The sequence below is a fragment of the Elaeis guineensis genome, chromosome 1, assembly GCF_000442705.2.
Source record: "Elaeis guineensis isolate ETL-2024a chromosome 1, EG11, whole genome shotgun sequence".
NCBI lineage: Eukaryota > Viridiplantae > Streptophyta > Magnoliopsida > Arecales > Arecaceae > Elaeis > Elaeis guineensis.
In genome coordinates, this window is record NC_025993.2 from 120903275 (window position 1) to 120975363 (window position 72089).

Here is a 72089-nt window from a genome sequence, read left to right on the forward strand (position 1 = left end):
CCAGGCTCTCTTTCCCTTTTGTTTTGTGCTGCTTACCATCATATTGTTTGCCAAAACTTAGAGACAAACATCACTAGAAATAAGGCAATGATCTCTTAAATTATTTTCTAATCTTTCTCCTCATCCTTCTAAGCCCTTAGGAGCTTTGATTCCGACCGGTTATTATTGGATTTCTTCTTGAAAAGCTGGGTCTCCAATTCCCTTATTTTTTTTCATGATTTGTCCTTAATTTCTAGCATTGATTATCACCATTGATCGCCGGACCAGCGACCCTTGGCTGTGTCACCATGCTCTTCTCTTCTGATCGTAGCCAGTCCCACCAACTGAGGGACCTCCTTTGCTTGAGGAATAAGGGGATAAAGAGTCCTCTATTCCATTAAAGAAGAAGAAGATGAAGAAAAGGGGGACTGACCTCCCATTTCACCATGGAACAGAAATAAGAGAGAAAAGAAAAAGAAAAAAGAATGAATGAATGAATGAAAAATAAAAGAAGAGAGAGAGAGAGTTTCCTGCTCTTTCCTCTCTCCCCTCTTTAAACTTGCAGCCCACTTTCTTTCTTTAGAAAATTCTACATTCTCTCTCTACTTTCTCTCTATAGATTTTCTCTCTTTAGATTGTTTCTCTCTTCATGGATTTCTCTCTGTATGATGATCCAGTAAAAAAATTTCTTTCAATGATTCTGATTTAATCTTAAAAAAGAGAGTTCTGATCCACAGTCATCAAACAACATGCTGGCATCCATCTTGGCCAAATCCAGATATTATTTGATTTGATCATCCATGATTTTTGTTTTAATCATCCATGATTTTTGTTGAACCATCTATATCTCAATTCAATCATAATTTGATCAAATCACCTTGATCGGATTATCGGGTAGTGTCGTCTGACCGGTCATTCCATCTTATTAGGGGATGTTTGGTTGGGGAGAGTGGGGGTCTAAAATTGGAATCGGAATCGGTGACTCTCATTCCAACCGTTTGGTTAGAAAGAGTCCCATTCCTATTCCGATTCCGAGATGGAATGGAAATTAATTAATCTATATATAACTCAAACCCTACTCTCCTCTATGGATTCAATTATTCATTTCAATTTCGATTTTGATTCCGATTTCAATCACGAACTAAACACTTCGGGGGATTTGGCCATTCTGATTTTGATTCCAAGCCATTCTGATTCCGATTTTTATTCTGATTCTGGTTACGAACCAAACATCCCCTTAATTTATCTTTCCTCTGATATTCTCTCTCACATGACTTATGAATCTAGTGAGCTCGACCTATTGTTTTGAATCTGAGTTGTTTTTTGTAGGGGATTATGAACCACTCTGTTGGCCAAACAATATACCTACACCATTCAAGCCTTTATTAAACATCGCAAGATCTGATCTTTGTTAATTTCTATTAAATCATTATATTTTTAATGATCCTAATTTGATAAAGCTATTTGACCAAATTGATCTCTAACAATCAATCAATGTACCGATCTTTACTTTGACTTTTATCAAGCACTAATAGATTTGATCATCATTGATCTCTATTGATCTATCTGTTTTCTATTCTAATCATGATCCGATAAAATTACCTTGATTGGACCAACTAGGATGTTGGATGATACAGCTTTTGTCAGTCTTATGAGAAGAATATATTTTAAAAAATATATTCTGAAGAATGCTTTCAAGATTGATTGAATCTGTCCGTTCAGCATTCTATAGAGATAAGTAATGAATAATTTTTTCAAAATATTTTATAATTTATTTTAAAAATAAATAATTAGTCTTTGATTTATGCATGATTTATGAAACTATATTTTAAACAAAAAATGATTTAAAAATTTAAAATTTTTGGAGTATTATAATTTATTGATTTGTTATAGAACATATATATTTTGATTTGAAGTACGATATATATGTTATTTTGCAAAAGTGCTTTGACACATATGGAATTTGAGCTCTCAGCCTAACTATATTTTGGATTCTATCAATAGGAGTTATACATTGGCACATTGGACTCTACCAATAGAGGCTCTGCATTGCTACTCTGGATCCTATCAATAGGGATTATGCATTGTATTTTGAATCCTACCAATGGAGATTATACATTAGATTCTGGATCCTACCAATGAGAATTGTGTATTAGATTTTAGATCCTGCCATGGAGGTTATATGTTAACACTCTGATTAAGCTCACTATTTATGTTCTGACCTCGTCACAAGATATAAGTATGGTTATGATTAAGACTGTTGAATTATATATGATTTGTTTCAAATTAGATTTATGATTATATATATTAAAATATTTAAAATAATTTAATTTTTATTAAATAAGTATAGAATATATTTTTATATTTATTTTTGATATTTATTTTTAATATTATATTTTATGAATATATCTGAAATATCTAGTTGAGATATTAATTACTTACTAGACTATCGAGCTCATTACCTCTTTTTTATTTTTAAATTTAGATTCTTAATTATGGATATGGGTACTGCTTTGGAAATCAATTTAAAAATGAGAAACGATAGTATCAATAAAGTTTAGACATATTTATTATGATGTTTTATAGAATTATTATTTGAAATTTAATTATTGTAAGATCTTTTGAATATTGTTAGAATTTTGTGAGAGATTAAAGTTAATTTTAGTTAGTTAAATTTTGGATATAATTTATTATAAATTTTATGGTGATGTATTAATATCATGTTTGAAATACCTTCATGCTTGTGGAAAGAGTTTTTCATGAGTATACAGTGGTTGCCATGATCTCTAGACTTACAATCACGAGTTGGAGACATGACATATATAATTATACATATAAATTATAATGCACAAGCATGTATGATATCTCCATTTCTAAATTTTGAGGCTGCTGCATCTGACGCTGAGAGACATGTGTCCAAATAACATCACCTAGTGCTCATGGAAAAGTTATACTAAATTCCTAAGATATTAAAACATTCATTGCTAAGCATTTCAAGGCTTCATAATGAGCATATCATACTTTATGTAATCACTTCCTTTGCCTAAAGGGCTGTGTGTGACATTTGGGCCCCTATCTGATTGGTCAATTATGAGTTCTTGGCACTAAAGAAATATGAAGCTTAAATAACCTATAAAATTGTAAAGGAAATATAAAGCTGAAATAACCTATAAAATGGCTGAGGCCGGTACAAGTATAATATGATGTTCAAATCTCAAATACAAACTCCAAAGCCAGATTTTATAGCATGGTTTAGCTTGGGAGGTTGGAACAGGCATACTTGTGTATGATATAATTGATCAAGTGATTGTGGTAAAAAAAATTATTCATCTTGTTAGATGTATGCCCTAGAAATCAATTAAGCCGACATATATGATCTTTCCAAGAACATAGTTTGTAATTTTGACTTATTAATAAAATAAAATTTAGATTATTTATCTATTTCTATTGTGTAATGTGCCTATGAATCATCCAATGAATTAATAAAATGATGACACATATTCTCAAGAGTTGAGAATTTGAAACATGTGTCATTGATAGGTAATTCATAAACTACTCCTGACCGTAAGATCATCACAGAGACGGTGATTGATCTAGTTAGGTTGGTGCACAGATCGCTTCCTTATGGATATAGAGATGAGTCTCGAATCTACAATATGGAGATACTGAGTAAGAGTACAGGTGCTTGTTAGAGAACAAAGGTATCAAGCGTGATCAATACAAATAGTCACTTAGATATCTATCTTCTCATCATGACGTACTCGATACTGCAGTAGTGTGAATAGTTCTCGAACCTGCAGTACCTTAGTTGTTCACCATACTCGATCTCTTAGCCATGCAAAATCTTAAAGTATATGTTGGCTGCAATAGGTTCATTGTGAAAATAGGATGTGCATTTATATGGGATCTATCAATCCTGATAGCAAGAGAAAAGTCCTATGAGGATCAAGAAACTGATTTTGGGAGTCTACAACCATAGCTAGTGTGAATGATGGAAAGGAGTATCCATGAGATTTTACTAGGAACTCAGATTGATTGAATCTTACATATGACAAAATCAGATTGATGAGTTATCCATAACCTTAGTCTTATCGGAACTCATGATAGAAAAATCGAATCGCACGATAATTATACCTAGAGGTTTATCTATTCAATTCTGCTGGATTATTAGTACATACTACTATGTGTCGCTGGTGGATTGTAGGACTAAATGAGAATTATTCAGATGATCAATAATTCTCAAATTGACTGGGTTGAAAAAAATTTCAATCCATTGAAAGAAGTTTCAATTATATTATTGATAGAGATCATAATATATCCTATTACTAGACAGAATTGAACCTATGAGGTCACACACAAAAGAAATTGGTCTAGGATTGAGCAATTAGACTCATATGGTTCAATTGGATTAAGGATTTTAAAAATCTTATTGGATTTAGGAATACTATGCTAGCACATGGTTAAATCCAAATCCTCTTTAGACTTGACTTCCTATGAGATGAAGATTGGATCAAGTCAATTGCATGCAATGTGGGCAGCCAAGAGTTGGTTTTCCATTATAATTAAAGTTAGAAGAAATTGGACTCACATCCAAATTGGATTGGATCCATAAGACACCAATTGTTAGCGCCCCCTTGACCTTATGCGATAGATTGGGAGACTAAGATGGGGCGCACACCCCATCAGGGTTTGACACCAATTAAGGCAGGTAGAAGGTACCCAAAAGTCCTAGTATGAGTTGGTTTTGGATTCCTTATGAGATAATAATCTGATTTGATCAAAGTCCTAAACCAAATAGGACTTCTTTTGACCTATAAAAGAGCCTTAAGATGTGATCTCTAAATCCTAAGCAATCCGAAGCTCTAAGCCTCCACGCATCCCCTCTCTCTTGGCCTTCATTCTCTCTCCCTCTCCTCTCTTCGTCATGCCTCCACGCCCAAGGGTTGGGTGGGTTTTGGCTTCCATGCCCTAGGAGTTGGGTGTCCCCCTTTCTACAGGCCAAGGGTTGGCGCCATTACAAAAAACATATTCATTTATGACTAAAATATAGTGAGGAAGCACTAACATACTCACAAAAAGCTTTATTTATAATGATAAAATTTAGCCGTCATTATTAGTTATCAAGATCTTAATATTTTGGTGACTATCTTGAAATACCGTCATAAATATTGAACTTTTTCATCACAAATATTATTTTTTTGAAGGGAAGTATTGGCGCCAATTTCATACCAATATAATAGTGATGAATGAATCTACACCCTCATAAAAAATATATTATTTATAATTACCAGATGTTAATAAAAATATAAAATCTATTCTAAAAGTATCCTATTTACAAGGGCCAAAATTAGTCATCATTGTTAATCGCTAAAATCTCAATATATTACCTACTACATTAAGATTTTCTCACAAATAATATATTCATTTATGACTAAAATATAGTGAGGAAGCACTAACATCTTCACAAAGAGCTTTATTTATGATGGCAAAACTCAGTCATCATTATTAATTATCAAGATTTTAATATATTGGTGATTACCTTGAAATGCCATCACAAATACTAGATTTTGCCATCATAAATATTAGTTTTTCAGAGAGAAGCATTGGTGCCAATTTTATACCAATATATAAGTGACAAATGGATCTATACCCTCATAAAAAATATTTTATTTATAATCAGACATCACTAGAAATATAAAATTTCTTCTGAAAGTATCCTATTTATAAGGGCCAAAGTTAATCATCATTGTTAATTGTTAATTTAAAATATAATTACTAAAAGCTTTCATAGAGATGATCAAATTAACTAAAGATTTAGACCACCAATCTAACTTAAATAAAATATATAGTATAAAATATTAAAAATATTATATATTAAATACTATTACTTATTAATTACAGCATAAATAAAAGAAGTCATAAATTATCTACTTTTAAAGGATATTAGAAAAGAAAGATGATTAAATTGTTATAAAAATAATAGTAAAAAATAAAATATGTCATAATATATTTGAAATGAAAATATTTATAATATGAAAAGTCTTAAATAAGTATAATAGATTATAACTTCATATATAATTTACTATTACTTATTAAATAAATATAATAAATATTGTACATTAAATACTATTACTTATTAATTACAGCATAAATAAAAGAAGTCATAAGTTATCTGCTTTTAAAAGACATTAGAGAAAGAAGATGATTAAATTGTTATAAAAAAATAATAGTAAGAAATGAAATATATCATAATATATTTGAAATAAAAATATTTTATAATATAAAAATTCTTAAATAAGTATAATAAATTATGACTTCATATTAGATGTTAATGTCGTCTTAGTGGTTAGATGGTAGGCAAATATTCATTAGGTCTTAGGTTTGATTCTTCATATAGGCTTATATATATATATATATATATATATATATATATATATATATATATATATATATATATATATATATATATATATATATATATATGTATCTTAGATTTATAAGATCTCTAATCAAACCAAGTTAGAATGAATATAGATAAAAATGGCACAACCCTAATTTATAATAAAATTATTTTATTTTGATGGTTATTTACAAAAAATTTTAAATCTTATTTGCGATGGATATCTTATTGTCATAAAGAAAATCTCATTAATAAGATATTGATACATTAATACATTAATGATGATAGTTAATCTCATTTTTAATGACCATAAATAGTCAAAAATATACCATCATCGACAGTCCGTCACTAATAAAACTTTTTGTGATAGAGGTATTTAAGATGACCTGTGACAGCAATATACCATCAGAAATATTTTTTTATGATGGGATTTGACTTTTAGTGAGGAAAAATGATTCTCGAAGAGAAGTTCTCACTTATTTTCCCATCTTCTATCAAGTTGCATGTTGTTTTCTTAAAGAAAAAACAAAAGAGGAGAGTCCTAGATTATTCTTGTGGATACCTATAGAGATCAGATACTTGTGTGTCTCTAAAAAAAATCAAAGAGATATCTACGATCATTAAATTACAGTGAATACCCACCCGTACAAAGATGAAGATGAGATCTTCATAATTTTATATTGCTAAAATTTTATTTGCTGCATATAGATTCTAAAAACATGATAGGGATGATCTCATGGGATAAGATCTATAAGATACATGTTAGATAAATTCGCTTCTGCTATATATATAAAATTTTTGTTGTTCTAGCATGCATGCCCTAGTTTTTCCTTCAACTAGTATCAGAGCAAAGATTACCTGAACATGTTCTTTAGATCTAAAATTCAGATTAGATCTGAATTATTTTGCTTACGATTCGATCTCTATTTCAGGTTGGATCTAAAAATTTATGTTTATCAATTGTATATGAAATTTAGATGAGATTTGAATTTTCTGTTTTCAATTAAATATGATTGTTAGATTAGATCTAATTTTTTGTTTTATTTGATTCTGATTTTTTATATTTTGATCTATAATTTAGATTAGATCTAGAGTTTTAGATCAAAAATTTTAATAAAAAATCAAAAATTATAATTGATAAATATTAGGATTAATCAAGGATCATCCTGACATAAAGTTATCTTGGCATAACGGATGTTATGTTGAAATATTATCCTAGGATGATAAGTGATGAAATCCTAAATCATATATCTAAAACTTAGATTGGATCCGATGGTGGGGGAAAGAGGGGGATCAGAGGCAGGGGGAGGGGGGCGGCGGCAGGATGAGTGAAAATGAAAAGTCCAAAATCGATGGAGGACTTTTAGGATTAGTATTAGCGATGGCTAAATTTTCATCCCTATAGCCATCGCTAATACCTATAGTGATAAAATTGCCGTCGCTACTACCATCGGTAATACTTTTAGTGATGGTGCACAAATCCATTGTCAAAGTCCATCGGTAAAAAGGCTTATTAGAGATGCCAAAATTGCCATTGATAATGCCATCACTAATACCTATTATCAGTGATGGTAAAAATGCCGTCACTAATATCCATCACTAATATCTTAATTTTTTGTAATGTCTAATTGATAAGCTTTGGGTTAGTCTAAGTTTATCTTGACATAAAGTTGTCCTAGCATAACTCAAGTTATACTGAAAGATTGTCCTAGGATAATAAGTGATAAAACCCTTTAATTATAAGTTATCTTTTGAGGAAAAAAAAACTTAATCTGATTATGAGATAATCACGTCGTGTTTCATTGATATATGTAGTGATTACATTAAACCACTACATCCTAGATGTAGGGTTGTATCATGAATACACCTTAGATGGTTGCAATAAGCCAATTTGTGATGAGGAACCAAAAGTCCTAGCCAATTTGGATGAGGTTGACCTATTGGTGTCTAAGATAAGTACCTTGAAAGGTGATTACTTAATTAGGACTGTTGCACCAGCAGCAAGGAGCCTCTCACCGATCTCCACTTACTTGATCAATTTGATTGACCAAATCTAATTTGGGGTGCTTAGTGTTGAGTTCACCACACTTGCATTGCACCATGAGTCTGATCTTGATGAGTCAAGACACGATCTCACTAGTAGATCCAATATAATTATGGATTAACATGTGATGTAAATAAATAATTAGAACCTAAAAAAGATCTAAATTAAATCTCCTCATAAATATTAAGTCGAGCGATCTTCCATCATTGTAGATATGCGGACCCTTCTGGATGTTGACTATTCTCAGCTGATACAGTGGTTCAGTTGCATTAAGAAAGATGCAACCACTGTATTGGCATGAGATGCTACAGGGTGGAGATGGGATTGGATCTAATAACTGTTACGTGAGGGTTCCAATGATGGCTTCACTTTCGCAAGAATAGTGGATCCGACTTAACTAAAGAATGAGGCCAATAACTATCAGGTGAGGCTTCAGAAATTAGAGATCAGTGACTACTATATTTTACTTGAGAAGCATTGGACAAGAGTTGTCCACTCATTGATTGAGATATTATCAATAACTATTAAGTGAGGTGGTATGCCAATTGGTAAGACTACAGTATCCACTTAAAATCCTAATCGCAGAGGTTTCTGTTTCTCTACTCGAGGAGTGTGAAAGATCCAAAAAAATAGTGGGAGTCGAGTTTATTTTTAAAATAAAAATTTTAAAATAAATCAAAAGAAGTCAATTACAAAATCTAACTAGAATCTTCTTTTCTTTGTAGAAAATATCTGCATCCAACCCACTCGTCCGTATCCTAGAAACCAACCGACCAACTGAACCCAATTACAAGGATTGGCTCCAAAACTTAAAAATAGTCTTGAGTTTCAAAAAGCTGAGCTATGTACTTGACCAAGACCTTCCTACACTACCAGCTCATCCAACCCCTGATCAAAAGGCTAGTCATGAGAAGTAGTTGGACGACGACAATAAAGCCCGACGCTATGTGTTGGCTTCTATGTTCAATGAGCTCCAACACCAGTATGAGGATATTAAAACTGCCAGAAGCATACTAGCTCATTTACAAGAGTTGTATGGTGAGTAGAGTCACGCAGCTCGCTACGAAATATCCAAGAAACTCTTCAAGATGAAAATACGTGATGGGTGATCAATACATTAATGCGACATAAAAAGTATTAAAATTTTTATTATTTAATTTTTATTATTTAGTCTTTGATATTTTTTATATTCTTTTTCAGAACTAATTAATTATAAAGATTTAATTACAAACCAACAAGCAATAGCTCTCCAACACGTGCAGATAAAGTTCGAGTTCAAATTTAAACCTGTCACGTACATAACATGTAAAGGTACATAGACACATGGTAGGAATCCAATGGCTAAAAGAAAAAAAAAAAAAAAAAAAAAAAAAAAAAAAAGAAAGGCATGATTTCATGGGGGACCCAACGGGTGTTAAAAGAAAAAGTGGACCAGTGGCTGTTTGGAGGGACCCAGCGACTTTTCGACTTTTCATGCAGCTTTTGAGCGGGTGGAGTGGATTCAAACAAGCTTCGAGCGAGCGCCTGGAGCTTGGGTTCATGTGGGCGAGTGAGGCCGATTTAAGCATGGTTTTAAGTGGGAGTTCATGTGAGGCGGATGCGGTGACGTGCTTTGGATGTGAATTCGAGAAGTTTAATGAGGCAAGGAGTCCTGGGAGGCATAGAGAGGGAGGCGGCATAGCTTAGGATTTTAGTTTGGCTTCTAAGAAAAAGAAGCTTAGAAGAGAGCTTTGTTTCTGCATGATCACCATGTCTACACCATCTCAAAATTCAAATCCAAAAAGGAAGAAGAAAAGAAAGCCCAACATACTCTGAGGAGTTTGAAGAAAGAAAGAGAGATCAATCATTTTTCCAACGAGACTATACCAATCGACTTCAAATCTTTACTATAGTTTTTTTTACTTTATTTACTTGTTCTTTTGAATTTCTTGCAATTGAATTCCAAATTTAATTAATATAAAATTTATTTTCATACACTTTAAATTGCTATTCTTTACTTTTATGGAAAGTAGAAGCTAAAACTAAATAATAGATCTTAGTATCAAGTTTTTTTTCCATATTTTTAAATTTATGTTTTTCAATTTCAATTACTTCCTCGCATCTTTCTTTTCTTTTATAAAATTAAAATTTTTAAATCAGCACTATCTTCTCTGTAGAATCGATCTGACTCATTGATTTCTATATTTTTTTAATTTTTTAAAAAATAAATTTAAATTGATAATCACAATATCCTAACGACAATATCATGCAATACCAAGTTTTTGACGTCATTGCTGGAGAAGGCACGAACACTAAGGATTTTGATTTCTTTGATTTGTTATGAATATAGCTTACTAATTTTTCTTATTTTTTTTGCAAAAAAAGAGAGAGAAGTAAAAAAAATGGAGAGAAGGAAAGCTTTCAATTTCATTTGGTGAGATTAATCCTAATCCTAGATTTCTTTTTTTTTTAGCATTAGTTGCTTTCTTTTCAAATTAACTTAAAAATAATCCACTTAAATCTAATCAAAACTTCATGACAAGAGTAGAAACCCTAATTACTTAGAGCATCCATAATTTAGATTTACTTTTTGTTGATTGTTAGAGACAAGGTAAGCCTCTCAAGTTTAATTAGTTTCATACATCTAATTTAGTTGCATAGAATTCCTTGTTTGAAATTGGTTGTGCATATTTATCTCAAATCAATTTAAAGATAATACCTATTAACAAGATAAAGTAGATATTTCATCATCCTTCTTTAGCTCAAAAATAATCAACCAGCATCCTGCATTAACCTAAGCCTCTAAATTAAAATTAGCTAGACATCAAACCTTAAGGAACTTAAGCTCATAGGATAAGTGACCTCAAAAATTGAATCGGATCGAGCCTAGTTGATCAGTTGGTGCTTAGAAAAGTGGTTCAGGGACTACGTCCCGAAGAAAGGTGGTTATTTAATTGATTTAGTTTGCTGATCTAGCCAACTTAGTTGGTGTCTAAGAAAAGTAACGGGGAACCTCCACCAACTTTACATTTACCTGACTAGTTGGTTGGTTAGGTTCACACATGGAGTGCTTAATGGTGCACTTGGAACAGTTAGGAGCTATCTAAATTTAGGATAACCTCAGGATAGAGAGTCCATTTTGTACTAACTTGATTGCAGTTAACATCTAATCATAATTAATTCTTCTCATTTATTGTCTCTAGGTCTAGGACTCTCTTAGGGTTCTCATCTTTAGAACTCCTCTCTTTCTTCCTCTTCTCTTCTTCTTTCTCTCTCCCTTTTCTTTTAAAAAAAAATCTGAACCATACACATTAGGGTTTGCACTGGTACATGCACGATGAGATCTTATTTTTTTGACTTAGTTGAATCCAATTCTAAAATTGAATGACTAATCCATATTAAACTTGACAATCAAATGGCTAGAAATCTTGAAGAACTATCTAACTAGATGAAAAAATACTTTATTCCTTCCACCTACAACCCATCGATTTGTATCCACTAATCTTATATTCCTACAAGCCATTATGAGATCAAGTCGACCATAATCCAGATGCTCCTATCTTTCTATGAGAATATCAATGAAGATCCTTACAAGCATCTAGATGAGTTCTTAAAAATTTGTTCCATAGTGAAGATCGAAAATTTTGCTGATGACGCACTTATACTGACCTTATTCCCTTTTTTCACTAAAGGACAAAGCCAAACACTGGCTTGGCACAATAGGGAGACCAATCCGAACTTGGGCTGGGCTGGAATGCAATATGAGTTTCTTAAAAAATTCTATCCTAAAAGTTAAACCAACACCATGAGGTAAGCTATCACTGGATTTGCTCAATTTCTAGAAGAATAAATTCACGAGTCATGGGAGAGACTTAAAGTATTTCTTAGAAAATACCCACACCATAGTCAATCTAAGTGGTAAATTATTCAAGCTTTCTATGAGAGTTTAGGAGATCAATATAGATAGATGGTGGATGCATCTTGTGGTGGTGCATTTATAGGCAAGAGTGAAGATGAAGCCTATACCTTGTTTGAAATTTTGAGTGAAAACCCAATTAATCATGCTTCATTATCTTCCTATGAAAGGTCGATTCCTCATCAAAAGTGGGTAGAAATTGATAAGATCAAACATTTAGACTCTAGTTCTAAGACTGACTTGAATCTGATAGCTCAGAAGTTAGATAAAGTCGATCTTCTTTTTCAAAAGTTAGATCAAGTCCTAGATCTAGGTCAACAATCTCCTACACAATACACATCACCGTCTAATTATCAAAAAATTTGTTCTATCTGTACTAGCCCAATCCATCATATGAGTGAATGTCCCACAGCTGCATAGTTTTCACTTTTCATCCAAGAACAAGTCCAAGGTGTATAAGACTACTTCAAGCCGGTTAATGATCCATTCTCGAATACATATAACCCAAGTTGGAGGAACCACTCCATTTTTTCTTGGAAACCCCAACAAACTCAAGTGCAGATCTAAATTTTGTCAGTGCAAAACTTTCAAAATAGACCCCAATACTAGAATTATACCTATAATAGATATCAGACTAATCAACCTACTCAGCCATCATACCCACCTTCTTAACAGACCAATCTAGCTGGCGATAAGTTTAGTCAGCTTCAACAACTAATTATGATCCAACAGCAATCCATCGTCAGGCTAGAAGCATAAATAGGACAATTAGCTAAGTCTACCATGAGGAGCAACCAGGTCAATTGTCGAGCTAATCAATAGCGAATCCCAGAAATAATCCACCCAACGTCCACCAACCACCTGGACCTAGTCATCAATCTAATGTCCCATCTAAGAATCTCCGATTTGAGAATGCCAAAGCAAATTCTGAGCTTAGAAGTAATAGGATTCTTAAGAACCCATACCAAGACTAGATGAGAGAGGCTAGTACTGATGCTAGCCAAAATGTGACTTAGAAGAAGAGGTTAGTACTAAGACTAACCACATAGAAGAACTTGAGGCCGAAACTCATACTGATACTGCTTCCAATTTGAGTGAGAGAGATAAAGAAAATAAAAAAGCAGATGAGTTACCCAAAATATATAAAACTAGAGTTCCATTTCCTTCAACCCTAGAAGCCGATTCTTTTTGCAAAAAGCAAGGAGTATGCAACAAGGAGCTAATGAAATTGTTTAAGCAAGTTCATATTAATCTATCCCTCCTCGATGCGATCTAGCACGTTCCAGCTTATATTAAACTTCTCAAGAAACTTTATAGCCAAAAGTGTGAGTCACGAACCATAAAGAGAATTATGCTGTCTAAGGATATAAGTGCAATCCTGTTGAACCCATTGCCTCAGAAAATGAAAGACCCTAATACTCCTTTGATTTCATGTATTATAAGAGGCATCACCTTTGACCGAGCCCTGTTAGATTTAGAAGTTAATGTGAACCTACTTTCAATCTTAGTCTATGAAAAATTTAGGATAGGAGAACTCAAACCCATATCGGTTATTTTACAACTAGCTGATAGATTTGTAAAGATACCACATATCTGATTGAAGATGTCTTATTTAAAATAAACAAATATTATTTTCTAGTAGACTTCCTCATACTTGATATGGAACCATCTCAAGAATTGAATCAAAATCCCATAATTCTATGTCGTCTATTCTTAGCCACTGTTAATGCTAATATTAATTGTAAAACAGGAGTCATGAACATTTCTTTTGGAGATCAAAAGGTGAGAATCAATATTTTCTATGCCTCGAAGTATGCTTAAAAGGAGGAAAGCCGTTCTAATCTGATAGATGAGATAGTTGAGTCCGATTCCTCCTTAGATTTGATGAAAGATGATTTTCTGGATGAGTCCATTGAAGAGACCCAAGTCCAGGAGGTGAATGCCCTACTCAATTTACCTCACCCACCTCAACCACTGTCTTGGTCGATGAGAACTGAATCCTTACTTGAGCTAGAAATTGAACCATTATGTCATTCGATTCCGACCCCACCAAAACTTGAATTGAAACCTTTGCCTAAATTCCTTAAGTATGTGTTTCTAGAACTTGAAAAAATCCTGCCAGTAATCATTACTTCTGACCTAACCCTTAAGTATATATGTATAGGATCATATGACATACTTCCAGTAATCAGTACGTCGAATCTGACTCCTAATACAGAAATCCAATTTAGGAGCATTTTAAAAAAATATATAGAAACAATTCTCGATAAACAAGAAACTGAAAATGAGATCGCAAACCATCTTCCGAAAATCGATAATAATGAAAGAATGAAATTTATCAATAATAGGATTGTAAACTACTTTCTAAAAATTGACGACCAAATAATGGAATTTATCAATGATGGAGTTACAAGCTATCTTTCTAAATTTAAATGTGAAAGACTGCTGAAATTTTTCAATCCAGTATTTGATTCTAGATAGATGAGAGAATCGACATAATCTAACTGAAGACTTTAAATTTAGCGCTTGTTGGGACACAATCCAATTTTTATATTTATTTTTTTTTTATTTTTAGTTTATTTTTTTTTTTTAATTTAAGATTAAATTGAAGAGAAAACTAATTTTAAAAAAATTTCGAGTGAAATCATAAAGGCCTAACTGAACCAAATACACATCTGGGTCAGATGACATCTCTCTTTTTCTTTCTCTTTATCTGTCATACTTTATTTTCCTACTCCATTGAGAATAATCATTACAATAAATAATACAATTAATAATAAAAAAAGTCATCACAAAAAGACTATTTGATTGCTAAAAACTTTTAACAACCAAAAATCATGACCGGTAATTTGGTCATGGAAGCCCCACCGACAATTATCTTTGACAATCGATTTTGTGTTTGCTTGGAAAATATGGATGTAAGGCGACCAAATCAGATGGAGTTGGAAAAAATGAAGTCCTTCAACGATGAATTATTTGATTGTAAAATGGTCAAATTTTTGTCGCAAAAAGATGATATTGATTGACAAAGACTTAACAACTGTTGCATATGACAATTCATCCACCATCGAAATAGTTGGTTGCAAAAAATCTTATCATTGCCAACCATTTGTTTTGATCATGAAACATTGAGAAAAATTGAATGCCTGTTGTATGAAACAAGTCATTCGCCACCAAAATAATTAATTACAAAAAATCTTATCATTACCAACCAGCTACCAACTATTTTGGTCACGAAAAGTTTAGTATAACATGCACAACCAATTACTTTGGTCGGCATTGAACTGTGGTGATTATTATGAAAACCATTACCAACCAGCTTTTTGGTTGAAAAAAAGCAAAGAATTTTAACAACCAACTTTTTGATCGGAAAAAGTTTTTTTTTTTTTTTGCCAGCATATATATTAGATATCTTTGCATGTTCCTGGTGTACCTATTTAATCTCTCTACATATTCTTGGTATCACATAATATTCAAACATATATTTCCACTGATATATCATCTCTTTGTAACTAAGAATCCACAAAATCAATCAAACTTGACATATTGCAAGTGAAGAACATCAAAATACTTCTAATTGTAAATATAAATTTATCAATACATACAATAATCCCTAACATAGATATATATTGTCCAAACTATCAGGAAATTGCTGACATCAAAAAATACAAACACTGATTCTTCAAAAGATCAAACATATGCCCAAATACGTAACAAAATGGTCGAATAGCATGAGCTGGATCTGGCAAAATTTCAACTTCAGTTGATGTTGTTAGTCAGTAACCTGCGAGACCCAAAATCAGCAACCTGTATGACAAGTACACAAATATTATAAGAAACTTAAAGACACATAATCTCTGCAGAAGTTAACTTATACTCTTACCTTCAAATTAAAAATAAAAGACCAACATGAACAACCTGTTTTCAGGACACGAGTATTTGTACAAATAGTAATTGAGAATGATATATAATACTGATTGCCATCTCTAGCGGTGCAAGGTTGTAGAAAAATAGCTCTAACAATATCCATCATATTGAGAAACTCACCACAAGAATTCAGAAGTCCACCTAAATAGGACATAATATTCAACCCTGATGAACACAAAATCAAATTTGGGCCACTGATCATAGATCAGGTAATCCAGAGTTCTGGTATATGCATGACCTTATGGCCCCCTCCAAAAACAGGGCAGCCCCACAGACAGACAGATGGCAACAATTGCAAATGCAAGTTCAGATGCCTTGGAACCAAAATATGTGCAGAAACTCAGGATGCACACAATTACAAAAATAATGATTTGGGATCTTTTCTTTTCTTTTTAAATATCACAAGATAAGATTATAGATAAATATGCGTTTGACAGTCAAACAAAATTTCATAAAATCCTCAAATCATAAAATTACAAATTTCTTCTCTGCACAGAATTTTTAGAGCTAGACAAAGGCTCATATATGAGTGGCAGATTTCTATATTATTACAGAAGATAACTAGAATGGTGAACAGTAGACATAAGCAGGAGCGAAGTGTCCAATGGTCCACCTTTACATAGAAAGAGGTTTACCATTATGGAAAAATATGCACAACATGTGAGCACTTTGGGGAAGGATCGGAAGATAGGCATGCTTAATGATAGAAGTCAAAGCACTCTAAGAGAGCTACAAGTTATTTCTAAATATTTTTTTCCTCTTCTCAATTAACAATTACTAATCAGCAGCATATAAGTAATTTCAGTGAATGAATGGAAATATTGACACATAGGGCGTGGCCGTAAAATGAAAATCAACCATACAAAGAGACATTAAAATAATAGAAAACACTAGAACCAATTGATGCTAGAAAAGATGCATAACTTACAAATCCAAGGCCTACATGTAAGAAATCAATTTTGATCAACACCTGCACATACTTTTCTGCAATAGAATGATGCTGAATGCAAGTTTCCTATTGTTGGAATCATCATAAGGACTTTTGAAACCATCACTTTTTAAACTGATTCCATAGATCTCTTCCATCATTGTATTCGCTTAATGCATTAAGAAAAGGCTCATTGTAGTTCTCAATCTGCACATCAAGTGCAAAAATAAAATTCCAAACCAGTAACTGATAGAAACATATTATATGCATAATTCCTATAAATCCTCATTTCCAGGTCACGATCTGCATGAATGGCCCACTATAGCATTTTATGAAATTAAGTGGAACCTTGTCCTCCGTTGGCCTAATATGTGGTCCAAGCCCAGCATCCCAAAGTCATAATGGAAGGCCTAACTTTGTGGTACCTGGATAGTTTATAGAATTTATAAAAACTGGATTGGTCTTAGCTTAAAACTAGCTAAGCAAACCTCAGAATGTTACGCAACTTTGGTCGCTAGACCAGTTTATGAACACATAGCATTGCCTGAGCTGATAATCATGCTGCAGCTGTACCAAGGTAGTCCTTAGTATGTCTAATTATGGCTCTTAATGTCACTAATGCAAGGCCCCAACAGACCATGATTCACCTGACTGAACCTTTACAAAAGCCAGCAATACGAGAACATCAAAAGAAAGGAGTTTCAATACCTCTTCATTATTTTTTTTTTTTTTAAATCATCACAAACTTGAAGAATATGATTCTCTCAATGCTTCCCAATTTCAACCCCTTTTGCCATGCCTCTTTAACCATTAAAGACCCCAAAAAATGTGCCATCCAGCAAAGACTTTAGAATGAACATTTCGTAGGACACTCTTTCCCAGCTTTCCAAGTAACTTTTGTGTTTTAGAATGAAATGCAAGAGAAATTTCTACTAAATCATCCATTTAACAAATAAATTTCTCGTTTAAAAAATCATGTGGTGTAACAGTCCACCAGATGAACAACAGTAGAACAAACAGGGCAGATGAATATGGCTAATTACCCTGGAAAACAAAGGACAGTCCTATAAAATATCAGCAAAAAAGAATTTGAAAGTAACCTATTTATAATTGCTGGCCGCTTCTAAAGTTTGCCCAACATGGAACATATTTGAACATTGCAAAATTTTGAAGATATCAAAAAATATAAAATTTTTAAAGAAAATGGTGAACTTGTACTTACCTCTAGCCTTTCTGCTGAGACTCAGACACACCAATCTTGAAATTCTTGGTTCTGGTAACAAAGAAATGCAATTAGCATATGAAGACTGTGAAATAATGTATTAGCATTATGTTGCATTATGTTACATATATGCAGCTAACTACTAAATCTAATGCTATAATTAAAATTACCATAATTGTCTGGAGCTAGATTGACCCTATGCAGCAAGTAACATCTCAATCAGACATCCTTGCTGATCCAACCTTTCTCTGAGCTCATTTACATCCTCTTTCAACTGATAGTTTTCCAATCGAGATTCTTTTAGTTGTTCCTCAAGTTGGTTTACCTTGAACTTTGAACTTGAGGCTTAGTGTGGCTTCGGTCCATGCCCAAGTCCACAAATGTATCCAGAGCACACTCTCAAAACTTTATTACAAATCCCATCGACAGTCATCGAGTTTCCTTCAGCTTCAGATTCAGCCAATAACCTTTGCATTTCATTCTAATACATAAAAGTCGTTATGTGATTAAAAAGTGTACAACCAGCAAAAATATAATATCTCATAGCATAGACATTTGTATAATAAATAAAAATAAATATGTTGACTTACATAACATTCCTCTGCATGTGCATTTGCCCATGCACCGGCTGAATTACAATATGTGCGCTTGAACAACATAATTCTATTGCACTCTTCCCCACTAAGCTCTTTTTGTGACTAATATTGTACCAAAATAAATAAATATTCGAAAAAAGTAAACTATGATCAATAATATAATAGTTATAATATACTCTCTTACAATTTCATGCCACATTGCTACAAATGACATAGATCCTGTTTTATGTGACATCTTTGCCTTTGCTCGATTTGCGGCATTGATTGAACATCGTTCCTTGAGAAAAATAGAACACCAACATCTTTGAAACATTAGTAACTACTTTTTTCATTGATGCAACATCTTTTTTATATAGACTAATAAAAATAAAAAATCAACTTTTATTACTAGATAGTAAATGGGTATAAGATGATAGAACCTGTGTATGAGGATTAGACCAATAATCACATAGGTCATCCCTATTCTCTTGAGAAATATTGGCAGGCTTATTTCGCTTTGCTTCCGCATCAAAGCTAAATTTCAAATAATGCTTTCGTAATCTTGATCACACATCCTTCCCACATGCTTATAACCTTCGAAGTACACATTTTGATACTTCAGCATCCTCTCTCAAATTTTGAATTTCCAATTTACTCTAAAAATTACATTAAAAAAAAATTATTGTTAAAAGCACTATCATTCTATGTGCATGCAGTAACCTTCATCTATAAGAAATGAACAACTTGTAAAGCCATTGGCTCCTACATGGCAACCTGAGAAGACTCCAATGTCTTCACACTCTTTACCCATACATGGACATCTAACCTCACACTCTTCACCTATATGATCAGCTACGAATTCCATAAAGGCTTGAACTCCCTTAACATAGTGTTCAGTCCACTTTTGTGCAGTCATCCAACTCTTATCCATCATGCAAAAGTATGTAGCACACAAGATAAAAATAGCACCTGAGTTCTCTTTATACAACTCTTCACTTTTTGTGTTGGTTCCAATCTAAGATTAAAAACCATCCATAAAAAATCGTTTCTTTATTAAAGCAACTTTTGAATTAAACAAACTGTCAAAGTAAAGAGGCTCCAATAAGACATACATCAAAGTTTATCCAAGTATAAGGGGAGTAAAGGCAAAGAGTGAAGCTGACATTGGTAAAACCAACAAAAGTCTAAAATTTACTCAAAACAAAAAATGTATCTCCAATATACTCAAAAATATTGATAATATAATTAAAAATTAACCAACAAATAGATTGAAAGAAAGTAAAGAACTAGAAAAAGATTTGCACATTTCTGTCTTATATCATTTGCTTTTACAAATGGTTTAATCCTTGAAGTACCATAGTTGTTTGCTTTTAGAAATATATATTTCATAAGAAATAGGTCATGTCAGTCAACACGACACTAACATTCTGGACCAAACATCAACAAATGGCATGTATACATAAATATAAGGAACACACATCTTGTTCCACTAAAATCCAGGGTCTAATATAGATCCTCTAAAATAAGAAAGACACTAAGGATATAGATAAATAGAATGATGGTGGACCACAATGACATGACCATCCATAGGTCATGTTACCAACATTTGAGATAGGCATGTTCTAGCTCCTGATATTCTTGTAAGGTGTTAGGCAATAAGTAACCGTTTGTTAAAAAGAAAATATTAAGTACTGGGTGCATCATGAAAGGCAAGGGAGTATCTATGAGGGACTAAAATTCTGAGGATTTTTAGATGCCTGAAAAAATCATTATGAAGCAATGCCCACCATAAATTTCATTCACTTCTATCTTCAAACTGAGAAAATACCACTTTTTTCATTATCATAGTAACTTTCAAGTCTTGTACCCTGTACAATAATTAGTTTCAAATTACATTGTTTTCCTATTGAAGGCCAAGTATACACAATCCTGTATAGATATGAACCTAATTTAGATTTGATACATGTTTCAAAGGAATAGGTCTGAACAGAATGATACACGGTTCAGATCTGAGAATTCAGACGAACATTTATTAGAGAATCTATTACTACTAAAACATGGCATGAATCAGTTTCAATGCCTTCATGAAACCTGAGCAGACCAAGTTTAAACTCACAGACCATAATTGTTCATTTATTTACAGATAGCAACAGGAAGTGATACTCAAATTGACAAAAGGGCAGTTCATGCAATGCAAAAGATCGAATGAGCTTACCTACTATCAAACACCCAAAAATGCTTGGTAGTGGGACTGCCAATACTCCTTGGTCGGATGAACACATTCCACTCTTTCAGACCGAAGTCACTCCTCCTAGTAATCAGGATAGCTGTTTGAGGACATGCAGTGAAAAAAACATTCTTTACCACTAAAGACAATGTGACATAGAGCACTTTAATAAAACTATACCTCCAGCACTTTAATAAAACTATACCTTCAGCTTAACAAGATGTTTAGTTCAAGAGTTACAATTATCCCTAATTGAGGACCTAGATGTTATCAAACTTTAAATTCTCTAAACCTATTAGTTCTTTATAACTAACTCAGAAAAAACATCAACAAATAAAGAAGAAGATCGAACCCAAATCCAGCCAAAAAACACATTAAGATCAAACAGAATAAACAAAGCATATGTGAGAGATTGGACTCACAAAAAATCAAACCGACAAAACGGGTATGCATTAGGAATTGTGTATTTATTTTATCTACATTGGTACTTTCTGATCAACCCAAGAAAGAAAAACCAAATCAAGGAGAGAAATGAAAGCAAGCTCGAGTTTTTCAGTAACAAGCAAACCAAATCAACAAAAATCCTTCTTGGGTTTGGATACTGCTCATTTAATTAGCTCCAAAGATTCATCTAAAAGCTCAACAAATACATAAAACTACAAGGAAATAAAGAAAATGAAAATGAAAAAAAAATTAGGATCGAAATCTTTGTGATATTATGGAGGAAATTAAACCAACCGACCACACATTGAGCTTCTAACGGGGTCATTCATGAGAGAAAAATAGAAGACGCTTCCACAGAATGCACTCACCGGGAGAAGACGCAGCCACAGTTGCAGGACTGTAGATCTTTTAGCAGGCCTTGTAGTCGGACTAGATGGCGTAGGCCTTGGAGTAGCGGGCGCAAACCTACTACTTGTGGCTGGCGAGGTTGTCGAGGGCAGTGGGATGGACGATGAGGTCGTGGGATGGACGCCGACGAGTAGCAGAGATGCTTCTTGACGCCGACGAGATCGCCAAGGGTAGTGGGATGGATGGAGGAGAGAGCTAGGGTGTAAGATGGAGAAAGAGAGGTAGAGGCAAGGGGGAAGGGACAGAGGGAAAGAGAGAGATGGCGAGGTCGCCGGGGGCAGTAGGATGGACGACGACGTCGTGGAATGGACGACCGCAAGGAGTAGCAGAGGTACTTCTTGACACCGACGAGATCATCGAGGGCAGTGTGATGGACGGAGGAAAGAACTAGGGCGTGAGATGGAGAAAAAGAGGCAGATGCAAGGGGGAAGGGATGGAGGGGAAGAGAGAGACAGAGTGGCAGTTGGGGCCGCTGGCTCGTGAAAAATTTCAGTGGCGCGGATGCTGCGCGCCAAGTTTGTTCCCAATTAGTGACCAACGAATGGTCAGAAAATCAAAAATTTTTGGCAACGTTGATCATTGATAAATTTAACTACCAAAATTTGATTTAGAAACAAAAATTTTTTACGATTAAAATATAATTAATCATGAATAATTTTGATAGGTTAGTGCGCCATATTTTTTTCGATCAAAATAGAAAAAATGTTTGCTAATTCTTCATCATGCATCTTAAATAATATCAATATATTTTTTATCACAAATAATTATAATTTGATCGATAAAAATTTAATTTTTTTCAATTAAATTATATTTTAATTGATAATATATTTTTTATAATAAAAATTAATTAAATTAAAAATAATAATAATAATAATAATAAATCTTCGAATAAGTTAATATTTAGCGTTTAGGCATCCGATTATATTTAAGAATTGAGTTGAATCAAGTATTTAAAAAAAAAAATGATGCACAGTCCAAAAAATTTATAAAATATTGGGAGATCGGGTATTAAGAAAATTGAATGAATAGTTAAATTTTGAACATAAATATTTTTTTCATGAATACTTCTAATTTTTCTTATCAATATCAAAAAAAATTATTTTTTATAAATTTGTGTAGGATAATTATATATTTTTTTATAAAATAAATTATTTTATAGAATAAAATAATTTTTAAAAACTTTACACTGGGTAATCGAGTGTTTTTGTCTAAACAAATATTGAGTTTCGTGTCAAAAAATATGAAGGACAAAGAAGCTTTGTTATAAAGCTAGTCTTGACTAATAGTCTATTTGATTCGAGCTAATAAGCTCAAGAGATATTTTATACCTAGTACCCTAAGTTATAAAGCTATCTATTATTTTTTTGAAAATTGCTTGATGAAATTCGAAATTCTAAGTTAAAAGGTATATAACTCTAAATTATTTTTTACTCGAGGACGAGTAAAGTTCAAGTTGAAAATATGATCAATACATTAATGCGTCATAAAAAATATTAAATTTTTTATTATTTAATTTTATTATTTAATATTTAATATTTTTTATATTTTTTTAAAAATAATTAATTATGAAGATTTAATTACAAACCAACAAGCAACGGACTTCCAACACGTATAAATAAAGTTCAAGTTCAAATTTAAACCTGTGACGTATATGACACGTAAATCACGTATATGACACGTAAAGATATATGAATGCATGGTAGAGATCCAATAGGTTAAAAAAAATTTTAAAAAAAACCTGATTTTATGGGGGACCCAACGTGTTAAAAGAAAAAGTGGACCGGTGGCTATTTGGAGGCAGCGACTTTTCGGCCTTTTAAGCGGGTTTGGAGCGGGTGATGGAGTGGATTCAAATAGGCTTCAAGCAAGCGCCTAGATCGAGCTTGGGTTTAGCTAGGTGAGCAGGGTCCGTTCAAGCATGGTTTTAAGCGGGAGTCCACATGAGGCGGATGCAGATGCAGTGATGCGCCTTGGATGTGAATTCAAAAAGTTTAACTAGGCAGGGAGTCTTGGGAGGCATAAAGAGAGGGGCAACATAGTTTAAGATTTTGGGTTGGCTTCTAAGAAAAAGAAACTTGCAAGAGAGCTTTATTTCTGCACCATCATCATGCCTACACCATCTCAAAGATCAGATCTAAAAAGGAAGAAGAAAAGGAAGCCCAGCATGCTTTGAAAAGTTTGAAGGAAGAAGGAGAGATCAACCATCTTTTCGATGAGATTGCGCCAATCGACTTCTTATAAAATTTGATATTGTGCGATGTTATCGTTAGGATACCATAATTATCAGTTTAAATATAATTTCTTAAAAAATTAAAAATATATAGAAAGTAATGAGTCGGATCGATTCTATAGAGAAGATAATGCTAATTTAAAAACATTGATTTTATAAAAAAAAATGTGAGGAAATAATTGAAATTGAAAAATAAAAATTTAAAAGTATGCAAAAAAAAAATTGATACTAACATCTATTATCTAGATCTTAACTTCTACTTGCAATAAAAGTAAAGAATAAAAATTTAAAATGTATAAAAATAATTTTTGTATTAACTAAAATTAAAATTTAATTATAAAAAAATTAAAAAAATAAATAAAATAAAATAACTGTAATAAAGATTTGAAGTCGATTGGTGCAGCCTCATCGAAAAGATGGTTGTTGAACTTTTTTTTTCTTCATACTCCTTAGAGTATGCTGGGCTTCCTCTTCTTCCTCTTTGAATTTGATTTTAGAGATGGTGTAGGTGTGGTAGAAATAATACAAGAAGCAAAGTTTCCTGCACTCTTTTTTATAGCCTTCAAAACTCTCCAAATCCTAAACGAACTCAAATTCCTAGCCTCTCGTAGCTTCAGGACTTCCTATGTTCTATTTCCGCATATCAAGCACGTCTTGCTCGCTGGCCTTATTCGGATCCGTCAACCACTGTCCACTCTCGCCTCGCATGAATGCCCACTCACCCCTGACTGTGCCCGATGTGAGCTCCTGCACCCAAACCGCTTCAAATCCTCCCACACCCAGCCGCATGAAAGAGCCCAGCACACCTTGATTTTGCCTCGTGGGTCCCCTTCATCACTCTCCTCTTCATGTGCTCCAAAAATCCCCAAGTCTACCTTCTCTTTAAAACTCATGGTTCCCCAAATCAAATCATGCTGCTGGTTTTTTTTTTTTCTTTTATCCATTGGGCCTCTGCCATATATTCATATATCTTTGCATATCATATACATAACAAATGTGAATTTAGACTCGAACTTCATCTACATATGTTAAAGAACCATTACGGATTGATTTACGATTAAATCTTCATAATTGATTATTTTTAAAAAAATATAAAAAATATCATGTTCAAAATAATATAAATTAAATATCAAAGATTTTAATATTTTTTATGATATATTTATACTTTGATCGCACTCCTCAACTTAAACTTTACTCATCCTCGAGTAAAAAAAGAATTTGGGACTAAATATCATTTAGCTTAGAGTTTCAAGTTTTCACCAGATAATTTTTAAAAAAGATCATTGATGTGCAATAGAGTGTGAGTGAGTTATGTCATTGGGGTATTAGTATTAATCAATGTGAAAGTTAAGTCAAGAATACTAAATTTTTTCTGAATTTTTTTTTCTAAATTATCCTTACCTTTATCTCTAAATCGTCTCACTTTCATATGGACAAGTGTATTGTTACTTTCGTTCTTCATTTATTAATTTTTTTTTAACATTGTACCACTATTAAGTGTTTTAACCCTTAAGCTTTCTGTTTGATTCTTGTAGCGAGTTTTCAGCCAATGACTCCCGAACTAGATGGCTCTAGGACACAGATATAAAATATCCCTCGGGCTTACTAGCTTGAGTCAAACAGACTACGAGTTAAGACTAGCTTTACAACAGAGCTTCTTTGCCCTTCATACCTTTTGATGCGAAGCTCAATGCTTGCTTAAGTAAAGAGGCCCGATTACTCAATGTGAAGTTCTTGAAAATTTTTTTTTATTGTATAAAATAATTTATTTTATGAAAAAATATATAGTTACTCTACACAAGCCTATAGAAAGTAAACTCTTCTTTCATGTTGGTAGAAAATATTAAAAGTGTTCAAGAAAAAAATATTTATGTTCTAAATTTAACTCTTTATTAGATTTTCTTAATACTTGATCTCTCGATATCTCACAAACTCTTTGGATTGTGCATCAATTTTTTTTAAAAAAAATTATTTGGTTCAACTCGATTCTTAAGCATAATCGGGTGCCTAAATGCTAAATACTAACTTATTCGAGGATTTATTAAATTTTATTATTATTATTTTCTTCCAAACATAATTGACATTGTCCTCAATGGAGTAGAAAAAATAAAGTATGACAAACAAAGAGGAAAAAAAGAGAGATATCATTCGATCCAAATGTGTACATGGTTCAGCCTGGCCTTTCTAATTCCACTCGAAGTCTTTTCAAAATTGATTCTCCCCCAACTTAGTCCTAAACTTAAAAAGAAGATAAGTAAAAAATAAAAAAAAGATTCAAATGTAAAAGCTAGGTTGCCTCCCAACAAGCGTTAAGTTTAAAGTCTTCAGCCAGATTATATCGATTCTCTTATCTACCCAGAATCAAATACTGGATTAAAAAATTTCAGTAATCTTTCACACCCAAATTTAGAAAGATAGCTTGCAACTCCATTAATAAAATTTTATTACTCGATCATCAATTTCTAGAAAGTAGTTTACAACCCTATTATTGATAAATTTTATTCTTTTATTATTATCAATTTTCGAAAGATGGTTTGCAACCTTATTTTTAGTTTCTTGTTTATCAAGAATTATTTTTATATATTCTTCTAAAATGCTTCTAAATTAGATTTCTGGATTAGGAATTAGATCCGATGCACTAATTACTAGGAGCATGTCATATGGTCCTATACATACATACTCAGAGATTAGGTCAGAAGCAATGATTACTGACAGAAGTTTTTCAAATCCTAGAAATACATATTTAAGTAATTCAGATAAAGATTTTAGTTCAAGTTGTGGTGGGACTTGAATTGAAGGACGTAATGGTTCAGTTTCTAGCTTAGATAAGGGCTCAATTCTTACTGACTAAGGCAATGGGTGAGGTGGGTGAGGTGAATCAAGCAGGGCATTCACCTCCTGGATTTGGATTTCTTTAATGAGCTTATCCAGAAGATCATCTTTCATCAAATCTAAAGAGAAATCAGACTCAACTATCTCATTTATCAGATCAGAATAGCTTTCCTCCTTTTGAACATATTTTGAGGCATTAAAAATATTGATTCTCACCTTTTGATCTCCAAAAGAAATATCCATAGCTCCTGTTTTACAATTGATGTTAGCATTGAGAGTTGCTAGGAATGGACAACCTAGAATTATGGGATTCTGATTCAGCTATTAGGATGGTTCCATATCAAGTATGAAGAAGTCTACTGAAAAATAATATTTGTTTACTCTAACTAGAACATCCTCAATCAGACCATGTGGCGTCTTTACAAATCTATTAGCTAGTTGCAGAATAACCACCATGGATTTTAGTTCTTCTATCTTAAATTTTTTATAGACCGAGATTGGAAGTAGGTTTACACTAGCTCCTAAATCTAACAAGACTTGGTCAAAGGTAATATCTCCTATAACACATGAAATCAAAGGAGCATCGAGGTCTTTTATTTTGTGAGGCAATGGGTTCAATAGGACTGCACTTATATTCTCAAATAGTACAATTCTTTTTGTGGTTCATGACTCACGCTTCTGAATGCAAAATTTTTTAAAAAATTTAGTGTAAGCCAGAACATGCTGAATCGTATCAAGGAAGGATTGATTAATATGAACTTACTCAAACAATTTTATTAGCTCCTCATTGCATGCTCCTTACTTTTTTGAGAAGAACCAGCTTCTAGGACTGACAGAAATGGGACTCTAGATTTATATTTCTGAAATAACTCATCTGCTCTCTTCTTCTCTTTATCTCTCTCACTTAGATTGGAACCAATATCAGTATCAGTTTCGGGCTTACGTTCTTCTATGTGGTTAGTCTCAGTACTAACTTCTTTTTCTAAGTTCATATTTTGGCTAGCATTAGTACTAGCCTCTCTCAATTAGTCTTGGTATGGATCCTTAAGAATCTTACCTCTTCTAAGTGTCGGATTTGTGTCCTAGAAGTTAATTGTTGGCTGACACATTATGTAATTCTTGGGCCTATACTTGTACTTATAATTTTTATTATCAATAAAGAGCTTTTTCTTTTCAATCATATTTATGTGTTTATGATTTATCCTAGAAATTAACAAAGATAATTTTTGTATATTCTTAAAGAATTAAGAATTTGAGATATATATTAATTGGTGGTTAATTTTTAAATGCTCCTGATCAATGGATCATCATGGAGGATAATGATCAATTCATTTGAGATCGGTGCACAGTTCACCTCCCTTGTGGGCAGATGAGTCTCGAGTCTGCGATGTAGAGACACTGGGATGAAGCTACAGGTGGTTGTTAGAGAATAACTTGCACTGAGCATGACCAACACGAGAACCATATGGATGTCTACTCACTCGTCAGTAGTCTTTTCGATGCTGCAGTGATGTGAGTGATCCTTTGACCTACGGTGTCATTGGCTATTCGTAGTGAGACTACTCGGTTTGACTGCATATTTTCTTGATCTCTAGCCATTCGGGTCATTACTGTGTATGTTAGCTTTAGTAAGTTCAGGTTCGCTGTTTGGAGTAGGATGCACCTAGATGGGATCTATCGATCTTGATAGAAAAGGAGAAGTCCTATACGATTTATGAGATTAAATTTAGAAAGTCTTTGGCCAAAGCAAGTGTGAATACTGAAAAAAAAATTTTACAGGCTTCACAAATGAACTCAAGTTAAGCCAATCTAGCATATGACTGACGATGGGGTCTGACGAGCTTTCCATGATCTTCGTCAAATCGAGATTCACGATACAAAGACTGAATCATATGATAACTATATCTAAGAGTTCGTACTTTTATTCTACTAAATTATCACTATATACTGCTAGATATCAGTGGTGGATTGTGAGACTTATCGGACGTCATCTTGATGATCGATGACCCTCGAATGATAGAATTGAACATATTCCAATCCATCGAAAAAAATTTCGATGATATTGTGATAGAGATCATAATATATCTCATTACCAGATAGAATGAAACCTATGGGATCATATATTAAGAGATTTAATCTCGAATTTATCAATTGGACTTATGAAGTTTTAATTGGGTTAGGATTTATTGAAATCCTATTAAGTTTATAAGAACCATACTAGTACACGATTAAACCTAATTCTTCTTGGAACTTTGATTTGATCAAGTCCATAGCCTTGAATCTAATCTAAATTTATTTGAGTTTAATTGGATACTTAATTGTGAGCCCAAGAAGATTTGATTAAGTTAATTAGTTGGCATAATTATCCTAACATTATCTTTTTTTTATCTCCTAATTATCTCTAAGTATGCATGTGAAATAGATAAAAGAATATATGACGCATCTTTTTCTTTTTCAAAATTATTAGGCACCATATCCTAAAGGAGCCCACCCTCTCTTATGTATCATGGCATGGAGGAGAGAGAGTGGGGTCCATGCCCCATCTCTTTTGGCTAGAGATCCCTTTGTGGGGCATCAAGAGTTGGCGCCCCAACCACCTGACATATATTCCATGGATGTCTATTATACATACTTAAAAGAGTTGATTAATTATTATTTATATCTGATTTTATTTGGCATAAATCAGATTTAAAAGATAAAAATTTTTTATGAGATAAGAATCTACCTTTTTAAGTTGATAGGATTCCTAATATGTGTCAGGGTTTGTGTCTATTTAAAGGGAGGCTTTCTAGGATTTTAAGATTGATTGATTTTTTATCAAAAAAAAAATTTCTCTCCCTCTCTACACCTCCTCTTCTTCTTTTTCTTCCTTTCCATGCCCAAAAATTGGGTGCATTCCTTCCACACGCCAAGAAGCAAGGGTAGCTAATTTAGAGATTGAAGATCGAGGAGAAAAAGAAAAGGCTGCAGATCAAAGGAGTTAGTTTCATAGTTGAGATCAAAGGAGTTGATCAAAATCTTCAAGGTCAAGGTTCTTCTTAGAAAAAAAAATCTTATACGAAAAGAAAAGTTCGAGATCGATCCCAGTGGATACCTGTAGAGGTCGGATAAGGGTGCGGCTCAACCTTCTACGAATCTGAGATCATCGAAAGTAGTGAATTTCTACCCGCATAAAGATGATGAGATCTGATCTCATAAATTTTTTTTAAATTTTATATTGATAATATATTCTTTTTTTGGACTTGGGTAGGTTTAGATCTGGTATTCAGCTTGTGAGGTTAAAGGGTCTAACCCGTTTTGTTTTTCGTTGCTTGTTTTCAAAATTTTGAAATCTACACATGCTGTCTACCCGATTTTCTAATAGTGATATCAGAATCACAGATTTTGAAAACACATATGATCTAATTTTTAGATTAGATCTAAAAATTTTAATGATTTAAAATTAATTTTATGCTGATCTAAGATTATCCTGGTATAAGGTTCACCCCCTATACTGCAAAAGTTGTTCTAGCACAAGATTGATCTATTTTAAAAATTATTTTTAAAATAATTAAATTAAATTTTTTAGATTTAAAAATTAATATATGTGATATGTTTAATTTATATTTAGATTTAAAATTTGAATGATTAAAAGTTCACATCAAACTAATATAAGGTTGTCCTGATATAGGGTTTACCCCCTATATTGTAAAGATTGTCCTAGTTTGATGTGAATTAATTTTTGAAAAGATATTTTTAAAATATTTTAATTATTATTTTAGATCTCATTTTCTATATATTTGATATGTGTAAATTTAGTTTTAGATCTGAAATTAATATATTTATGATGCATATTTAATTTAGATCTGAAACTACATATATTCGATATATGAAACTAAGTTTAGATCTGAAACAATTTCAAGATCATAAGCTATTAATTGCATGCAATGAAACATAATCTAAAAAATTATTTTTAGATCTGAAATTATGTTGTTGCATGTGGGTATGGGTTAAACAAATTAGGTCTAAGTGCACAAACTACAATTAGGATCTAATTGATTAGATCAGGCTAGAACCTATCTTTAATTTTGAGCAGTTGATTGAACCTAATCGATGGATGATTAAGATTAGATCAAAGGGGCTCAAAGTTGACTTTAGTTGTAGTTGATCACATCGATTCATATTTTGATGTAAATTGATTGACTTAAGATCAAATTTGGCTCAGTGGTTTAGGCCCATCTCAATAGGTTAATCTAATTAATTCTAATCGATCAATTTGGTGTCTAAGGTGAGTATTTAGATGGTGATTATTTAATTGGTTCTGTTATCTGATCTGATCAATTTTAATTGATGTCTAAAGAAAGCAATGGAGGGACCCCCATACATCTTAACTTATCTGGCCATCTTGGGAGATTCAGTTTCGTGTTAAATTACTTGTTGACTCGAGTTCACCCATGCCAACTAGGATGGTTAGACATATTGATGTGCTAACCTAATTTAATTAGTCGAATATCAGATATGCTAATTTAGAAAAGACCTAAATCTAAATTTTTTTATTAAATATTAAGTCTAGAGGTCTTCCATCGTTGTAGAGATATAGGTATTTTCGTGGTGTTGATCGTTCTCGACTGGTTACAGTGGTTTGGTTGCATCGGAAAGATCAACCACTCTATTGACGTTTGAATCCCGAGATAGAGATGGGGTTGGGCCCAATAACTGTTAGGTGAGGGTCCCAATGACGGCTTTGCACCCGCTGGTTAACGATGGGTCTGACTTAATTAAGGATTGTGTCAATAATTGTTAGGTGAGGCCATAGGACTGAGAGATCAAGCCCACTGCATCTTGCTTAGTGAAGTAATGGACAAAGTGTTGTCCGCTCATCGGTCTGTACTCATCAATAACTATTAGGTAAGGTATGTATAGATTAATAGGACTATAGTATCCACTTGAAATCGATCGCATATAAGTTTTCGTTTCTCCACCCGAGGAGTGTGAGAGATTCGAGAAAATAGTGAGAGCCTTTATTTATTTTTAAAATTTCTAAAATAAATAATATTATAAGTAACTAGAAACTGTTCTCTCTGTAGATAATCATGTCGAGTTCAAACTCATTAGCCTGAATCCTTGATACAAATAGATTGATCAGCACCAATTACAATGACTGGCTCCAACATTTGAGAATTGTTCTCAATTCCAGAAAACTTACCCATATCCTCAATCAGGAAGCACCTGCGTTACCTGCTCACCCATTCGCTGATCAATGAGCTGCACTTGAGAAGTGGATGGACGAAGATAACAAGGCAAAGTGCTACATCTTAACGTCCATATCCAATGATCTTCCACAGCAGCATGAAGATATGAGGATTGCCAGAGAGATGCTGGTTCACCTGCAAGAGTTGTATGGTGAACAGAGTCGCACAACTTATTTTGAGGTCTTTCGAAGACTTTTCAGAGTGAAGATGCATGATGGGCAGGCCATCAATGATTATTGTTTGATAATGATCAAGAATATAGAGGAGCTTCAGAAGCTCGGTATGAATATAGACAAGAAACTGCAGGTGGATCTGATCCTCCAGTCTCTTTCTGACTCATATGGGCAGTTCATTTTGAACTACTATATGAATAAGATTGATGCTACTTTGCCAGAATTGTTGAATATGCTGGTAATTGCAGAGGGTACCTTGAAAAGTTCAAGGGGCACAGTTCTAGCTGCAGAGCGGGCTTCCTTCAAAAGAAAGTCTTCTTTCAAGAAGAAGAAAAAGCTCGCAAAGAAGTAGAAGAACGAAGCCAAGCCTAAGAAACAAGTTTCGAAGAAGGCCGACGATAAAAAAAAATATTTACATTGCAATATCGAAGGCCATTAGAGAAGGAACTGTCCGATCTACCTAGCGACTGTCAAGAGCAGGAAGAAGGATGGGCATTTTGAAGGTACATCTGAGTTGCTCGTTATTGAAACTAATCTAATGATTTCCTCTTCTTCTAATTGGATTCTTGATTCTGGTTCAAGTACTCATTTGTGCACTTCAATGCAGGGTCTTGAAGAAGTTAGGGAGCTGAGGGAAGGCAAGATCATTCTCCAGGTCGGCAATGGAGCAAGGGTTACTGCTGTGGCCGTCGGGACCTATCTTCTGCGACAACCGTTATGATTTAGTTTGCTTTTAAAAGACTGTTTCTATGTACCTATATCCAGTAAAAATTTAATTTCTATCTCTGTGCTGGCACAGGATAATTATAATTTTTATTTCAATAAAGATATATGTTCTATTTATTGCAGAAATAAACTTATGGCATGTGCTTTCTTGATTGACGGTCTTTACCATTTGCATACAGATGTAAGTGTAAACATTAACGAGCAAATAATGCGTGGCATAGGGTCTAAGAGATCTAGAGATAGGATCAGCCAAAAATATCTGTGGCACCTTAGGCTAAACCATATTGGAGAAGATAGACTCATCAAACTGGAGAAAGATGGTCTTCTTGGACCATTGACTTTCGAGTCTTATCCAGCCTGTGAATCATGTCTTCAAGAAAAAATGGTCAAGCTGCACTTTGTGGGATAAGAAAAAAGTACCACTGAGATATTAGCCCTAGTACACACTAACGTGTGTGGTCCATTTGACGTACAAGCCAGGGGTGGCTATATCTACTTCATAACTTTTACTAATGATTATTCATAGTATGGGTTCATGTATCTGATGTACCGAAAGTCTAAAGCCTTTGAAAAGTTCATAGAATTCAGACATGAAGTAGAAAATAAGATCAAAAAAATCCATAAAAATTCTTCGATCAGATCGAGAAGGAGAATACCTTAGTGAAAAATTTCGAGCCTATCTTAAAGATAATGGCATAGTCTCATAGTGGACACCTCCAAGGATGCCTCAGCTCAACAGGGTATCCGAAAGGAGGAATCGAATCCTATTAGATATGGTCCGATCTATGATGAGCTTCACAGACCTTCCTGACTTTTTCTAGGGACATGCTTTGCTTTCTGCGATTCATCTCTTAAATCGGATTCCATCTAAATCCATTCCTACCACACCATATGTATTATGACATAGTAAGAAGCCAACTCTTGGATACCTCAAGATTTGGAGATGTCCGACCCATGTCAAGCGACAGCAGGCGGACAAGTTAGAGGCTAGATCCTTTAGGGCTCGTTTTATAAGGTATCCTAAGAAAACCATGGGATACTACTTCTATCTTCCTGAAGATCACAATGTGATTATGAGTCGTCATGCCGTCTTCTTAGAAAAAGAGTTTATCCAAGATGGAGGTAGTAGGAGGAAGATTGATTTCGAAGAGAAAATCTCTGAAGAGCATCAAGTCCAAGGATTTGAACCCAATAATGAGCCAGTAGATGTGATATCTCCTCCACCTCATAAATCAAGTAGGATCTCCTGTCCTCTTGAAAGATACTTAGGTATTCTTATAGATGATTTAGAAGAAGCATTCCTTGTGGGAGATAGGGACATTAGGAATGATCCCAAAATCTATGATGAGATAATGTTAGATGTAGACTCTGAAAAATGGATGGATGCGATGAAGTCAGAAATTGACTCCATGCATTCCAATCAGATTTGGTCTTTAGTAGATCCATCTGAAGGTATTATACCTATTGGGTGTAAATGAATTTACAAAAGAAAGATTGGGTCGGATGGTAAGGTAGAGACCTATAAGGCAAAGCTAGTTGTGAAAGATTATAGTCAACGCAAAGGTATCAACTATCATGAAACTTTTTCATCCGTAGCCATACTGAAATCCATTCGTACTCTACTTGCCATAGCAGCTTTTCATGATTATGAAATCTGACAGATGGATGTGAAGACTACCTTCCTAAATAGATATCTTGAGAAAGATATCTATATGGAGTAACTCTAGGTTTCACATCCAATGATAGTGATCACAAGGTCTGCAAGCTGTAAATGTCTATATATAGACTCAAGCAAGTATCTCAGAGTTGGAATACTTGCTTCAATGATGTGATCAAAATATTTGATTTCATCAAAAATAAGGAGGAGCCGTGTGTGTACAAAAAGGTCAGTGGAAGTGCTGTCATATTCTTCATATTGTACGTAGATGATATCCTCCTGATTGAGAATGATATTTCCATACTGATGTCGGTCAAAGTATGGTTGTCGAAAGAGTTTACCATGAAAGACCTAGGAGAAGCTTCCTACATTCTTGATATAAAGATTTATAGAGATAGATCTAAGAGAATGATAAAACTCTCACAGTATATATACATAGAGGAGGTGCTGAAGAGGTTCAGCATGAAAAACTTCAATAGAAATGTTTTTCTCCTTAGACATGGCATTTATCTCTCCAAGAAGATGTGCCCTGACACACCTGAGGAGATCCAGTGCATAAGCAAGATCCCTTATGCTTCGGTAGTAGGGAGTCTCATATATGCTATGTTATGTACACGCCTTGATATAGCACTTACCGTGAGTGTCACGAGTAGATATCAGGCAAATCCAGATGAAGAATACTGGATTGCTATTAAAAATATCCTTAAGTACTTGAAAAGGACTAAAGATTTGATGTTGGTCTTTGATAGAGGATCAAAGCTGAAAGTTAAGGGATACACCGATTCAGATTTTATAACTGATGTCGATGATAGAAAGTCTACATCAAGGTGTATCTTCTTGTGTAATGGTGGTGCAGTTAGCTAGAAGGATTTCAAGCAGTTGATCATTACAGATTCGACCATAAAAGTTAAGTACATCACCGCCTCTGAAGCTGCTAAAGAAGTTTTTTTATTCAAGAAGTTTGTTGCGGAGCTGGGTGTGATGCCATTAGATGTTATTGCACTGCACTGCGACAACAATGGCGTCATAGCTCTCGCTAAGGAGCCTAGGTTTCACCAGAAGTCCAAGCACATAGAGCGACGGTTTCACATCATATGCGAATACCTTGAGAAGAAGTTCGTCGAGGTGTAGAGAATCGACTCTGCGTGAAATATGGCAGATCCACTAACCAAATCTCTCAGCCAGCAGAAGATCGAAGCTCACCTTGAGAAGATGGGTCTTAGGTATATGGCCAATTGACTTTAGGTCAAGTGAGAGTTTGTTGGATTTGTGCCCTAAAAGTCAATTGCTGGCTGACACATTATGTAATTCTTGGACCTATACTTGTACTTATAATTTTTATTATCAATAAAAGATTTTTTTTTTCCAATCATATTTATGTGTCTATGATTTATCTTAAAAATTAATAAAGATGATTTTTGTATATTCTTAAAGAGTTAAAAATTTGAGACATACACTAATTAGTGATTAATTTCTAAATGCTTTCGATTAATGGATCGTCATGGAGGACAGTGATCAATCCATTTGAGATCGGTACATGGTTTACCTCCCTTATGAACAGATGAGTCTCGGGTTTGCAGTGTAGAGACACTGGGATGAAGATGTAGGTGGTTGTTAGAGAACAACTGGCATTGAGCATGACCAACACGAGAACAACATGGATGTCTACTCACTCGTCAGTAGTCTTCTCGATGCTGCAGTGGTGTGAGTGGTCCTTTGACCTGCGGTATCATTGGCTATTTGCAGTGAGGCTATTAGGTTTGACTGCATATTTTCTTGGTCCCTAGCCATTCGGGTCCTTGCTGTGTATATTGACTTCAGTAGGTTCAGGTTCGCTATTTAGAATAAGATGCACCTAGATGGGATCTATCGATCTTGGTAGAAAAGGAGAAGTCCTATGCGATTTGTGAGACTGAGTTCAGAAAGTCTTTAGCCAAAGCAAGTGTGAATACTGAAAAAGAATTTTCATGAAATTTATAAATGAACTCAAGTCAAGCCAATCTAGCATATGACTAACGATGGGGTTTGACGAGCTCTCCATGACCTTCGTCAAGTCGGGACTCACGATAGAAGGACTAAATCATATGATAACTTTACCTAGAGGTTCGTACTTTAATACTACTGAGTTGTCACTATATACTGCTAGATGTCACTGTAAATTGTGAGATTCATCAGACATCATCTTAATGATCGATGGCCCTCGAAGGGTAGAATTAAAAATATTCTAATCCATCGAAAAGAGTTTCGATGATATTATGATAGAGATCACAATATATCTCACTACCAGATAGAATGGAACCTATGAGGTCACTCATTAAGAGATTTAATCTCAAATTTATCAATTGAGCTTATGAAGTTTCAATTGGATTAGGGTTTATTGAAATTCTATTAGATTTATGAGAACCATGCTAGCACACGATTAAACCAATTCTTTTTAAGATTTTGATTTAATCAAGTCCATAGCCTTGAATCTAACCTAAATTCATTTGGATTTAATTGAGCTCTTAATTGTGAGCCCAAGATAATTTGATTAAGTCAATTAGTTGGAATAATTATCCGAACATTATCTCTTCTTCATCTCCTAATTATCTCTAAGTATGCATGTGGAATAGATGAAAGAATATGTGGCGCATCTTTTTCTTTTTGAAAATTATTGGGTGCCATATCCTAAAGGGACCCATCCCCTCTTATGTGTCATGGCATGGAGGAGAGAGAGTGGGGTCCACGTCCCATCTCTTTTGGCTAGAGATCCCTTTGTGGGGCACCAACAATCACCTGACATATATTCCATGGATACCTATTGTACATACTTAAAAGGACTGATTAATTATCATTTATATCTGATTTTATTTGGTATAAATCAGATTTAAAAGGTAGAGGATTCTTATGAGATAAGAATCTATCATTTTAAGTTGATAAGATTCCTAATATGTGTTAGGGTTTGTGTCTATTTAAAGGGAGGCTTCTAGGATTTCAAGATTGATTGATTTTTTATCAACAAAATTATTTCTCTCCCTCTCCATGCCTCCTTTTCTTCTTTTTCTTCCTTTTCATGCCCAAAAGTTGGGTGCATTCCTTCCACACGCCAAGAAGCAAGGGTTGCTAATTTAGAGATTAAAGATCGAGGAGAGAAAGAAAAGGCTACAGATCAAAGGAGTTGGTTTCACAGTTAAGATCAAAGGAGCTGATCAAAGTCTTCAAGGCCAAAGTTTTTCTTAAGAAGAAGAATCTCGTACGAGAAGAAAAGTTCGAGATTGATCCTGGTTGATACCCGTAGAGGTCGGACAAGTGTACGGCTCAATCTTTTACGAATCCAAGATCATCGAAAGTGGTGAATTTTCTACCCACACAAAGGTAATGAGATCTGATCTCATAAAATTTTTCTAAATTCTAGATTGATAATTTGTGCTTTTTTTGAGCTTGGATAGGTTTAGATCTGGTATCTAGCATATGGGGTTAAAGGGTTTAATCCATTTTATTATTCACTGTTTATTTTTAAAGTTTTGAAATCTATACATGCTGCCAACTCGATTTTCTAACACTAAGCTCAAAATTTGGTATATTCAAATTGAAGATTCTTAGGTGAAACATTGGATTGATGACTAGGTTCAGGTGGTTGGTGGATATTGAATGGATTGTTCCTGAAATTTACTATCGGTTGGCTCAGTAATTGACCTGATTTTTTTCTCATGATGGACTCAGCTAACTATCCTATTTGTACTTCTAGTCTGACGATAGATTACTATTGGGTCACAATCAGTTGTTGAAGTTGAGTAAACCTATCGTCGGCTAGATTGGTCTGTTGAGGAGGTAGGTATATGGCTAATTGTGATAAGATGGCTGGATAGGTAAATTAGGCTGACCTCTATTATAGGCATAATTCTGATATGGGGTCTATTTTGAAAATTTTGTATCGGAGGAATTTGGGTCTAAGCCTGAGTCTGTTGGGATTTTCAAAAAAAAAATTAGGTAATTCCTCCAACCTGGATTATATGTGTTCACGAATGGATCATTAACTGATTTGGAGTAGCCTTGTGTAGCTTGAACTTATTTTTAGATGAAAGATGAAAACTGTGTAGTCATGGAACATTCACTCACATGATGGGCTGGACTAGTACAGATAAAATAAATCTCTTGATAATTAGGAGGTGATGTGTATTGTATAGAAGATTGTGGACCTAGAGCTTGGACTTGATCTAACTTCTAGGTAAAAAGGTTGATTTTATCTAATTTTTGAGCTATCATGTTTAAGTCAACCTTAGAACTAGAGTCTGAATATTTGATCTTATAGATTCCTGTCTGCTTTTGGTGAGGAATCAACCTTTCATAGGAAGATAATGAAGTATGGTTGAACAAATTTTCACTTAAGATTTTCAACAAGGCATAAGCTTCGTCCTCACTTGTTATCCTAAAAATTGATTTTGATAGTCACAAACTATTTGAGGAGACTACTAATGAGTTTCTTATCCTTGGAGAATACTTTGATGTTGTTTCAGATAGTCTAAAAATATTGAGTTTGAAAAGCTTCTTCAAGAGTGTCAAAGTTAAAGATTTTATAGGTTGGAGATGTTTTTGAAGTCTTTTGGGAGTATCAAATTCATTTAAATCTATTTAAGAGTGTTTAGTAGTATTTTGGTAAGTTTCGGACTTTAAATGTATGAAAAATCAGATTGAAACAAAATGGGATGATCTAACTGGGTCATCTCCTTGTATTGGGGAGCTGGTACGTACCTGTTTTCGCTTGTGGCACGCAGTGGGATGACCCATGGGTCGATCTCTGAGATCCTAAGACCAAAATAGAGAGCATGATTTTTTGTTTCGCCAAATGAGGCAACTTATGGGTCTACTCATTCTCAATGAGGCATCCCATGGGTCAATCCATGTGGAGCTGACACTCGTAACGGCTAGTTTTCAGTCTGTTTTTGATACATTTAATATGCATTAAACACACTCCAACGGCTCTTAACCAATCTAAGACACTCTCAAGATTAAATGAAGACTATAAATATTTTTTAAAAGTGGAAAATTAGAAGCAACAAAGAAGTAATCAAGCTCAAATTTAAGAAAGAGAAAAGAAAATCCTAGAAAGAGAGAGAAGTATTTAATCAGCTCACCAACCACTCTCCAGCTGCATTCAAATATCCAAATCAACTAAGGGTGTCCAACAAAGGCTTCTACTCCTTGAGTATTATGCTTTTATTGTTTTATTATGCTCATTTAAGGAGTTCTTTTGTGCTGAAATTTTTGTACTATTTTTTTTTGCTATTGTACTTTGAGAATTAAATTTTGGGAGATTTCAAAACTCGGATAGATTGATCCGAACCTGTAATCGGAGAGTTTGTGGGTTGGCTTGTATCTGAAAAATAAGTGTTCTTACTTGGACAGCAAGGATTGGTGTAATTGGACGTGTTGTAAATTAAAAATCTTTTTAATGAATTGAATTTCTAAGTTGGAATTTAGAGAGTAGATGTAGGTGCAAGGTTAGCACTGAACCATTATAAATTTTTTGTGTTTGGTGTGCTTGCATATTTTTTTTCTTCATTGTGCTCTATACTTGTTCATTAGTTAATTGTGTTTGATCTTCTTTTTTTTATGAATTAACTCACCTCACTCATCAAGTTGAGCACGTTACTTGTGAGCACTAATCACTAAAAATTTTAAAAGACCTAATTCATCCTCTCTCTTAGGCTCCACATCTGGGCAACAAGTAGTTTCAGAGCTCGGTGCTCTAGCCCTTGTTTGATTTAACTATCAAAAGCCAAAGATCTATGGCAACTCAATTTGACACATCTCTAGCCGAGGCATAATCCACCAACCGATCTTCACTTTTCAATGGGTCCAACTCACTTATTGAAAAGCTCAAAAAAAATATTTATCCAAGCACTTGACTATGATATGTGGAGTATCATAGTGAATAGACCTCACACACCCATTAAGTTGATTGATGGTGTGTCCTTCCCTAAGTTGGAAGGTGAATGAGATGAGTTTGACAAGAAATGGCTCAGCTCAATGCTAAAGCCATGAATGTTCTGTACTATACCTTAGATGTAAATAAATTTAACCATATTTTTATATGTAATTCAGCTAAAAAAATTTGAGATAGATTAGAAGTTACATATGAGGACACAAACTAAGTAAAAGAGTCAAAAATTAACATGCTTGTGCATAATTATGAATTGTTTAAAATGAAACCTGATGAGTGCATAATATAAATATTTACTCATTTCATTGATATCATAAATGGTCTAAAGAGCATTGAAAAGTGTTATTCTAATAGTGACCTTATAAGAAAAGTTCTTAGGTTTCTACCAAGATCGTGCGAAGCAAAGGTCACGATGGTTCAAGAAGCCAAAGATTTAAACATCCTACCTTTGAAGGAGCTGTTTGGATCTCTCATGACCCACGAGCTGACCATGAAGCAGTATTTTGAAGAAGAGACCAAAAGAAAGAAGATAATTGCCCTCAAATTAATGGCTCAAGAAGAAGAAGATTCAGAAAAATCAAAAAATAATGAAGATGATAAGGATTTGGCATTGATTCAAATAGTTTATGAAGAAAAGAAGACAATAGATCAAGAGAAGACCACCAGTTAAGAGAGAGCCGAATAAAGAAAAAGAGAAAGAATAGCCCGTCATTTATTATGAGTGTAAGAAGTTGGGCCACTTTAGATCGGACTGTCCCCAACTCAAGAAGGGTTCAAAGAAGTTCAAGAAGAAAATGGTAATGATGGCTACATGGAGTGACAGTGATGACTCTATCTCAGATGATGAAACCCATGAAGAAGCCAACCTATGCCTTATGGCACATGAAAATAAGGTAATCACTGAAATTCAAAATGAATTTTCTTATGATGAACTGTAAGAAGCATTTTATGAGCTTTTAGATGATTTAAAAAAATTAGGATTGAAAAATAAAGATCTAAAATTGAAAAATCAAACTTTATCTAAAGAAAAAGAAGAGATCTTCAACAAAAATAATTAAAAATAAAATATCAAACTCTATCAAAAGAAAAGAAAAAAATTTCAAGTATAAACAAGACACTTGTAAAGAAAAATCAAAACCTAAAGGAAGAAGTAACCAAATTGAAATCAATAGTTGATAGATTTACCCTAAGCTCAAATAAACTTCAAATAATTATTGATAATCAAAGAGCAGTGTATGATAAAGCTGGCTTTGATTATAATACTCTTAGAAAATAAAAATTTTTGAAAAATATCTTTGTAAATGCATCCATGAACAAATTATCAAATATTATATATTTTAAATGTGGCAAGATAGGACATAAAGCTTATGCATGCTTGTCAAACAAATTTGTTAGTACAAATATTAAGAAAATATGGGTTTCAAAAGAAACTATTGTGACCAATCCCAAAGGACCCAAGTTAGCTTGGGTACCTAAAGTTAAAACTTGATTTTATGTATGTAGGTATGTTTTACATCCCAAGCAACGAAGCGAAGTAGTATCTTGATAGCAGGTACTCAAAACACATGACCGATAATGAGTCTCAATTCATTACTTTGGAGACTAAGAATGGAGGGATGGTCACCTTTGAAGATAATATCAAACAAAAGATCATCGGCATAGATAACATTGGTATCATTCTCTACTCTTGTATTGAAAATATTTTGCTTGTAAATAGTCTTAAACATAACCTATTAAGCATTAGTCAATTATGTGATAAAGATTATAAAGTAGTTTTTGAATCATCCTTGTGTATTGTAACTAGTTTTTTTGATGATAGCATTAGGTTCATTGGACATAGGCATGACAATATTTACATGATAGATTTGGATAATTTTTTGCAAAACATACAATGTCTTATGGCCATAAACACTAAAATCAATGAGACTAGTTGGCTTTGGTACTGTAGGTTTGTACATATTAGTATGCACACACTATTTATAATTATTTTAAAAAAAAATTATTTTTAGTTTATCAAAAATAAATTTTTAAAAAAATAAAATTTATGATGCATGCCAATTAGGTAAGCAAACAAGAGTTTCTTTTAAACTTAAGAACATAGTTTCAACTTCTAAACCTTTAGAACTTTTACATATGGATTTGTTTGGTCCTATAAGGACAACTAACTTAAGAGGTAAAAGATATGGTTTTATGATTATCAATGATTTTTTGCATTTTACTTGGGTCTTGTTTTTAACATCTAAAGATGAAGTATTTTCAATTTTTTCTAAGTTTTGTCCAAAAATCTCAAATGAAAAAGGTTTACCAATTATTTCAATTTATAGTGACCACGGTATCGAATTTGAAAATAAAAATTTTAAAAAATTTTATGATGAAAAAGGCATAGATCAAAATTTTTATACACCAAAGATATCCCAACAAAATGAGGTAGTAGAAAAAAAAAATAAAACTCTTGAAGAAATGGCCGTACCATGCTATATGAGAATAATCTCCTAAAATATTTTTGGACAGAAGCTATCAACACAGCATGTTACATCTTAAATCGTGCTTTAATAAGATCAATTTAAAAAAAAATACCTTATGAATTATGGAAAGGTAGAAAACCTAACATAGGGTATTTTCATATTTTTGGTTGCCGTTGCTTTGTTTTAAATAATGATAAAGATAGCTTAGAAAAATTTGATGCTAAATTTGATAAAGCTATCTTCCTTGACTATTCTACTTCTAGTAGAGCTTTTAGAGTTTTCAATAAAAAAACTCTACTAGTGGAAAAGTCAATCCATGTAGTTTTTGATGAGACTAATGATCTTCCATTAAGGAAGAGAGGATGCTGATGATACAGGTATCATAGAAGAAGGAATGAAAGAGCTTACCATCAAAAACTCAAATACCTCCAGTGATGGGGTAGGGGGGTTGCATGCATGCGGATCGAATGCTGGCGGTGGGGATGTGTCGGCCCATGGTGGCGAGGAGGCCACGGAGGTGATGGGGCCGCCACAGGCATAGTAGACTAATCATGGCAGCGGCGAGGAGGCCACGGCAGCGGAGTTGGAGGAGGATGGTGGGGAGGAATTCATACTGGAGATGTTTGATTCGGGATCCGATTCGGGACGAAAGCCTGAGGGAGACGTCGAGATAAAGAGACTAGTCGGGACTCGAGAAAGTGTAGGAATCGAATGGGGAAGATTGAAGAGTCGAGAAGATTATGAAGAAATGAAGAACCGAAGGGTTTGGGTGAGTCACTCTAAATAGGTTTGGGTCCTATATTTGGGTTCGGATTAGATTAGGTCAGGTCGGATCATATATCTTAAGATCTAAATTAATCCAAAAATCTTTATGGGTCGGGATAGATTTGGTCAGATCCAAATTAAGAAAATCCAAATCCGATCCAGAAAAATAAATTGGTCTAAGTTTTATATTCGATCTGGCTCCATAGATCTTTTAAATGGATTCAAATCTGTCAATGATAATTTTTTTATTGAGGATAATTTTTGATTTTCACATCTTGATTTCATTGATCTCCAATAGAAATATTTGTAGATTACAATACCAGCAATTACAGTAATTACAAGAAAAAGAAACATCTTGATTACATACTCAGTAAGGCGAAAGAACTAAAAGTAGAATTGCTAAACAAAGAGAAACCAAAAATAGGTGTGCAGGCTAAATATGAATATATGTTGACTTACTAAACATAGAGAGAAAATAAATAAGAGTATATGCCAAAAGTAGAGTGATGAGGTGGAATGAATATGTGCTGACACACCCCCTCAAGATGAAGAGTCAGGACCACGAATCTTCAACTTGTCCCTTAGGAACCTAAAATGTGAGGTACCCAAGGGTTTGGTGAGAATATCGGCTAGCTGATCTTGGGTGGAGATGAACTGAACATATAGTTGATATCGTGTAACACGCTCACGAATGAAATGAAAATCAATTTCGACATGCTTCGTACGAGCATAGAAGACAGGATTGGCCGAGAGATAAGTGGCCCCAATATTGTCACACCATAGAATGGGGGGGCCATGTAAGGGATAGCCAAGTTCTTGAAACAATGACTCAAGCCAGATTAGTTTAGCTGATGCATCTGCTAAGACCTTGTATTCAGATTCTGTAGATGATCGAGCAACTGTCTTTTGTTTACGAGATGCCCATGAAATAAGATTGGGGCCAAGAAAAATTGCATAGCCCACAGTGGAACGCCTATCAATCCCACTACCTGCCCAATCTACATTGGAGAAGGCTTGAAGAGAGCGAGAGGTTGATCTCTGAATTTGTAACCCATGATCAGCTGTAGCTTGAAGGTACCATAAGATGTGCTTGACCATAACCCAGTGATCAAAACTAGGAGACTGTATAAACTGACATACTTTATTCACTGCAAAAAAAATATCAGGGCATGTGAATGTAACATACTGAAAAGCTCCAACAATGGAGTGATACTGTATAAGGTCTGGATAAGGAGTACCTCCTAAATCAGAACCCTGTGTCATGGCCATTGGGGTCTGAACAGATTTACAATCAACTATGCTTGCTTTTGAAAGAAAATCTCTAATATAGTGGATTTGAGATAATAATAATCCGGTAGAGTTTTGAACAGCCTCAATTCTTAAGAAAAAATGAAGATCACCAAGATCCTTAATGGAGAATTCTATAGCAAGCTGACGAAGAAGTAGAGAGATCTGACTGGAGTTATTGTTAGTTACCAAAATATCATCAACATAGATGAGCACATAGAGGACATGAGAGTTCGTCCTCAAAATAAATAATGAAGGATCAGTCTTGTTGGCAACAAATCTTAGTCTGAGAAGAAACTCGGAGAAACGGTGAAACCAGGCACGGGGTGCTTGTTTTAACCCATATAGAGATTTGTGGAGATAACAGACATAATCTGGATGGTCACGATCTTCAAATTCTGGAGGTTGTGACATGTAGACTTCCTCTATCAGATTATCATGGTGGAATTTTAGAACAGCTCGAATGATGGTAGGTTTGATAACTGGATTGAATGTCTCATTGTAATCAAGACCAAGCTGCTGGTGGAATCTTTTTGCAACTAAGCGTGCTTTATAGTGCTCGAGAGAGCCATCAGCCTTTCTCTTGATCCTGTACACCCATTTACACCCAACCAATTTTTTTTGTTGAGATGAACGTGGAATAAGAGATCACGTACCATTACGAACTAAAGTATTAAACTCCTCAATCATTGCAGCACGCCACACAGAGTGTTTAGATGCCTGAGTATAACAAGTAGGTTCTATGGTGAGGATAGTGCTAGTGAGGGCGGATGGTTGTTTGGGATGGGATCGAAGCACTATGGAATGTGTACAGGTGGGTTGGGTAGGTTGTTTAGAGGAGGTTGTGTCTTGCTGGAAACTTATCATGGGGGAAGATGTGGGAAGAGAGGGCTTTGTGGATAAGAGATTGCAATAGGGGTCAGTAAGTAATCTGGTCTGAATAGGTACAGAGTCTGTAGTACTAGAGGGGCTGGAAGAGAGAACAGTCATGGGAGGAGGTGCTGGGGCAAACCGAGACATGGGAGATGCAACCGATGGTGAGGTGGACAACTGGGGCAAAGAAGATGGAGGAATGGATGGTGGAGGGTTGGCCTCTTGTAGAGGTCGAAGTGATGTAACACCCCATGGCAGGGAAGAGGGAGATGGTGGTGGTGGACAATCCAATGGAGAGTGAGATTGAAAAGGAAAAATAGATTCGTCAAAGCGAACATACCTAGCGATATATGTATGATTTGTTTTCACATCAAGACATCGATAGGCACTATGAGAGGGACTATAGCTGAGAAATACACATGGTTGAGAGCGGTACTTCATTTTATGACGATTGTAAGGATGAAGAAAGAAAAAGCATAGACATCCAAAAATTCGTAGGAAGGCATAGGATGGTGGTTTATTATAAAGGAGTTCGAAGGGGGACACACCACTAGAGACTTTAGATAGCATCCTATTAATGAGAAATACGGTCATTTCAAAGGCATAGTGCCAGTACAACATGGGTACAGATGCATGAGCAAGAAGAGACAGATCGATTTTCGTAATATGACGGTGATGATGTTCAACAGCCCCTTGTTGCTCGTGGGTGTGGGGAGCTGCGATACGATGGGTAATGCCAATTTTACTAAAACATTGAGGAAGAGAGTGAAACTCCCTCCCCTATCAGTTTGGATTGATTTAATAGTACGAGAGAAATGTCGTTCAACCAAAGCTTGAAATTGTAAGAAAATAGAGAACATATTAGATTTGCACATTAATGGATAGAACCAAATATATTTACTGTGGTCATCAACAAAAATTACATAGTAGCAGTGTCCTAACAAAGATGGAGTAGGAGAAGGACCTCAAACATCACTATAGATGAGGTCTAATGAAAATTAACTATGACGATGGGACGGAGATAAGTGTAACTTTTTGGACTTGCCTAACTGACACGAGGGACAAAGAGGAAGAAGATATGTAGACTTGCAAAGGAGATTATTGGTCTTCACCATAGAGCGAAGCAAGCGATAATGAGGATGGTCCAAATGGTTATGCCAGCCATCAAGAGTGGTGCTCTCGGCCATGTGAACAGATGCAGACAAAGAAGAAGGGCTGGAACGAAGAGTGTATAATCCTCCTTCACTCGGACCGGATAATACTATGGTCTTGGTGGTTGATTCCTTCACAAGAAAATGATATGGGTGAAATTCAAAAAAGACATTATTATCTTTTGCAAACTGTTGCACGGAAAGTAAATTTTTAGAAATAGAAGTAACGTATAAGATGTTAGATAATTGAAAAGAAAGAGTGAGGAGGGGAAAAAGAACCATAACCAATATGTGATATATGTAATCTCTTACCATTGCCTACACGCACCTGATCAGGATCAGTGTACTCAGCATAGGAGGACATAGAATGAATGTCAGGAGTAACATGGTGAGATGCTCCTGTATCAGGATACCAGGTGAGGGCGGTGGATGGGTGAGGGGTAGGGAGAAGTGGCGGATTAGGGTGATGGTGAGATGGATTTGGATTTGGGTATGGTGAATATGAGAAATTTGCGTTGGGTTGTGGTGAATATGGATAGAACTGCTGAGGACGATAGAAGCAGGTGGCATTAGAGTGGTTGTTATGATTGCAAAAGGAGCACCATTGAGAACCACAACCACCAGGTGAACCAAAACGACCACGATCTCGACCAAACCTGTCACGCCCCCCACGACCTCGATTAAAGCCACGGTCAATAGAGGACCTAGGGTCAGTAGAAGAATGGGGGGACCGTTAAGCGGTATTGACGATAGGATTGGTAGAAGGAGTAGTATCAGCAATGGTTAAGTTTCTGAATGCCCGCATGCTTTCATGGCTAAGTAATAGCCCATGAAGTTCAGTATATGTCGGAGGAGTATATCAATTAAGAATACCAGGGACCGCATCTTGTAGATCATCACATAAAGCACGCAGCACATGTAGATTAAATTCAGTAGGCTTGAGGGCATTACCAGATGCAGCAAGTTCATCAGCCACAGCTTTTGCACGTCGGAGCAAAGAGGTGACGGTCTCATCTAATTTTTGACGAAGATTCTGCAACTCCAGATGCAGAGACATGAGTCGGGTAGGAGATGCTGAACCAAAGGCTTCATGAAGAGTGCTCCAGCACTCAAAACTGATCTCTTTATCAAGAAGAAGGGGAACCAAATCTTCAGATAATGAAGCTATGAGAAGGCTTACGAGTTGGGCATCTTGTTGTTGCCAGGCAGCAGCGGCAATAGGATCGGTGGGCTGTGGATGAGAACCATCGAGGAACCCAAATAAGCCTTGACCTTTTAAGAAGGGAGCAATTTATTTTCTCCAGATCAAAAAATTGGAGGTATTCAACTTGATGGATAAAAAATGCTATGCAGATGGAAAAGTGAGAGGGGTCGTTGTGATTGGTGGAGGAGGAGAAGAGGGATTGGAAGAGGTGGAGATAGATGACTGGTGGCCATGAGAGAGCACTGAAGGAGGAGGAAGAAGGGATGCTCGTTGGAGTTTCAGGGCTCTGATACCATGACAATAGTAATTTCTTTATTGAGGATAATTTCTGATTTTCACATCTTGATTTCATTGATTTCTAATAGGAGTATTTGTAGATTACAATGTCAGAAATTATAGTAATTACAAGAAAAAAGAACATCTTAATTACATACTCAATAAGATCAAAGGATCAAAAGTAGAATTGCTAAATAAAGAGAAATCAAAAATAGATGTACCTAAATATGAATATACATTGACTTACTAAACATAGAGAGAAAATAAATAAAAGTATATATCAAAAGTAGAATGATGAGATGGAATGAATATGTGTTGATAAGAACAGATCTAATTGAATCAAATCAGATCATGGATCAACCTAATCTATTTGCTGGCGTATCTAAATGTAAACAATCTTCTAAATCCTCACGGAATACTTTTCTGCGTTGGTTGCCGTGCTTCTGTTTCCAAATCCCAAATGTGTCGGCACACCGCGTCCGCCTCGCGTGAACTCCCACGCTCGCCCAGGCCGTGAAGACCCGCTTCAGTGTCCGCGTCTTAGAGCAGCGTCCCGCACACCTGCTTGAATCCTGCGTCTAGTCTGCTGCACAAGCCGAAATTCAAATCACGTGCATGCGCTGTTTCTCTCCGCGTCGCACCACCGTGCATGGGTCCCTGCTCGTGTGTCCAACTTCCAGCCACCCACGCCCGTGAGTCCATCTCCCTGTGCACATCAGTCGCGCTTCCTTTTTCCTTCTGAACCCCGTGGAAGGACCTGGTTCCTGTCGACCACATGAAATACCACGTGAATGCTAGGATGAACCATTATAAGTTGCTGGGTCCCATCAATGTGAACCGCTTGGATGAGTGAATGCGTCAAAAACCACTGTCCCCAAAAAGTAACGCCCTGGTTGCTTTGCTTCTCATTTTTTTTATTTTTTTATCCGATAGATCTCTACCACATATTCATATATTTTTATATACCATATTCATAATAAATTTAAATTTGAATTCAAACTTCATCTACATATATTAAAAAATTATTGTTGGTTGGGTTTACGATTAAGTCTTCATAATTAATTTTTTGAAAAAAATATAAAGAGTATCAAATTCAAAATAATAAAAATTAAATATCAAAAATTTTAATACTTTTTATGATATATTTATGCTTTGATCAAATCTTGGGAGGCATAGAGAGGGAGGCGGTATAGCTTAGGATTTTGGATTGATTTCTAAGAAAGAAGAGCTTCGAAAAGAGCATTATTTTTGCACCATCACCATACTTACACCATCTCAAAGATCAGATCCAAAGAGGAAGAAAAAGAGGAAGCCCAACATATTCTGAGGAATTTGAAGGAAGAAGAAGAGATTAACCATCTTTCTGACGAGGCTGCGCCAATCAACTTCAAATCTTTGTTACAGTTTTTTTTGCTTTATTTACTTGTTCTTTTAAATTCTCTATAATTGAATTCTAAATTAATTAATATAAAAATTATTTTTATGTACTTTAAATTGTTGTTCTTTACTTTTATTGTAAGTAAAAGCTAAGATCTAGATAGTAGATCTTAGTATCAAGTTTCTTTTTCGTACTTTTATATTTTTATTTTTTGATTTTAATTACTTCCTTGCATCTATCTTTTCTTTTATAAAATCAAAATTTTCAAATCAGCACTATTTTCTCTGTGAAATCGATCCGACTCATTGCTTTTTATATATTTTTATTTTTTTTTAAATCAGATTTAAACTGATAATCATGATATTTTAATGACAATATCACGTAATATCAATGGGCAGTCAGTCCATGAGCATTGTTTGACAATGATCAAGGACTTGGAGAAGCTTGAAAAGTTCAAGATGTCCATGGATAAAAAGTTATAGATTGATCTAATCTTGCAATCTCTCTCTGAGGGATGGTGAAATGACCCTACGAGTCGGAAGTGGAGCAAGAGTTGCTACTGTGACTATGGAGACATATTCTCTATGACTATTGTTAAGATTTAGTTTGATTTTTAGGAACTGTTATTATGTACCTGCAGCTAGCAGAAATTTGATTTTTATTCATATTTAGCGCAGGATAACTATGTAATTAGTTTTCATAAAGACTACTGTACTATTTATTTTGAAAATAAAATAGTTAGAAGTGGTTTCTTAATTAACAGTCTCTATCAATTACATATTAATATTTCTATGAATATAACCGAGCAAGAAGTGAATGCCATAAGAACTAAAAGATCTAGAGATAAGATTAACTTAAAGTATATATGGCACCTTAGGCTAGGTCATATAGGAGAAGAAAAAATTAATAGATTGGAGAAAGATAGGCTCTTGGGCTTATTGACTTTCGGATCTTATCCGGTTTGTGAGTCCTGCCTTCAAAAAAAAATGATCAAGTTGTCCTTTATAGAATAAGGAGAAATGACCACTGAGATACTTATTCTGGTATATACTGATATGTGCGGTCTATTTGATGTGATGATTAGAGAAGATTATCTCTACTTTATCATCTTAATTGATGATTATTTATGATGCAGATATATGTATCTATTGAGACATAAGTCTGAAGCTTTTGAAAGGTTCAAAAAATTCAGAAATAAAGTAGAAAAGTAAACTAAAAAACTCTTTGACGTTCTTTGATCAGATCGAGTAGGTGAATACCTTAGTGACAAAATTTTAAGTTATCTTAAAAAATATAACATAGTCTCATAATAGATTTCATCTGGAACACCTTAACTCAATGGAGTTTCACAACGAAAAAACTAAATCCTATTGGATATGGTTCGATTCATGATGAGCTTTACTGATCTTCATTTCTTTAGGGATATAGTTTATTCACAGTGAATTATGTATTGAATAGAATTTCTTCTAAAATTATTCGTACCACACCGTATGAGATATGGCATGATAAGAAATCAAGTCAGATCATCTCAAAATTTGAGATTGTCTGGCCCATGTCAAAAGACAACAGACGGACAAATTAAAAGTCAGATTAAAAGCTTATTTTATCGGATATCCTAAAGAGTCTTTAGAATATTATTTTTATCTTCTAGAAGATCACAATATGATTATGAGCCGGTATGCCATCTTTTTTGAAAAATAGTTTATTCAAGATGGAGGTATAAAAAGATAGATTGAGCTCGAAGAGAAAGTCTCTAAAGTGCAACGAGCTTCAAAATCTGAAGAACCCATTCAAATCTAGCCAATACATATATTGCCTCCTCCACCTTATAGATCTAGTAGGATTTTCTATCCTCCTAATAGATACTTGGATATCATCACTAAGGATGTAGAGAAAATATTCCTCATAAAAAATAGGATGCATGTTGATGACCCTAAAAACTATGACAAGACGATATCAGATATTGACTTTGAGAAATAGTTAGAGGGCAATGAAGTTAGAGATTGACTCAATACACTCAAACCAAGTCTGGACCTTGGTGGATTGACTAAAAGGTATTGTACCTATTAGGTGTAAATAGATCTACAAGAGAAAAATAGATTCAAATGAAAAGGTAAAGACCTTTAAGGCAAGGCTTGTAGCAAAATATTATAGTCAACATGAGGGCATTGACTATCGGATACTTTTTCGCTATGGCCATACTGAAATTCATTCGAACATTACTTGCTGTTGCAACATATCATGATTATGAGATGTGACAGATGGATGTAAAAATTACTTTTCTGAATGGATATATTGAGAAAGATATCTATATAAAGTAGCCTTTATATTTCACTTCTGATCTACAAGTTGCAAAAGTCTATTTATGGACTTAAGCAAGCATCTCGGAGTCCGAACACTCATTTCAATGATGTGATCAATCATTTGGTTTCATCAAGAATGAAGAGGAATCATGTACGTTCAAAAAGATCAGTAAGAGTGCTGTCATATTTTTCATACTATTCATGGATGATATACTTCTGATTAGGAATGATATTCTCATGTTGACTACAGTCAAGTTATGGTTGTCTAAAAAATTCTCCATGAAAGACTTTGAGAAAGCATCTTTTATATTGGGGATTAAGATCTATAGAGATAGATCTAAGAGGATGCTAGAATTTTCACAGAGGATGTACATAGAGGAGGTGCTGAAGAGGTTCTACATGAAAAACTCCAAAAGGAGACTTGTGCCCTTTAGGCATGAAATTCATCTCTCCAAGAAGATGTGCCCTAATACATCGGAAGAGATTGAACACATGAGCAAGATCCCTTATGTTTCAGCTATAGGGAGCCTCATGTATGCCATGCCATATACACGATCTAATATAGCCTATGTTGTGAGTGTCACAAGCAGATATCAGTTGAATCTAGGTGAAGAGCACTGGGCATCCGTGAGATGTATCTTTAAGTACTTAAGAAGAGCTAAAGATATATTCTTAGTCTTTGGAGGTGGAGAATTGAAGGTACAGAAATATACTGATTCAGATTTTATGTCTAATGTTGATGATCGAAAATCGATATTAGGCAGTATATATTCTTATACAACAGTGGCGCTGTGAGCTGGAAGAGTTCCAAGCAGTCTATCATAGTGGGCTCCAACATGGAAGTATAGTACATTGCTACATCAGAAGCTGTGAATGAGATATTCTGATTCAAAAAGTTTATTGTAGAATTGGATGTGATGCCATCAGATGTCATTCTCCTCTCCTGCAATAACAACGGTTTCATAGTGCTTGCTAAGGAGCCGAAGTCTCACCAGAAGTCCAAGCATATCGAGAGACGATTCTACCTAATCTACAATTATCTCGAGAAGAAATACATCGAGGTATAGAGAGTAGACACCATGGATAACGTGACTAACCCACTGATAAAGTAGCTGAGCCAACAAAGGATTGAAGTCCATCTTAAAAAAATAGAACTAAGATTTGTGGTCAATTGGCTTTAGTGCAAGTGGAAGATTGTTAGATGTATGCCCTATAAGCCAATTAGATCGAACATATAATCTTTCTAAGGACATAGTTTGTAATTTTGACTTATTAATAAAATAAATTTTAGATTATTTATCAATTTATATTGTGTAATGTATTTATAAATCGTCCAATAAATTAACAAGATGATGGCACATATTCTCAAGAGTTGAGAATTTGAGGTATATGTCAATGATGGTTAATTCATAAACTACTCTAGATCGTAGGATCATTACAGAGATAGTGATTGATCCAGATAGATCAGTGTACGAATCACTTTCTTATAGGTAGATAAGTCTCGAATCTACAGTATGGAGATACTCAGCGAGAGTGCAGGTGCTTGTTAGAAAATAAGGATGTCGAGTATGATCAATACGAGTAGTCACTTGATATCTACCTTTTATCGTGACATATTCGATGCTAAAGTAATGTGAATAGTTCTTGAATCTGTGATATCTCGACTGTTCATAATGAGATTGCTATTATTTGACTACACCATAACTCGATCTCTTAATCATGTGAAATCTTAAGATGTATATTAGCTGTAGTAGATTTATTATAGGAATAAGTTGTGTTTCTATATGAGATCTATCAATCTTCATGCAAGAGAGGAGTTCTATGAGGATCATGAAACTAAGTTTGGAAGTCTATGGTTATGGCAAGTGTGAATGATGAAAAGTAGTTTCCATGAGATTCACAAAAAATTCAGATTGATTGAATCTTGTATATAATAAGATCAGGTTGATGAGTTATCTATAACCTTAGTCTTGTCGGAACTCATGATAGAAGATCGGATCGCATGGCAACTGCACCTAGAGGTTCATCTACTCAGTTTGCTGGGTTGCCACTACATACTTCTAAGTATCACTGGTGGATTGTAGGATCAATTGAGAATTATTCGAATAATCAATAATTCTCAAATTGACTGAATTAAAAAGAATTTCAATCTATTGAAAAGAGTTTCAATGATATTATTAATGGAGATCATAATATATTCTACTACCAGACAGAATTGAATCTATTGGATCACACACAAAGAGAATTGGTATAGGATTGAGTAATTGGACTCATATGGTTCAATTGGGTTAAGGACTGAGAAATCCTATTGGGTTTAGGAATACTATGCTAATAGATGGTTAAACCCAAATCCTCTTTAGACCTGAATCCCTATGAGATGGGGATCCTCCAATAGTCAACTTAGTAATCTACAATAGAGGGAAAAGGGTATGTAAGAGTTTTTTTATTTATGTACCTTTGTAGATCCCTTGCTCGCCCTTATTTATAAGTGAAGATTGGAGCTGTATAGGCTATTAGATGTGCTCTTGAAATCTTTACCCGATTTTTTTAGATTAGGTGGGTGGTGCTGCCACCCATGATGTATTGCCAGCCGCTTTTGTTTGCGGTTTAAACCACTTACCAAAGGTTAGGAGGTCAACGTGATTTTTTTTATGCATAATTGATTGCTCCTCATTAATAGTTTATTTGACAGGTATGTGGGCGTCTTCAATCAAGCATCCTCTAGGCCAGCGGCCGAGGCAAAGATCGGTCAGAGGTGGAGGTTGGCAGGTAATGCCTAAGTCGGTGGCCGATCCTGAGGTCCAAAAAAATGAACGGTTGTGGCTGATGCATCAGGCTGGGGTGCCCTTCAGGTCGGTCGTCTTTTCAGACCAGGGGCTTAGCTTCCTCATACATCAACTCCTCTTGGGGGGAGAGCTCCATACCCATATCACATTCTATTGGTTGTGGTTAGAGGTCTCTTGACTCAAATGGCTTGGGGACTTCGAGTTTCATGGAGTATTATCCACTTCGACATCTCCTAATCTCGGATGCATTTGGGCAGGCCAAGATCAGGGGCTTCTTGGTTTTGCTCTTTGAAAAAAAGAAGGTCTTAAGAGAGGGAGAGGGGCTTAGTCATATCTGAGTTGCCCTTGACTTACAACTGATGTGGGACCAAGTCTCCTGTAACTTTAGTCCCGTAACAGCAGCCCCCCAGTCAAAGAGAATTCTATCTATTGGCTAACCTTTGTAAGCGAGAGTATTCTTAATTTCACAATGGGGCCGCCACCTTCTGCTATTATAACTTATGTTCAAATAAAGCCTTAGCTTATACATGCGGCCGAGTTGGGATGAGGCTGTAGCTTATGTTTGCAGCCGAGTTTAATATGTTGTAGCTTATACTTTTGGCAAGGCAAAATCGAGACCATAGCTTATACTTGCTGTTGAGCTAGGATGAGGCTGTAACTTATGCATACAGTCGAGCTGAGATAAGGCCGTAGCTTATGCTTGTGGCTAACCATTCCCTAACCCTCACCCTAACTCTAACTAGACCACTAACTCAAATCCTAACCAACATCCTAACCCTAACTCTAACTAAACCCTTAATTCACTACAAGAAATTTCACTATTAGTGATGGCTAATTGCCATCGCTAATAATGGTTTTACCATCGATAATAGTATGAGCGACAGAATACCATCACTAATTGATGATCGAAATAATCCTTGTCGCTAATTGCACCTATTAGGGATGGAATTTTTTATCATCGTTGATAAAAATTATTAGTGATGACATTTGTGACAGCCAAATTTGATCACTATTTATTTTTTATTTTTAAATTAAATTTTAAAAAAATTAAAAAAATAGTGATGGTTTTTTTGTCGCTAATGCCGTCAATAATATCGTCGGTGATATTTATTAGCGACGGCGATAGTTAATTTTATTTTTTAAAAAAAATTATAATAATATTTTTTTAAAATCTATTTTAATTAATCATAATCAATTATAGTTTCTAACACCTATTATAATTAAAATTTAAAGATAATATGACAATCATAAATAAAAATTAATTATATTATATTAAAAATATAAATTATATAATTTTATAAGCAGTATCAAAAAAATATAATACATCAAAATAAAAGAAAATCAAAGCAGATCCTCCTCCTCATCCTCCTACTTCTCTCCAGCAGCTGTTGGATGAGAACCGGATGTCTCAATATCCTGAAACGAAGAAAAATAAAATATTATTAATAAGTTTCGATATAAAGATGTATCTTTCGATACGGAGGCATATCTTTTAATACACTCTTTTGATTCTCAAATAGATTATTTCTATACATTTCATTCGATAAAACGGAGCTATATATATTTTCGACCCATAAATTAGATGGTTAGATTGAATTTTTAGCTCCTAAATCTCTTTTTCCAACTCAAGCCTATATATGTGTAGCTTCTAAATATAAAAAATTAAAATAAATAAAAGAGTTTACTAATAGAATTACCTGATATGATGATTGGAATAATGAGTCCAACTAATCATACAGCTATGGATCTTGAAGAATCTCCATTACCATATCGCGGACGGCATCCCAAAAGCTCTAAAATCACTGGCTTAGAAGCCTTTGCACAACCTCCTCTACGTCTGCATTGCTCCAAGTCTGGGACATTGAGACCTGTGAGGACGTCGAAGAGTATCAAGCCATTGGAGGATCGAAACTATGGCCGAAACCTATAACCCTGCTTCTACTCACCCCTCCAATGATCCTGAGCCATCCCTCAAGGTCAAAGAGGGGCTGAGTGGATGGATCATCGCCGTGCCATGCAACGACGTACTTCACATAATCTGCTTATGTAATTTAGAAATACATTAGTTCTAATATACATATCGAATCCTGTAATAATTTAATAAATATAGTTTGAAATTCTTACCGCGATCTGTCGCGACCTAGAATATAAGTAATCATCAGTCCTCCTAGACTGGTGTGTGGCCTCCCACAACCACAGCTGGCCTGATGGATGACTTAACTGCTGTATCTACAATAAGTAAACAATAAAATTAAATTAATTAAAACATACATATAAGATTTTTTACAATTCTATTAAAAAGTTTTGGTATAGATTTCTTATCAGTCTGTTGGCCACAACATGTATGTCGACGGAGCCACTTGTGTGCCTGATCGGATCCTGCTAGGCAACTCAGTTCTGTCGGACCCTCTGTTGCCTACTGTAGTACTCCTCACTGCTCCATTGATCACAGAGTGCCTCCCATACATCCGTCCGTATCTAGTGATCCATGTATGACCTCCAATCTGATGGTGATTGAGAATCAGAATGCTCGATGGCGGACTGTCTGAGGTAGCAGAGGCCATCTCAGAGCCTCCATGTGACCACTATATCGAAGGTCTGACTGCCAGTTTTCTCATCCTAAGAAGTCTCAAATCGATAGTACTCTTGCAAGATAGAATCAAAGCATATATTAATAAGTAGAATGCAAATATATCATAAATTTAAAAATTAAATATTTCTGACTTATCTGAAATATCTCCCAGGCTGCATCATGAGCTCTAGATGACTAGCTGGAGAACTCATTCACCGACTCTGGCATTAAGCATTGGATGATGTGAGTAACCATACGAGATACTCTAGGCTCTCTAAACATGCTATAAATTTGATTTTAAAAAATAAATATTAACTCTAGAATGACTAAATTCTAAATATATTAATTAAAGTTGTAGTACTTACGAGTGGATCTAAACATATATGAGCTCTCTATCCTCCGACCTAGTCAGAGGTGCCGCAAGCTGGGTAGATCCTCAACCATGGTTCTATGTCTGGGAGCCGGTCATTGCTGCATCGATTGTGGGGTCATTGGTGATCCTTTGTCGTTCGAACCTGAACGCAAAACATCTAATATAAAGAATGTTATATTAGTTAGCATAAGATAAAATAATATAAACAAAAATAACTAAAGTGTTAGAGTTTATCATCTGGTGTGAGAGGTGCAGAATCATTTGAGCTAGCCACATGATCGCTCTCTCCTCGAGAGCTCTATCCTCGATTGGCATGGCTCCGACCTCTGAAAGATATGATGTATAATCTCTTAAAATAAAAATAAATAAATTTATCAAATTAATTATATAATTATGGATGGCAATGCAAGATTTAAAATAATGCAAGATAAATGATTATAATGATTTAAAGATTATATGCTTGGCACTACTCATCGGCCTCTTTAGATGTCTGGTACCCTTAGGATTCTTCTTCTGATTCTTCCTCTTCTTCCATCTCTTTTTCTTCTTCCTCTTCTTGGATAGGATTATCTTTTAAAATAAAATTAGTTGGGTCTACCTCTTCATGTTGGCCATCATATATGAGAATTTTTGGAGCATCCAACTCGGCATCTATTGAAGACCGATGAAATTCCAATGTTTCATCCTCTTAAAAGCATTCTGATAATTGAGACTCTTCTTCTCCTTCGAGTGCATAATGAACGACTTGAGACTTAACTCAACATATAGCCCACCAATATTTTTTCCTCTCTCCCTTGATGAAAAAGGAGTATAATACACTTGAGTAGCTTTTTGAGCTAACACAAATAGCTTGTTGATATATGCTTTTGATCCATGTTTGATTTCAATAAGCCCATGCTGTAGATCAATCTTCATATCATTATTATTATCAAACCATTGATACTTAAATAGAATGACACTGTTACCTCCAATGTAGGTCATCTTGATCACTTCTTCAAGAATTTCATAATAGTCACTCTCTGTCCCTTCCCACCAACTGTCTTTTACACACATACCACTATTCATCATGCTTTTATGATTTTCATATTGTTGGATGTGAAATTTGAGACCATTTATGTTACAGCCATTACAGCATGTCATGTATTTTTTTGCCCTGTAACCTAATGGTCTCAGCTTCTTTGGTACGGATTCACCCCCTTGCATGACCTATGTATTATAAAAAAATAAATTTAAAAAAATTAAAATATATAATATGACAATGGATGCTTACTAATTGATGGAACCAACATGCAAAGTTTTGTAAGTGTCATGTAGATATTTCTTCATCACTTATGCTTAAATTATCCTATCTCAGCATCTCATCATATTGTCTAAATATGCATAAGATAAGTATACTGAAATAAGTAATTAAAGAGTTGGGATTGTGATGGATACTTGCATGATATATGGGTCGACCTCCTCACAGTTTAGCAAAATATGTCTCTACCTGTCGAAATTCAGTATCGGAGAAAATCCAATGAACCTCATGCTCAAATTCATGAGCAGGATAGGCAAATTTTGAGATCTCCCACTCTAATTTCTTACCACCACCATCATCATGTTGGTCCACTTGAGTCAGATTTGTCGGCACACAAAGATTAAAGTAGTATCGACTGAAATTTAATTTTTTTTCTATTATATAAGCCTCTAAAATAAAACCTTCGATTCAGATCTTGTTTTTCATTTTTTTCTTAAGACAGTGCATGTATCTTTCAAATAGATACATATACCTATACTACACTAGTCCCCCCACCCTAGGTTCATACACCAGATGAATCACGAGATGCTCCATGGAGTTGAAGAAGCTAAGAGAGAATATCTTCTTCAACTTGCATATGGTCTCTATACTGCTAGCCTCAAGACTGATGATATGATCGGTGGATAATTTAGTAGCATAAATATCTCTAAAGAAAAGGCTAAGCTCGATCAAAGAACTCCATATGGAGTTAGACATGAGATTACACCAAGCCAATAGGAGTAATCATTGCATGAAGATATGAGAGTCAAGGCTCTTTAGCCCATAGAATTTGTAATCTTTGACATTAACACATCGAGCTAGATTACTTGCATAACCATCTGAATATTTAAGACTTACACCATTCACAAACATACTTTAACTTCTCCCTTATTAAGGTATAAGATACTTTCAACTTCAGAAATTTCTCAGGTGACACCTCAATTAGCTCTAATAGAGGATGCTTGCATATATTTTTTATATCTGCTCGAGCTTTGAGATTGTCCTTCATCTTGCCCTTGACATCCATAACAATATAAAAAATATTATCGAATACATTCTTCTCAATATGCATGATGTCAAGATTATGACGGATCAAATTAGTGGACTGTTGAGAATTATATCCCAAAGCCAATCATCGTCTGTTGACGGTTGTGCTAAACAATGTAAATATATATAAATTGATAAATTAATAAAATTATTATTTAACTTTTTCATCATAAAGTAGTGTACATCTTTTTAATGAACTCTAACCGTTATGATGAAATTCTTAGGACTATCCTAATCGATATAGAATGATATATCGTTTAGTCCTTAAAATAAGTTCATGATTAAATGATACGCTATTACTAGAATAATAGTATTTATTAAGTGTAGGTCATTGTGTGTTATGTGCATTGGTTATCTTCATAATCAAATGGTATGGAGATATTGATATGGCATACAAGTGAGATATAGGAGTACATCTCATTCAATGTGATCAACTGCTGAGTACTCTGCTGTTAAGAGAAGCTCGCAAAGGATATGGATATAAGTATCCCTCCGACCTGAGATCACCATGGTGATTTGCAAGCAACTCACTATACTTTGGTACCAAACTATCTGAATTTTTAATTTAGTAATGAAATATTTTTGGGTACAGTCAAGTACTTGTAAAGTCGGTGTGTGAGTCAAGATGAAATTGACTTCTCTAAATAAGTAGGAGTTAATGCATCAGTATGTTTTAATTTAATAAAATCTTGATTAAGATAATCTATGCGATGGATTTGAAAAGTCGAGACACAATGTGATTGACTAATTTGGGATTGATAGTGAACCACCAGATCACCTTGAGCATTAGAGTCAAAGGGATGAATTATACGATAACCATATGCAAATAGGTTTATGATCGATGCTTTGCAATCTTTTGACCTTTTCGAACGTCAGATACTATTGCTAGATGGTCACTTTGATTGGTATAAGAAGTCCATTCCTATACTATCAGTTTAGGTTCGAAAATATAAAGTCATACTCAAAAAAAAAATTGACTGATCTATGGCTGATCAATGATTGAAAATCATTTTAGAATTTAATCGTCAATTTGATTGATGATTAATCTTATATAAAAGTTATAATAAATTAATTCATTAATTATTAGTAAATTATAGAAGAATTAATTAATAATTAGATTACTAATTAACTTAATTTGATGGAGTATTAAAGTTTGGATTAAATCTAATTGAAGTTGATTCAATTTGGTTTGACCCAATTAGGTTATGAGATGACCTAATCACTGAGGATGTTCGATTTCTGATTCGAGCTTGATTAATTTTTAATTTGATTAGAATTTAATCAAGATCATTTGTTACCTAATTAGATCAGATAATCTAATTAGGTCTAATCTAATTTGGTTGAATCAAGTATCTAATTAGATAAGAACACAAGTTCGAATTCAAATGAAAGGAGAACACCCCTGGCGCTATGTTTCATTGCTCCCATCCTTTCTTCATGTGTGAAAGAGGTTTTCACACAAATTTTTTTACACCCGGAAGGTGTGTATGCATTCTTCTAATCCTCTTTGGATTGAAATTTTGTTGGATTGAGTTTGAGTTTAAATTAGTTTGAAATCAAACTTAAATCAAGAGTCCAAGATTTGTGGGACTCTTCCAAGCTGCCGACCAGCCTTCTTTCTCATGTGCGAAATGATTTTTTGCATGATTTTTTTGTACCAATATGAGGTTTGTCGCACCCCTTTTTGAGTTCCTTAGATGTAGATTAAATCTGATTCAAAAATAAATTCAAATCTGATTTGAATTCATGATAAGATCAAAACCTGTTTGAATCTTAACCAAATCATCCAAACTCTTCATGGGATGCCACTTTAAGAAGGGCTGATTTTTTATGCACAAAATAAGATCAGATTTGGTATGAGGGAACCTCAGAGAGAGGGCATGAAAAACAAGAGAGAGGGTGGGTGTCCGTGCATGAGAAAAAGAGGAAGAAGATCTTTTTTGGGGTATGAGATCTAAGGTGGGACTTCTAGGGTTTTCTAGTTCCAATTTTGTGAGAGAAAAAAATAAAAAGAGTTTTATTCTTCTTCATCCATACCATCTTCTCTTTGAAAAGCTCTATCTTCTAATCTAGAGGTGCCCATTTGATATAAAGAAAAGAGTCTCCATTAGCCATCCAGATCTTTGGTCACAAGCTAGCACTCCTAGGAAGGATGATCTATTCGGGGCTTCAAGTGGACTACTTATAGAGGTCAGATATGTTGTGTGGCTGCTCACATCAGAAAAGACCTCCTACTATGTTCATCAATAGTGGTGATCATCAATCTCTGATCAGGTAATGGGTTCTGAACTCATCGAATTAGATCTAATTGTTAGATCTGATTCAAGACATCGATACAATCGATGTAGTCTTTTCTTTCAGATCATATTTTTTTGTGTATTATTTTTATATTATAGATCCTTAAGAAGGTAGTTTAGATCTGACTAAAAGTATATATAGAAGATTAAATAGTTTAATCTACTACTTTCACTATAAAAATTTTAAAAAAATACATGCTTTGAACTGCCTGTTTCCCAACAATGGTATCAGAGCTAGATTTCTTATGACATAAATTTTTTACATAAATCAGATATTAATCTAATTTTAATTATTTAGATTAAATCTAAATAATTAAATTAATATCCAAGTAGTATAGTAATTAGATTGGATAGATCACCATTGCCATCCAGTCATAGGAGAAATCAAAATTTTACGATCCTCTTTATCCATTCGACGGGGATCTCCTATGGCGTGTAGGGATGCTATGCGATTATTTCTTATAAAAATGAATAATGAAAAGATTTTAAAATTTTATTTTAGATCTGAAATAATATATCTTTGATTTGAAATTAAGATTTTGATCAGTGGATGATTACTTATAAAAATATTTTATAAAATTAAAAATTATTTTTAAATATCGAATCCCAACCCATGTCATTTCAAAATTTAATTAAGAATTAAGCGATCTAGATTTGAGAATCAAATATCTAAGGCATCAATTTTATAATTCATGGGTTAATGGGTTAGCTCGAGTCAAGTCCGTTTAACTGGGTTAGACCTAGAGTTAGAAATCATTGATAATGGATCATATTAGTAATTGATCAAATCAATTAAAAGTTAATTCTGATTGAGTTAATTTCTTCTCTTGATCAATTTTTAATAATTATAGTTGATCAAGTCCATATCTTTGATTAGACCAAGGTGGACCTTGATTGTAGCTCTGTGGTCGAACCCAAGTCTACAAGTCGATCAAATTGAAACTGTTTAATCAGTTGGTGTCTAAGATAAGTTTGGCAGTCTTGATCGGTGGTCACTAATTGAGAGCTACTCGTATAGATTGAGTCTATGATGAATTAATGATAAATTTCTCTCATTGATCTCACTTACCTGGCCAACATGATCAATCATATTTTGATTAGACCACTTAATAATTAGGTTTAACCCTTGCTAACTAGAAAATCAGTATGATTAATTTAGGTGCCCCTAGTTCAACTTGTCTTGAATCTTTTCCATGACTTGATGAAGTTAGTGGAAGGATTTATGACTCATTGAGTGGATTAGATTACCTAATCTTCTTTAATCTGACTTGATGAAGTCAGTGGGAGGATTAAGAATAATTGTCGAGTCTTTTCTTATCTATCAATTCAATAATTAAATTTTTTAAAATTATTAAGTCTCTAAAAATAAAATAGTTATGATGATAACTAGATCATAACCTCCCATTAAGTTGGATGATAATAGATCCAATAGTTGGATGATCATTGAAAGACCTAAAGGTCTGGTGTTCATTTGCTATTGAAATTATCATTCATAATATAATGACTCAATCGAGTCTATCTTATGGATGATCAGGATGACTGACCAAAGTCGAGCCTAATCATTTGTGGTTAGATTCTTGAGTATGATCATGTTAATGGTTGGATCTAACCAGACCTTTCAGTGAAAACCAAAGTCTACTATTAGGATCCTGAGGCAAAATTAATTACTAAAAATTATTTGATAAAATAATTGATTAAGAACCTACCTATAGGATGCACATGGATGAGCCGGCCAAAGTCGGACTCATGTGCAGCTGTGTGGATTCTAGTACCCACTAAAAAATTAGGTAATTCCTCAAATTGGAGGTAGAGGCTATCAATTCATTTAAAATACTAAGAGAATCTTTAGACTAAAGTCCATATCTTTAGGTTTAATCAATTTATATACTAATTAGATTTTGATTTTTTTTTTTACAGTTATGGCCACCAACTTGTCGCTCTGATCGCTGTTAGATAGTGATAAATTAAAAGGATCTAATTTCGATAGTTGGTATCAAAAATTGAAGATAGTCCTGGAACACAAGTGGATCTTGTATGTACTGATAGATCTAACACCTGAGGAGCCCGCTCCTAACACTCGCGGTACGGTTTGAGATACTTACTTGAAGTGATTCAATGATCACACCACGGTATGTTGTATTATACGAGTGGCTATGAATGATGAGTTCAGTCACAAATTTGAGGAAGCTCAACCAAAAGAAATGCTCAAAGTATTGAACGATTCTTTTGGCACCCCCGATGATGTTGAGCGGTACAAGATCAGTTGTGACATTTTTAATGCTAGGATAAGAGAGGGGGCATCGATAATCGATCATGTATTATACATAATCGAATAGATCGAGCACCTCAGCAAGATCGATTTTTCTTGTACAAGCAGCTTGGGAAAGATGTGATTCTGAATTTTCAATCGAAGTCCTACTTATCATTTCTCAGTCATTATCAAATGACGAAGTCTGTAGTAAACTACCATGGTCTGTTCGGATTATTACAGACTTTTGAGAAAGATCACCAGCTCCACAAGGAGATGGTGAATGTAGTAGGAGCATCTTCTTCAGGCGGACATCATCCCTTTAAGAAAAGAAAGAAGAAGAAGTATAAGGTGCCAAGTGCTGGGGGTCAGACCGTGAAGTTCAAGTCCAAATCCGACCAAAGTTAGACAGAGTGTTTCTACTGTAGGAAGTAGGATCATTGGAAGAGATATTGTCCTCAATACATTGCTTTCTTTGATCCGAACAAGCCAAAGAAGAAGTAATCAATTGCTAAGCAAGGTAATTATATGATAACTCCTTATAACTTCTCAAATTGTGATACAATGACCTGGGTATTAGATACTGGTAGTCCTATTAATATTTATAATTCATTGTAGGGACTTTAGGTCAGTACGAGATTTGAAGATGATGAGAGATTCCTAATCATTAGAGATGGAAGATCAGTTTCAGTTTTAGCTTTAGGAATCATCAAATTTGTATTCAATTTTTATATCATTGTTCTGAGTGATTGTCATTATTGTCCTAGTTTCTTATTGAATGTAATTTTTGTAAGCCTTCTGGCCAAAGAAAATTATGAAATTTCAATAAAAAAAAATTATGATATTATTTTGAATGGTATTATTGTAATGCACGGATAATTGAACAATAAAATTTATGTTGTATCACGGCCTAGTATAATGTACACATCAAAAAAATACCCTAGGATAGATGATATCTCGGATGGCTACCTTTGGCACTGTAGGCTAGGTCATATTAACAAGAACAGGATGAACAGGTTAATCCGAAAGAAAATTTTTAAGGATAATGATTGTGAATCATTGCCAACCTGTGAATCATATCTACTTAGAAAGATGACCAAAACATCTTTTACTGAAAAAGCTAAACGAGTCAGTGATGTTCTAGGTCTTGTACATACCGATGTATGTAGATCAATAAGCACAAGTGTTAGAGGAGGGCATCAATACTTTATTACATTCACAGATGACCTATCTAGGTATGGATATGTCTACTTGATAAAAAATAAGTCTAAATCATTTGAAATATTCAAACGATTCTGTAGTGAGGTAGAGAAATAAACTGAAAAGAGCATTAAAATTTTTCGATCTAATTGATGAGGTGAATATCTTTTTGAAAAATTTCTAACATATCTAGAAGAGAATGAAATTCTTACAATAGACTCCTCTTGAAATGTCACAGCATAATAGCATCTCAGAAAGAAGGAATCGAACCTTGTTGGACATGGATCGATCCATGATGGGGTTTTGAGTCTGTCAATCTCTTTTTGAGGATATATGCTTGAGTCGGCTTGCTATATACTTAATAGGGTTTCAAGTAAGTCTGTGAATAAAATACCATATGAGATATGAACTGAGTATAAACCAGCACTCTCATATCTTAGGGTTTGAGGGTATCCGACTTATGTCAGACATTTAAAAATAGCCAAACTAGGATCTAGGTCTGATAAGTGTATCTTTGTAGGGTATTCTAAAGAAATCAAGAGGTATTATTTCTACTTTGTTGATAAACAAAAAGTATTCATAAGCAATAAAGTATATTTTTTAGAAAAAAATTTATTAGTAAAAAAATTAGTGCTTCTAAAATCATGAAGTTCGATGAGTAGAAGAATCAACACAATCTAATGAACCCACAGAATCTGATTTGACTGAGTCAAATTCAGAATCTATTATTGATACACCATTAAGAAAATCTGATAGAGTATCATATCCACTGGACGGATACTATGATTTCTTGATCTGAGATGGGGATCCTATTAAACTCGATGAGAACAATTAGGATTCAATCTTCTACATGGATGCAATGCAGAGATCTAACTCTGATAAGTGGCTTGAAGCCATAAAATCTAAAATAGAGTCCATGAAGGTCAACGATGTGTGGACATTAGTTGATCCATTTGAAGAGGTAAAACCTATAGGGTGTAAATGGATCTTCAAGAAGAAGAGAGACGCAGACGGAAAGGTGGAGACCTATAAAGCCTGTCTTGTTGTCAAGGGGTATCATCAATATTATGGTATTGACTATGATAAGGTATTCTCCTCTGTAGAAATACTGAAGTCCATTCGGATCATGCTTGTGATAGCTGCACATCTAGACTATGAAATCTTATAAACATATATGAAAACAGCTTTCCTTAATTGTGAGCTGGAAGAAGAGGTTTATACAACCTAAAATTTTTACATCTACAGACGAGTCTAAGATATGCAAGCTTCAGAGATTCATTTATAAATTGAAGCAAGCAAGTAGGAGTTGGAACATACATTTTGATAAAGTAATCAGAATGTATGACTTCATTAGGAACGGAGAAGAACCCTGCATATATAAATAGATTAATAATTCTATGATGATATTTTTTATTCTGTATGTGGATGACATACTCTTAATCGAGAATAACATTCCTGCATTACAAGGAATAAAGATTTAGCTATCATCTTAGTTGTCCATGAAAAATTTGGGAGAAGCATCCCACATCTTTGGGATGAAGATCTATAGAGATAGATCAAAGAGGATGCTTGAATTGTCTCAGTCTACGTACATTGACACCGTGCTAAAATAATTCAGCATAAAAAAATTTAGAAAGGACTATCTCCCGATAGACCATGGAACTACTCTCTCAAAGAAAGATTGTCTGACAACTCCTCAAGAGAAGGAGTGCATGAGTAGGATTCTATATACTTCGACAGTGGGTTCCATAATATATTCTATGACATATACACGATCAGATATGGCATACTCATTAGGAGTAGTGAGTAGATATCAGTCTGATCTAGAAAAGAATCACTGAAAGGTTATAAAAACTATCCTTAAATATTTAAAAAATATTAAGGACCAGTGGCTTGTTTATGGAGAATCCAACTTCAAACTTATAGAGTTTACAGACTTTAATTTTCAGTCGAATCATGATGACAGCAAGAACGTGTCAGATTACATCTATACCTTGAATGATAGAGTAATCTGCTAAAAAAATTTCAAGCAGCACATCGTGACCAACTCTACTTGCGAGGCGGAATACATCGCAGCATCCGATGCTGTGAAAGAAGCTGTGGTTATAGAAGTTCATCGATGAGCTTGAAGTGACACTCTCCCTTGATGGTCCTATTTTGTTGTATCGCGATAACACTAGCACCATTTCTCAAGCAAAAGAACCGAAGTCACATCAGCACACCAAACACATTTTGCACCACTACCATCTGATTTGAGAGATAGTGGATCGAAGTAACGTCGAGCTTCAGAAGATCGACGAAAAGGAGAATCTGACTAACCCATTTATTAAAACCCTCAGTATTAAGGAGTTCGAAGATCATAAATAGAAGATGGGTATACGATACTATACTAATTGACTTTAGGTCAAGTAGGAGTTGTTGAGAATTGTATCCCGAAGTCAATCGTCAGCCTATTGATGATTGTACTAAATAATGTAAATATATATGAATTGATAAATTAATAAAATTATTATTTAATTTTTTCATCACAAAGTAGTATACATCTTTTTAACGAACTCCAATTGTTGTGATGAAGTTCTTAGGACTATCCTAAATGATATAGAAGGATATATCGTTTAGTCCTTAAAATAATTTTACAACCAAATGATATGCTATTACTAGGATGATAGCGTTTATCGAGTGTAAGTCATTATATGTCATATCATTGGTTATCCTCATAATCAAGTGGTATGGAGACACTGGTATGAAAAATAAGTGAGATAAAGAGTACATCTCATTAAACATAACCACCTACTGAGCACTCTGCTGTTAAGAGAAGCTCGCGAAGGATATGGATATAAGTATCCCTCTAATCTGAAATCATCATGTTGACTTACAAGCAACTCACTGTACTTTGATGTCGGACTATATAAATTTTTAATTCAGTGACGAAAAATTTTTGGGTACAATCAAGTACTTACGAAATCGATGTGTGAGTCAATATGAAATTGATCCCTCCGAATAAGTAGGAGTTAATGCATCAGTGTATTTTAATTTAGTAAAATCTTGGCTAGGATAATCCATATGATGGATTTAAAAGGTTGAGACACAATGTGGTTGATTAATCTGAGGTTGACAGTTAAACTCCAAATCACCTTGAGCATTAAGGTCAAAGGGATGAATTATATGATAACCAAATGTCAATAAGTTCATGATTGATGCTTTACAATCTTTCGACCTATCTGAACATTGGGTACCATTACTAGATGGTCACTTTGATTGGTATAAGAAGTCTGTTCCTATACTATCAGCTTAGATTCGAACCTATAAGGTCATACTCAAAAGAAGTTTCAAATTAATCATATAGCTGATCAACGATTGAGAATCATTTTAGGATTTAATTATCAATTCGATTGATGATTAAACTTGTATAAAAATTATAATAAATTAATTTATTAATTATTGATAAATTATAGGAGGATTGATTAATAATTAGATTGCTAATTAATTTAATTTAATTGAGTATTAAAGTTTGGATTAAATCTAATTGAATTGGATTCAATTTGGTTTGATCTGATTATGTTATGAGATGACCTAATCACTAAGGATGCTCGATTTCTGATTCAAACTTGATTAATTTCTAATTTGATTAGAATTTAATCAAGATCATTTGTTATCTAATTAGATCAAATAATCTAATTAGGTCTAACCTAATTTGGTTGGATCAAAAACCTAATTAGATAAGAACACAAGTTCGAATTCAAATGGAAGAAGAACACCCCTTGCACCACCTTTCACTGTGCCCATCCTTTCTTCACGTGTCAAAGAGGTTTTTGCATGGAATTTTTTATGCCCAAAAAGTGTGTGATGCCTTATTCTAATTCTCTTTGGATTAAAATTTTGTTGGATTGAGTTTGAGTTCAAATTGATTTGAAATCAAACTTAAATCAAGAGTCTAAATTTTGTGGGACTCTTCCAAGCCACCGACCAGCCTTCTTTCTCATGTGCAAAATAATTTTTTGCATGGTTTTTTTATGCCAATCTGAGGTTTGTCACACTCTTTTCTGAGTCCTTTAGATGTGGATTAAATCTGGTTCAAAAAAAAATTCAAATCTGATTTAAATTTGTGATAAGATCAAAGCCTATTTGAATCTGAACCAAATCATCCAAACTCTTCATGGGATGCCACTTTGAGAAGGGCTGATTTTTTGTATGCCCATTAAGATCAGATTTGGTCTGAGAGAACCTTAGAAAAGAGGTGTGAAAAACTAGAGAGAGGGGTGGGCATCCGTAATGTGAGAAAAAGAGGAAGAAGATTCTCTTTAAGGCATGAGATCTAGGGTGGGACTTTTAGGGTTTCCTAATTCCAATTTTATGAGAGAAAAAAATAAAAAGAGTTTTATTCTTCTTCTTCCACACCATCTCCTCCTTGAAAAGTTCTATCTTCGGATCTGAAGGTATTGATCTGAAGAAAGGAGTCTCCATCAGCCATCTAGATCCTTCATCATGAGCTAGCCCTCTCAAGAAGGATGATCTATTTGGGGCTTCGAGTGGACTACTTGTAGAGGCCGGATGCACTGTGCGGCTACTCGACATCAAGAAAGACCTCCTACTATATTCATCAGCAGTGGTGATCGTCGATCCGCAATTAGATAATAGGTTCTAAACTTGTCAGATTAGATCTAACCGTTAGATTTGATTCAGGACATCGATACAATCAATGCAGTCTTTTCTTTTAGATCAAATTTTTTTATGCATTATTTTCATATAACAGATCTTTAAGATGATAATTTAGATCTGAACTAAAGTATATATAAGAGATTAAATAGTTTAATCTACTACTTCTGCTATAAAAATTTTAAAAAAATACTGCATGCTTTGAATTGTCTGTTTCCCAATATGGACCAGTACGGCAATTCGCAGAAGATACTTCGTTTCACGTAGTTATAAGTTCTATCGAACCCCCAAGGCTTCTGTTTGTCAAATAGTATGCCAAACTGGACTTCGTCTAGTAAGGATACCCTCTGAAATACTTCCATACCACTGAGGCATGGGGGTGCATGGTTTTTCTCTATCTTATTTCTCCTGAAACTATCCCGATGCTTTCAAAGGGGATGATGCTCGGAGAAGAATTGACGATGACAATCGAACCAGTAGAGATTATGACCATACTCAAGTTGAAGTGATTTTGTATTCTCCATGCTATAAGGACATGCATGCTTCCCATGAGTGCTCCATCCTGATAGCATTCCATAAGCAGAAAAATCGCTAATGGTCCACATCAATGCAATCTTCATTATAAAATTTTGCTTCTTCGATACATCAAAAATATATATGCCATCAGACCATAAAAATTTTAATTCATCAACAAGAGGTCTTAGATATGCATCAATGCTTCTACCAGGATATCATGGTCCAAAAATGACTAATCACTATAAGAAAATTTACTATTAGCGATGGCTAATTGCCATCGCTAATCGTCAGTTTGTCATCACTAATGCTAAGCCGTCGCTAAAAATCTGATAAAAATACTCTAGTCACTAATTGCCATTATTAGCGATGGTGATTTTGCTATTACTAATAATGATAATTAATGATGGCATTAATGATGGTATTATTTTTATTTTTTAATTATAATTTTAAAAAAAATTATTAACGATGGTATTAGCGATGGCCTACCATCGCTAATAATTTTTTATTATTTAAAAAAACTATGCTATCGCTAATAGTTTTTATTTTTTAAAAAAATTATTATTAAATATTTTAAAACTTATTTTATAATTATTTT

General features: G+C 34.3%; 1 long non-coding RNA gene across 3 annotated transcripts; it reads right to left on the reverse strand.

Annotated features, from left to right (window-relative positions):
• Positions 1–15885: 15885 nt before the first annotated feature.
• LOC105038838 (uncharacterized) lies at positions 15886–22532 on the reverse strand. Of its 3 annotated transcripts, XR_012143039.1 has the most exons (7): positions 22010–22530; positions 21186–21297; positions 19411–19564; positions 18986–19268; positions 18566–18876; positions 18396–18446; positions 15889–16125 (listed from the first exon to the last, which is right to left on the reverse strand). It is a non-coding gene; the product is annotated as an uncharacterized lncRNA (long non-coding RNA). The 3 variants fall into 3 exon arrangements; XR_012143042.1 differs by having other exon boundaries at positions 15886–16125; positions 18566–19268; positions 21186–21281; positions 22010–22532; XR_012143038.1 differs by having other exon boundaries at positions 15887–16125; positions 18566–19268; positions 22010–22532.
• Between the last annotated feature and the right edge of the window lie 49557 nt (positions 22533–72089).